This window comes from Silene latifolia, chromosome 7, assembly GCF_048544455.1.
Source record: "Silene latifolia isolate original U9 population chromosome 7, ASM4854445v1, whole genome shotgun sequence".
NCBI classification, from domain to species: domain Eukaryota; kingdom Viridiplantae; phylum Streptophyta; class Magnoliopsida; order Caryophyllales; family Caryophyllaceae; genus Silene; species Silene latifolia.
Genome location: NC_133532.1, coordinates 10,799,682 through 10,860,629, shown reverse-complemented (window position 1 = coordinate 10,860,629; position 60,948 = coordinate 10,799,682). Strand labels below are relative to the sequence as shown.

The following is a 60,948-nucleotide window of genomic DNA, read 5'->3' as shown; positions in this document are numbered from 1 at the left end:
ACTTATTATCGACTAATAATTGACATCTCCTCTTTTCTTGGTCTTTAACCCTTTGTGCCATAATAACCAAATGTGTTTGGTGTGACCTCATTTCTTAACCATGAGGTTATGGGTTCGATCCCTGCCTATGAGAATTGATCAAACTCTTTGGCAAGTCATTTACCTCTTCGTGAGAGCACTTGTGGCGAGGGGATTATGCACTGTTGTCGACGGTGGACACCCCGATTTACACAAAAATAAAACACTTTGCGTCATAATCAATCAAAGACAAACAAATAGCCGGAATAGAGGGAGTATAACTAAAATTGTCACTTTTTAACAAAAAAAATTTACAGTAACATTTTATCAAAAAATATATACATTTTATCGATTGTAAAATGCTTACATTTAGTTCGTCACTAAAAGGAAGAACTATGAGTAGACCACAGGACAACCCTGGACGAAGACACCCTTCTGAGTTGGGCAAGATGCATATGGACATCCATCAAGCTCATTCCCCCACCAACTCAGACTCACATTCTCCAACCCCAAACAGAAGTACAGCGCGACTCCCATGAACGCTAACCCAGCATCAAGCGCACCTGATAGCAAATAATTATGGCGCTTCCACCATTCTGGAGCGTATCTAAATGCTACATACCCCGATAGGAACCCGACCAGTATCCATGTACTATAATTCACCGCAGTTGCTGGTGGCATTGACGCTGTCGCTCCTATTAACACGGGCATGTTGATTAGTCTAATCCACTCTTGGTTTGGAAATGCCTTCGTTGCTAACCAAACTAGCACGGGAGCAATGGCTCCTCCTATGAAAAACCAATTCACTGCTCCATAGACTCCTTGGTCTCCGAAGATCCTTCGAGGTCCTATCAGACCCCAAATCACTGATGCATCGTAAAACACCGTGTCACTTGGGCATGTCCACACACTGTTTGAGGCCGTCTGTTCACATATCTCTGGAATTGTTTCCATTAGCCACCATGCTGTCCCTAGATAGACCAAACTTGATATAAGAGTACCCACTACCTGCAGGTTTAATTGAAACTAGTTTTATACCTGTGCAAAACGATAAATAAAAATAAACAGATTATTATTAAAATCTATATTATGTGTTCACATATGAAATTAGCTATATTAATATAAATTATTATTAATCACAAATGAGTATTGTAAACTTTCGAAAATATGAAATTGATCATATATAAAATATACATAATGTAAAGTTTAAGGTCATATAAAAAGAAATTGTATATAGTAAACTTTCTAAAATAAAATGAGAAATTGATGGGGTTTTTTTAGTGGTGGGATAGGGGGTAAAAAAAAAAGTCTTTTTGGCTTCCTAGCTTTAAGGAGCCAATCACAAGAGTTTAAAAAACTCCGCTTTTATATGTAAAAGATAGACTTTAACGTAAATGAGCCTGTATCCTCGATATATATGACTATAGAGTAAGTCGGAACTTACTTGAGCCATGAACATAGTTCTAGGTGGAATTTTCATATAATGGCCGAGTTTGAAATCTTGCAAGAAGGTAACAGCTTGTCTCATACTGATGCATCCGTACACCTTGAAACACATGTTTGCTACTGGATATCCCGGGTAGATGTATCCAATTATGTACTCAGTTATGATGTTCAAACCAGGTCTCTGCACGGTATTTAGTATTCACAATCATTCATCAGTTGTTGGCATGTTTTGAATGACCCTAAGTCAAATTACTCGAATATCAAGTACCTGATTTGTAATGGCAGTAATAATACCAATTGGAAGCGTGAAGAGAAATGCGACCCCACAAGCAAGCAGAACACCCCACCATGGTAGCTGAAGCTGCTCTTTGTAATACTCGCACGTGAAAATGGTGAATCCTATATTTACGACTAGGATGACCCAAAACCACCATTCAGGGACTTCCCTGTACCTTCTCATAAGCTTAGTATGTACGTCCATCTTCTTATCTTTGAAACTCGCTTTGCTTTGCTCCCATATTTCGCTGTCATTCGTGAAAATCTATATTTATATTCCAAAACTGCTCAAAAATATATATAGAGTATTAGACGAGACGTATGTTTCACCTGCCATGAAACAATGCTACGTGGACGATCGTGGCACTGAGTGCAGCGAAACCAACACCATAAAACGTGGCGAAAAAGGTGCTCAGATAAAGATGACCTTGTTTCTCATAAGCTTCCTCATTGATATGGAAATTGGAATCCAGAATTGCTGTGATATTGTAAACGGAACCAGTTACAGTGAACAACTTTTGCGAAAATATGGGGAAGGTCTTGGCTTTGTAGACGTTGAGCCAATAGAATATAGGGGTGAACACATACATCACAATAGCAAAACCAACAGCTACATTAGCAGTCGCGAACCACGGGCTTGCAAGTGGGCTTCCGAGATATGCTGAGATAGTGGACCAGTCCAACCCAAAAGCAGCTATTCCGAGCCCATGTAGCCCAGATCCCAGCTGTTGAGCTATAACTGATCTTGGAAAGCTCCAACAGATCCAAGAAAGGGAAGTCAACATTTGGAACAGATAGCCTGGAAATATGTAGTAGGCAAAGCTGCAAACAAAGGCCACCAGAAAAAATTGGGTGCGCGTTATCCCGCCTTTGGGTCGTTCGTCCTTCTCATGTAAAGCCCTGTTCCATCATTTTAGGGACACCCTTCTTATTAATTCTGAAACTGATGATTACAAAGTAACTCCATTTCATTGATATCTTGCACTTTGAAAGTGGCACATTTCTAAGCATTACAATAAATTATACTCCCTCCGTTCTGGTCATTTGTTTAGCTATACCTAAATATATTTAGGTGTCTCATTCATTTGTCTACCTTTCTATATTGGGATTGTTTTTTAAAGGTAATTTGATGATCCAAATTTTGGCCATACAACCGAAACTCTTAAAACACGTCTATTGAGCGAAATACAAATTCTCTTATCAGACGGTAATGAAAACTAGTGAACAGCTATTTAACCGTCTGTGAGATGAGAAGGTGGATAACAATTCTCGGGCATGAAATAGTTGTGGTTATGATGGTAGAATTAGAAATATGTCCACCATTTTCAGCTTAGTAATAACGAATAAGTAAAAGAGTACCTGAACAAGGAGACTTGGACAAGATTAGACGGCCACCACATTTCAGCTGGTTCCACCAAGTATCTTCGGAATAAGCCTGCCCATCCGAACCCCAACACCTACCATTCCCTTTATCATTAATCTCAATTAATAACTCCTAACTAATTGGCTTGAAAACATAAGGGATTAGTCAACCTTGTTCATTTGTACGGCCAAGCATGAGTTATCAATTTTCGCAAATTCTTATTTCAGACGGGCTATTATTAAATTGCAAGCAGGGATTAGTTAATTAGGTACCTGGGTAGTTAGGATGACGAGCAAGGAGACAAAAAAAGTCATATTCTTCTTATAAAATATCTTAACAACCGTAACAACATGGATGGCGTAAACAGTACCCGCCCCAGCATTAGCAAAGATGGTTATAAGCACATGCTCTTTTACATTGAATGGGCCCGGGTTCAACGAGAACTCCCAGCAGGTCCCTTGGAAGAAGTTGCGGTGAGGCAGCTTGGCTGCCATCCACTGGCCCAGGGGGACCACTGCCACCTGGGCAGAGATGGCGGTTATGGAAAGTGGCTGTGATCGATACCAGAAGAACTGGTTCAAGAAGGACAGCAGTATGCAGGACAATGTTCCCAACACCCACATTCTCACTGTCAGCACTGGCAGCTCCGGGTCATCCGTCGTTGGTACTGTCATCGCCACCTGTTTTATCGGCGAGTTCTCCTCCGCTTCCACTCCGTATTCATGGTACTCTGACGACGAACCAATTCCTTCATCTTCCTCCTTGATTCTGTCATCTACTAACTTTTCTTTTTCTACTGCCAAAAAAAATGTCTTAAAAATCTAGTAACAGATATCGAAAGATTACATGAGGAACAATAAAAGTCAAAGGTTTTAGAGAATCTACACAAAGGTACATGTGTATCTTGATCAAATGAATCTTCCATCTCTGACTCTCTGCCGCAGTAGGTGGGGTTGACGTACAACTAATTGTTGTTAACTAATGATATACGGAGTATAATTATTATATTATACACTAGATAATGGAGTAACATGGACTATTTTAATCTGAGATTCTTTTGCCAAAACAAAATATTCCCTCGATTCAAGTCACCTATTTGTATTTTTAAATTTTAACCACTATTTATGGGTGAAGAAAATCTTCAAAATTATTTTTAGTGTATAAGAAAAAATATAGTCATGTCAGATCTAGTACATGATACAAAAAAAAAAAATCAAAATTTTATAATTTTTATTATAACAAGTTTAGATCCTGCGCAATGAATGCACAGTATTTATAGAGTTGCTAATATAGACCCGTGCAATATATGCACAGTATTTATAGAGTTTTACTTTTAGTGTATTATTTATAGAATTTAAATTGACAATTCACTTATTTTTCATGTTTCTCCTTAATGTATTTTGATTAGAGAAATAAATAAAAATTTAAATCGTAAGAAGTAATAAAATGAGTATTTTTTTTTTAACCGAGAAATTAATGATGTTAATTTAAAACTATTTACTAATAACATATTTTTTAGCTGCTAATTTTTATCATAAAAAGTCAATGAATTTTAACAAATATTTACTAATACCATATTTTTTAGCCGCAACTTCTTATCATAAAAAGTAAATAAATTTTTATCAATAAGTTCTTTAAAAAAATAATTTCCTTATCTTGAAAAGATCGGAGATAAATTTGTGCAGAACGTGAAATATTAAATGTTATAAATATTTAAATACAAAAGATTATATCCATTTATAACTTATCATGTCCACACCTATATTATATGCTAAAAATACCAAGCACTATTCTATGAAATATGTTTTAGACGGGAAAAAGTTGGAGTTTCGCCTATTCATTTAGTAAATAGGGGATGTGTAACTCAAGATATTAATGTTTGAATATGTGCATTGACTAATGTGCAAAAGAAATGGGGTATTTCAATAGAAATTCTCTTATACAATTAGTTATTGATTAATGACTATATAGAAAAAGAATAGCATAAGAGCAGTGAGAAGCAAAAGCACAGAATGAACAGTCTCCATATGAACATAAAAGAGCCAAAAATTTAGAATGTGGTGGCAGTACAAGAAGCAGGCATGCTTACAGGTTAGAACTAGAAGCACATAATCTTGAATTCCGTTCAGTTCTGGAGTGAATAGTGACTCCGTCATTCTTTAGCTGCTTAGTATCGTACTACCATCGATCAATCCGCGTAATTTAACCCAGAAAATGGATCTTCAGGATTCACCCCACATCAATCAGAATATCATAATATCCCTAATGTTTCTTCTGAAAATAAAATAAAAGAATGAGTTAATCAGATGTCAAACTAAAGCAGGTGTATCAAAACCCAAATATATGCTCTGAGATATAATCCGGACTAGCATAAACCAGAAATCAAGTTCTGGAAGCTCGCTTTATCGATAATACGGTCGGTGCCTTGTGATAAACGAAGAAACAAAGAGGGATTTCTGCCTATTTCCATCTTGTAGAACATAAGACGGGCTTCCTCAAGTCGCCCAACTTTGCAAAAGCCGTCAATGAGGCATTGAAAGTTACAATCCAAGGAAGGCATCTATGTTTCTCCACCGTTTCAAAAATTTGTCTTGCCTCCCAGACTAGCCCATTCTTATACATACCACGGATGAGAATGGTATTAGTGTGAGTATCAGGAAAATCGTTCTTTGAAATCTCAAGCTTAAGAGACCGAGCTTCCTGCAAATGACCCGCATCAGTCATCACAAAACCCTTAACTCTACCTGCTTCACAAAAACCTCTGATCATAATAGTGTACATGACAACATCAGGAGCAACGACATTATCCTCGACCAGTTTATGAAACCAGTTGTTCGCTTCCTCAAATCTTTCAACTCTAAACAACCCATCAATGAGGCAACTATGACCCTTAACCCCTAAAACATATATCTGAATCTCAAACACTTTAGAAAGCTAACACACTTCATCAACCTTACCAAACTTGCAAAACCCCGCAAAACGACCTTCCCAACTCCCAAGTAATCATATCAGGAAGACAGCTATTACGACTCATAAGGCTTCTCAGCTCGACACAAACCCAACATAACAATAGTATATAAGTTACAGTATTCGGCGAAATCCCTCTCTCAGTCATTTCATCAAACAATGACGGTGCATACTCTAACATACCAATGTTACGCAAACCATGAATCAAAATACTGTAAGTAGCGACATTGGGCGCGCAATTTAACTTCATCATTTGATTATAAACCACTAACGATAACGATAACGATAAAGATAACAAAAACACTTCCTGCAGCACCGTAACATATAAAACACCCGCCTTGCAATCAAAATCTTTTTTCACCGAAACCCGCCTTAAAATAACCCGAAATCAACACTAAAAACGCCTCAACTCCGCATTTCCGCATTTCGGCAAGAGTATCCCAAAATACAGTAAACCCATCATTATTTTTTACTAATAAAATATTATGAATTAAATTAACAAAGTTCCAAGCTTTGAGAGAACGGTACCGAGTAGCCCATAAGAAGAACCGGAAACCCGACTTGAGAGTGGGCGGGTTGGTCAGCACAGACGACACCGTTTTGGGTGTGAGAAGGGAGGTGACACGGTCGAGTTCAGGTTCGGGTTGTGGGTTGTTTGTGAGGATGGAGGTTATGTGGGTTAACGGGTCGGGTTTGAAGGTTTGGGAAGTGAAGGGTTTGAATATGGTGGTGAGTCGTCGAAGCGGGTGTGTCATTGCAGAGGAGATGGAGAAGAGCGGGACTGTGTGGGTGGGAGGGCGGGGAGAAGGTGATTAACCGGTTTTGAACCGAAGCGGAATTTATAGGTTAAGGTCTTTTGACACGATTATAACACGTATCTATTTAAAGACAATTGTTTAAGACGGTTGTGTCCTCTTAAACTTCAAACAAAGTTAAATAGTAGGAGTAAGGTGTACTCAAACCTTACTAGGTTGCACGGACACTCCTCCTAATCGGCGTTCCCGTGTCGGACACGACACTCGTCGGACACACGTCAAAACGTGTCGGACACTTGTAAAGCCGTGTCTAACTTTCATCTTTTATTTCTAAGACGATGTCACACGTGTCCATGGTATTTTGAGCCGTGTCCATGGTATTTGGACACACCTGGCCTCCAAACGGAATCAAGTTGAATTTAAGTTAAATGGCAAGAATTGTTATATGGTTAAATTTGGTGGGGAAATAAGTTTTTTTTGGAGACAAATGATGTCATTTAGATTAATAATGAGATGTCGAAATAGATTGATTATAAGTTGGTTTTGGTTTTGGAAATGAGAATGAGTTATAATTAACGTAAGTTTTACTTTCACTTATTTAAATTTAATATTCTATACTTTTTCAAAAATAAAATCACACATATATAACTATAGAATATATATTTTATTAAATTTAAATGTCGTGTCCCGTGTCCTAAATTTCATGGGTTACCGTGTCACGTGTTCGTGTCGTGTCCGTGTCCGTTTTGGTGCAACCTAGTTGAGTACACGAGTCTTGTTGAACCATTGGATTCCTGGTACTCAAATTGACGTCGGACATGAACAGGCCTACACAAAGTTAAATAGTGTTATCGCCGAGGAGTAACAGCAGTGAAGAACTTGTGGTGGCCGACTTGTCAAGCAGCGGCGGACCTAGGGGTGCGCACAGCACCCCACGTGCGCACCCTTAATTGGCGGATTTTTTTTTTCAAAACTGAACTGCAACCAAAGGATATATACCATTTCCGTGTACTTTGACTTCTTCAATATTGATATAAAACCCCAAGTTGTAAACAAGAGATTCCTGGTTCAATCCCCCATAACCCCCGTTTCTCATATTTTATTTATGCACTTTATATTTCTTATTTTATTTCCTTTTTTCCAACGACATTTTTTTTTAGTTTTGTGCTTTAAATTACTAATTTTGTTAAATTCTCTTAAATGAAATTGTTTTATGAATATTTTTTTACCTTTTGTTTTTATTTACTGTGCTCTATTTATGATTTTGTCTTTTGAATTTTAATTATTCGGTAATTTAAGTAACACAAGTTCTAGAATAAGACAGTCATTTTGTTTAAGAAAATCATTCATTTATTACTATTGATAAATGAATGTTTTTTATATAAATTGACTGTCAATACGAGATCGTCTTACACAAGAATAATGTTTGATTAATATCCTCAATTTTAGGTTTATCGAACATTAATTTGAAAAATTTCCATTAGAATTTTAGAGACTTGTTTTCAGTTTCTAGAACATGATATCGTGGGTTAAGCATAAATCTGTAGTACCCGTATTTGTGGAAAAAAAATAAACCTTGGTATAATGTTTACTATGTAATGACAAATTGACAACGATGAAGTTTAATCATTAATCTTTTTTTTGTATATAAAGTTTTTTTTTTGTGCACCCTCATTTTTAAAGCTCTGGGTCCGCCACTGTTGTCAAGTCGACAGTTTTGAACTGGAAGTTGACAAGAAAATTCGAGTCAACAAAGTCTCAATTTTTATATAACTAACTTCAACTAAGGTCATGTTCTTTCTCGCTTAGGGATGTCAGTGAAACGGGTACAAATGAATACTGTCCAACTTTGGTGGGTGGTGAGACGAGTGCGGGTACAAATTCTACAAAAAATTTACCCGTGATGGATAGTGGAGCAAGGATGGATTTTGCATCGTTCTTGCCCACTTCATACTATTTTATCTAAACACAAACAAACTGTAGACACCTCATTTCTGCACCCCTCGCCAACCACCCGGTGATGATTGGGCCGCATGTTTGATACGCGGAACGATTTGTGACAGTTCTTAAGTTTATCGTCAAGTGATTGCTCAAATACTAATGTCTACCTCTTAGTTGTCATCTACGTGCCGATACGGTCGTTTTGGCAGTAATTAGAGTACATTTGGAGTCCGGGTCAAAAACCGTCTTCATTTCCTATAACCGTCAAAACCCGAGTCAAAGCAATGTGCTTGTCTACCTAAGGTTAGGATGTCATAAAATGTTGAGATTATGTCTCATTTTGAGTCTCATGTCACTTCATTAGGCTAAACTAAAAGTTTACATTACAAAATGTGCATTTCATTTAGCTAAAATAATAACCCGACCTTTAGGCCCATTTTACGAGCTCATAACAACTTTTTTGGGTCAGGCCTATTTCACAGAAAGTTCTAGATCTCTTTCTTAGCTTTCCAACGCCACCGAAATCACCGTAATCCGAGTCTTGTAGAGAAAGTTATGCCTAAAATACGACAGACTGTCAAACGCGCTTTCTTACGCAGGAGGAACCTACCCGGGAAAGGACGCAGCAACTGCTGCGCCTCTTCCAAGGGACGCAGCACCTGCTGCGCCTTTTCCAAGGGCTTTCTTTTTGTCCAAGTTTCCGTGTTTAACCTAAGTCGGTTATTTCCGGATCTTTCCTTCCGTATCCTAGTCTTACCATAATTCCGTCGTGTGATTAGTATAAATAGAGACCTTCGGTCTCACATATTTCTCACGCGAGTGTCCGCCCTTCTCTTCTCCCTTTGCATTCTAGACTTTGTTCTTACTTTTTGGCGTCTACGTGCTTGAACATTCGACCACGTAAGCTCGGATCCTTCTGAGTTCCAGCCTCGTTTTGCATGACCGACCAATTTGACCAACTCCACATCAATCAACTTAATTAACTAATCGTTTTCCTCTTACGAGGGCACTTTCATATTTGCATTATAGTTCGAGTCGAGCATCGCTAATCGATATCTTAGTCCTTCTCGTTTCGTCAAACATGTAAGTCTGAGGGTGTATATCTCTCTTTATTTATCGTTATTTTCTTTTTGTATCATCAATTGTAAGGTTTATGTCGAAAATATCATTAAAACCGATTTCTAAAACCTTGTTTAAAACCTCTTTTTACGGATTTCCAGTAGACAAACCGTCGAGAAAGGACGGAAGAATCGCTCGTGCCTCTTGAAGGAGCGCAGATTCGCCGCGCCTCTTGAAGCCAAGCTGCCTCGATTCTGCTTCCTTTCTTCTTCCTTCGTCCTCTGTAATTCGTCAAGTATTTGTTTTGTTTCGTTTGTTCTTTAATTCTTTGACATTATAGCACAATGATTTCACATGTATAATTCATCATCCATTGGCATATATAATTCATCCTAAATCCGACTTAAATCCCAAGTAATCTCATATTTGCGGGTTTTCGTCATTAAACTCAATTCGGGTTTTAGAGATTCAATTCATCAATATTGAGATTCTGGAATTCATCATTGACATATTTACATCTGTTATTTGTCATATCTATCATATATTCGTCATTAATCCATTGTATTTAACCTAATTAATTATTTAGTTTATTAACTTGTTAATAATTCTCATTAATCTTGTATTAATTCGTTTAATTCCGTCTCATCCATGTTTTGTTGTTTTATGACCCATCAATCACATGTAAATAACCTATTAATCACTTTCATCCAAATAAATAATTTAATCAATCATTAAATTTACCAACGAGTATTAACAACGCGCAATTCCGGCTTCACAACTGACCGTGTCAGAACAAACGCAAAGAATCGCTGCGCCTATTCAAGGGACGCTTGCTCTCTGCTGCTTTGTTCGGTTGAATTCTGCCTCTGAACTCCGTTGTTGCCTGACCTAGTTTAATTAGCTTACGTATAATTAACTACTATCCATATTATCACCTTCTGATTTGTTCGTTAATTTATTTGTTTATTCTTTTTCTCCTCAAATTATCCGTTTTAAAGGTATTTTCGACATAAATCGCTAAACCCAATGTAATTATTGTAATTTTCATTATTGTAATTCTGTTTCTTGTATTATTTGTATGTTTTCACTTGTAATTGAGCACTAAATCCCACTTCGACATTAATTGTATGCTAAATTACGTGTTAAGCGACTTAGCATTAATTCACATGTTAGGATTAAAACTTGGATGTTGCATTGCATGCATATAACCGACGATATATCAAGTATGAATAACTTCCCTAATCATTAGTAGAGGCCGCTATCGAGGCGGGCGGGATTAGGTGTTCGATCAAAAGAGCTTCCTAATACGTACCCTCACCCCTTACTCCAGATCTCTGTGAACATCCGTGTTCATTGGCATCCACGAGAGTCATTCTAGACATAGAATGCTAAGGGTAACGATTGCTCAGTGTTCATGTCTTTACTTTGTGTCTTGACATGGCACGAGGTATTCGAACGGTTCCAATTTCCCATAAAAATTGGTGGCGACTCCAACAAAAATGCAAACGCTTGTTCTCTTCCTCCCAAGCGCCCCCGTGGGCCCCCCGCTGTCCACACAAACACATATATTTACATAAATGGTGAATCTTACTTTTCTCAATTATATTTTAAAATTATGATTCATTGCTTACTACAATTTAAAATTGAGTTGATCGTTTCATATTTAAAGTTTTCTGTCATTTGAAGAATAGAAAAGTATATTATTTAGATCAATAACATCCTCGGTTTTTAAATATTGAAATTCACTTTTAAGAGTTATGAAAATGATGAATACGTTTTTTTTAATTTGGGAAAATGATGAAGGGTAATTGTGGCGTTAATGGTGACAAGGTTTGTGGATTTTACGTCGTACACGATAAATAAGATGAAAAATATATTCGTTTTAAGGTTAAAACGGTAGTAAGGCCCTGTTCTTTTAGACTTAATTTCAGTTCAGCTTTAATAAGTTCGGTTCAGTTCAGTTCAGCTCCATTAAGTTCAATTCACTTAAATTTAGTTCAACATTACTATTATTATTCTTATTTTGTATTCTTATTCTTATCATTATTATTAATATTACATTAATTTATTTACTATCATTATTATTATTAATATATTATTATATTTTTAAATATTTATTATATTACTATTATTATTATATTATTATTACTATTATTATTGTTGTTATTATTATTATTATTATATTTAAAATAATTATTCATGGGGCACGCTCAGCAGACCTCGCCTGCATGCAACCTACGGGTCTCACGGGTTTAAGTGATTGCCACCTCATACAAAAAAGTTCATTTGGACCTCTATAAATATCTTCTTTGGACCCATTCCAAATGAGACACGTGCAAGATTCATGTAATAGGGTGGCGCCCTATCGCTATCCTTATTTTATTTAGGTGAGGGTGATAATTAGACAAGAAAGCTCGCGAGCTACTCGAGTTCAATTTGCTAAAAGCTTAGCTCGGGCATGGCTAATCGCCTAAAAAAAGTGATTTAAGTGCAATTTTTAACCTGAGTAATTTTAAATTTATTATAAAACTGGAGTAATAATTTTAGAAACCCACGTATAGAATGCAATAATTAGTAATTTAATCTATTAAAAATATTGAAAGAGAAAAAAAATTATCATTTATCACAAGTTACTGCTATGAGATCGTCATATGATACAACTATATAAAATATGATCATTTAATGTGAAAATTAACTATTTTAAATTAAAAAGTGACCACTTTTTTTTTTTTATTATAAAGCGAATCTTCTTAACATAAAATGGTCATCATAAAATGACCACTTTTTGTCCAGCGTACCCTTTAATCTCGCCGGCTTGATAATAAGTACAATATTTCCAAACTCGAGTGAGCTCGACACCGAGTTTTTGTTTCATAGGCATAAGCCAAGTTAGCACTCGGATTAGCACTTAGCTCGTTATCACCCCTAAATTCAGGTTCACAAATTTTTAGGTCAAATAGTTACAATAAAACAAAATTAAAAAAAAACATGGAAATACACAACATAATTGTCTTCTTATACGCATATGTGAGATGATATTTAATCCGTTTAATTTTGAAACGAATATATCCGTTTTAGAGTTGACTTGTTGATCCGGGTTTATAAAGTCGTAACTAGTTTTGTGGCCCGTGAATTTCACGGGATATTTTGTTTTTAGTGTGATGTTTTTAGTGTTTCTAGTAATTGAGACTTTATAAAATATCAAATCACATAGTAAGATTACCTCATGAATAATTCATGATAGATCGTGTACTAAAAATACAGGCATTGACATGTTAACATAAAGATCAAAGTCGATAAATTAAAGAGTGCTATTTTTTCAAAGGTAAAATGATGAAAAAAAATCAACAAATACCAAAATAAAAAATACAGTTGAAAAAAAAAACTAAAAAACTATTACTCATTCACGTTGATGTCGTCAATCTTACACTTAGTTTTTAATATATACTAGTTCTTTAAGCAATCCTAATATTTTACTTCTCCATATAGTCTTCTTTCTCCAATGAATAGTCCCTATAAAAAAGTAACTCAGTAATTAGTGCGAATTAACCAACCAAACAGTGGAGTTTGTTTTATACAATATTATCGTTATTAACTTAAACTTCCTCTTAAATAGAGAAAGAAAGAGGGAATATGAATAAAGTCTTGGAGATGTAAGTATGTTAACCTTTGAATAGGTCAACACCACAAATCTTGGTAGACTCTAAATGAGAACAAAACAAATACATACGATGAAGTTGAAAAATGTGATCGAAATTTCATACCAATGGAACTTGCACTAAAAAAGAAATAAATTAGTTAATAATCTAAAACCTTAATACATTTACCTTAATTGGAATAGAATCATAGGAAGATTAGTGACACATTTAGTTCTATGAACAATAGGGATGGGAAAAATTTTGGTTTATAAATTTTGCCTTCCAACAAAAATATATAAACAATTGAGGATGCGTTTATGACTTTTGAGCATCATTTTTTCATTATTATCAAATTTAATATAAGTATAAATATGAATCAAGGTTCATGACTTTTGAGTTTTGAGCATCATTTTTTTCATTATTATGAAATTTAATATAAACATAAATAAGGAGTAAGGAGAAATGGAATGCATAAGGTTTGCTTGATTACTAATAATTATAATTTTTATTTATTTTTTACAAAATCTACTTTATACAAGAGTGGTTTAAGATATTATCGTATGTAATCAAATATGACATATAGATTATGGTAGATAGTTTGGCTTGCCTTTTAATTAGATTTATAGATTATAGATTTTTTATTTAGATTATAGAGTTATAAATTTTTCTCAGTATTATGAAGTCTAATATAGACATAAATATGGTGTAAGGATAAATGGAATGTGAAAGATTTGCTTTATTATTATTGTTATTGTTATTATTATTATTATTATTATTATTATTATTATTATTATTATTATTATTATTATTATTATTATTATTATTATTATTATTATTATTATTATTATTATTATTATTATTATTATTATTATTATTATTATTATTATTATTATTATTATTATTATTATTATTATTATTATTTTACACAATCTACTTTGCACGAGAATGGTTTAGAAATTATCTTCCGAAATTAAAATATGACATGCAGAATAATAATGGTAGATAGTATCGCTTGCTTTTTAATTATATTATGGAATTAAAGTTAAATAAATAGGTAGATTAATAACCAAATTTATGAGAGGAAAATAAAGAGTTTATATTAGTTTTTTAGTGATTGCAACTACTATTTCTTTTAAATTTTTTTTGGTACTTATAAGCATGTGATAATTTTGGAGATAATTAGCTTTTTAATACATAGTTTTGTCTTTTTATAATATTGTATAAAAATAAATAATTAAGTAATTAATATAGATGAATTAGTATTAACCTCTATAAAAATGCCATGTGAATTAAAATTAAATGTTTTAAGTAGCCTTTTAATTATATTGTATAGAAAAATTTTACCTCAGTTTCATGCCTTTTGTATTTCTTTCATCTTCAGATTACCACGTGATGCTTTGTCTTATCTGCATTCACATACATTTCACGATGCTTTTGAAATTCATATAAAAAACATATTGACCAAAAGGTAAAACATCAACATGGCAAAAACTTCACAAATGAATCAATCTTGTCACATGTAAATCATTGAAATTAAACCAAATGGAAAACACGAATTTAAATATAAATCAAAGGATTTATAAAACCAATAACATAAAAAATTAAAATATACTTTATTGGAGATAACAACAACAATACTCAATATACTCTCTATAATCAAATAAATAAATTAAACCATAAAATATAATCCACAACTTAGAAACTCATGGGCAAATGAGCAATAGATTTTAAATAAATATTGTGAATAGAAATTATCATAGGTATTATAGGTTTTATAGCCATCACACAACCATAGACTCCCATATTTTAATTTTATTTTTAATTTATTTTGTGGTATTATTAAATTACATAATTGATTGCCGAGCAACTCAAGAGGTGAATTAAATAGGGAAAAATGTTAATGAAAATTATGGGTATTAAGTAGTATAAAGAAATCTAATCAATTTATTAACATATTATATTACAAAAATTAATTAGATAGGAAGAAAGTGTTAATTAATTATAAATTATGACATTTATTAACATGTTTTTATTACAAAAGTTCAATTAAAATGTCAATATTGATTATAAGTTATGAAATTTTGATGTAAATTTGTAAGAGTTACATAAATTAAATTAATTTATAGAAAAATGATTAAATCTATAAAATAAGACAATTACGTGGCAATGAGTTTTGATGCTCACATTTACGTGGCATTTACGTGGCATTTTTGGATCCTATGTGGCTTTGTCTGCGTGGCGTTTATTAGTCATTTTAGGGTAGCCTTTTAATTATATTTTATAGATACGTAACCACATTCATTGTACCCTCATTTCAAACAACAAAAAATAACGGAAAATCCCGCTCACGCCTCCTTCTCTGTCTCTCTCTCTTCTTCTTCGTCTTCCCTTTTCCTCTCCCTCTGTTTTCAAAAGAAAACATGGCAGATCCAATCTGCATCAAAACCCTAACTACTCACGATCTTGATCGTCCATCCATCAGATTGCCTAATGAATTCAGAGATTTTGTTTGTCTCCATCTAGATGCCGACGCAAACGTAGTGAAGAATGATGGGTCGTTTTCGGTTCCAATTCTCGATGTCGATTTCTGAAAAAAAACAGCCTCTTTACAAATTCACCTTGGAATCCATTGTTCGTAAAACAGGATGTTAAGATCCAAGTCACCGTGCAAGAAGGCGTTGTGTACATCCATTTGGTGAAGCTCCCATTTGTTTATTGCAGCGACGGCTAGAAAAGTGCGTACCGTGACCATTTTTACGACTGGAGCAAAAGTTTCCCCGAAGTCCAAACCTTCCACCTGGTGATTTCCAAACACAACAAGGCGCTTTTAGACGCTCAATTTCTCCATTGGATTGGTATTTAATTTTATAAATCCACCTACACCCAAGAGCCTTCTTGTCGGGGGGAAGTGTTGTAAGTTCCCATGTCTCATTTCGTTCCAGAGCCTCAATTTCAGATTTCATAGCATCGCACCATTCTTTATTTCGGATTGGCTCTTTGAAAGTCGGGGGTTCGACTCCAACTGTGATAGCTGCCAGGAAACAGCGATGTTTGTCCGAAAAAGAATTGCAATTAATGTAATTAGTGAGGGCATAGGACGTACCTGAGGGCGACGTGGGGGAGCTCGGTTCGCTGGATGGTGGGGATGGACTATGCGCGGTCTCGAGAACATAACCACGAAGTCTTGAATTGGGGAATTTCTGACGCTGGCCACGACCCATTACTTCACCCGTTGTATTGCTCGTAGTTGTGCTAGATTCGGGAATGTCATGGTTGGGCTCGTTAGAGATCATATCAGAAATCGAGGGGCCTGAGGTCGTGTCATCAGTTGCCTCGGCATTCGGGTCTGAGGTCGTATCATCAGTGGCCTCGGCATTTGGGCCTGTGTCGGTCTCAACAGGCTGCTCCAAATAATTATAATCCGTGTCCGAGTCATAGAATTCGGGTGCAAGAGGGTCACACGTAGTGGGTTCGGCTAAGTCATTGAATGGATAAACGGATTCATGAAAAACGACATCCCGAGATAGAAAATACGATTTTGTGTCAAGATCAAATTATTTCCATCCATTCTTATTGTGAGGGTACCCGACAAAAACACACTTGCGACCCTTCTTTTCAAATTTATCTCCCTTAGTATTTTGATTATGCGCAAAACAAAGACACCTGAACACCCGCAAATTTGTGTAAGAGGGCGGCTTCCCATACAAACATTCATAAGGGGTCTTATTATTAAGCAATGGAGTGGGGGTTCGATTAATCAAATAAGCAGCTGAGAGAACGCATTCACCCCAAAAAGATTGAGGTAAATTACCTTGAAATCGAAGGGCCCGTGCTACGTTCAAAATATGCTGGTGCTTGCGTTCAACATGTCCATTTTGTTGGGGCGTGCCAACACAAGAGGTCTCAAAATGAATTCCTTTGGAGAAAAAATACCCGGCCATACAGTTGAATTATGTTCCGTTATCACTACGAACAGTTTTAATAGTTTTAGAAAATTGAGTAGTGACCATATTAATGAAACTCATGAACATATCTGTAACTTCAACTTTATCGAGCAGTAAATAGACCCAAGTAGCTCGGGAATAGTCATCTACGATTGTCAAAAAATATCTCGCTCCACATGAGGATGCGACACGATAAGAACCCCACAAATCACAGTGTATTAATTCAAAAATAGCGGTAGCACGTTTGTTATTCAAATAGAAAGTATTACGATGTTGCTTCGCAAAGTGACACACATCACAAACAGAGTCTTTATTGCAAATTAAATTACTCAAAGAGGGAATGGTCTTGACAACTTTATCTGACGGATGCCCCAGACGCTTATGCCAAAGATCAAAGGTACCTTGATCGGTTATGCTATGAACCGCCAAAGGTCGCTCCCCCGCGCAAATCCAGTAAAGTCCATCCCATAGCTCACCGACTCCAATCGTCGTCCTCAGGGAACGGTCCTGTATGAGACAACAATTTTGGGAGAATTCAAAATAATAGTCAGTGTTTGTCGTTAGTTGAAATATAGAAATTAAGTTGCATTTCAACGTTGGAACAAATAACACATTGCGAAGGGTGAGAGACGGATTGATATATACGGAACCCATTATCGTGGACGTCACTTGTTGTCCGTTTGGCAGACAAACGGGTCTACCCGGAATTGTGTACCTGTCCTCCAAATAATTTAGGGTACCTGTAACATGGTTAGAGGCTCTTGTATCGAGTATCCAAGAACACATACCACTGAGACGATCATTAGCAAGGAGAGAATGAGCAGTAGCGCCGGATATGACTGCATTTACATGTGCAGCGGGTTCCTTATCACGCCCAGAGCTCGAACTCGAGGCCCCTGCGTCTTTCCCACGAGGGCCTTCCTTCCTCCGACGTCGATATTCAGCCACCGTTCGTGGCCTTTCACCCCACCAATCTGGGAACCGTTTGGTTTTGAAGAAACAATTCGAGACCTCATGTCCCCTTGTCTCGCAGAAAGAGCAAAACAGTTGGCGACGCTCTCCCCTTTCTTGGTCCCGTAACACCCTCCAGTCGACAGAGGAATTAGGGACAGCAAAGGCCGCGACTTCAGACACGTCAGGAGTAGTGGGGTCTGACCGCAAGCGTTCCTGTTGAACAAACACACTATAGGCACGGCTTAGGGTTGGGAGGGGGTCTAGTTGGAACTGTTGAGACCTAACACCTCCATACAAAGACGAATCTAGACCCATAAAAAACTGGTGCAATCGTTCATTATCTAGACGCTTAAGAGCAGCCGTACCTATGTCGCATTCGCACTTGCCACACTTACACGCAAATGGTGGTTCGTGCACAATAAGGGCATCCCAGAGAGATTTCAATTTACCATAATAAGTGGTTACGTCCATACCTTTGATTTGTTTACAGTTATGGAGTTGAGTTTTCAAACCGTGAATTTTGGTGCCGTCAACGACATCAAATTGCTCTTTCAATTCTGCCCATAACACCGATGCATCCGCCACATAGGAGACGTTGTCGAGAATGGAGGGATCGATTGTATTGCGAAGCCATTGCACGAGTGTACAGTGAACGGCCTCCCAATTGTCGAGGTCAAATTTGCTTGTTGGCTTTTTGATCGAACCGTCTATGAACCCGAATTTGCGTCGAGCTTTCAAAGACATAGTCATGGAGTGTTGTCAGTCATGGTAATTATCACGACGAAGCATGATATGGGATATTTTTGCTCCGGGTCCATCTTGGGATCCGAGATAATACGGGCTCGAAGGGTCGATTTTGGGAAATTCGACAGTGGAATCGAGCTTGTCGCCCATGGCAGCCGACTTGAGGATTTTCGTGGTTTTAGTTTTGTGTAAGTTTTAGGGTTTGTTGTGAAAAAATCCCTGATACCATGTTAAGATCGTATGAGGGGAAAGGTTGTGTTTTATTGATGAATGCATTGGCTTATATAGTTACAATCCAACGTGTGAATACAATAATATTGTGACGATATTTGCCTATAATTACGGGATATTATTGACTAATAAGATCACATAATAATCTCGTAATATCGGTATAACCGATATTCCTAACACAGGACGCTTTGAATATTACTTAAAGGAAGAGTGGAGAAGCTACATGGGTACCAAGGAATTTAAGGTGGGATCAACAATGGTGTTTAGTTGGAACAAAAACAGGCAGTTAACAGTTAAAACGGGGTTGCTCGGGGAGATAGCGTCATTATTGTGCCGTGGTGAGGAAGAGGAGGACGAATCGCGTCGTGGTTCAACCTAATGCCTAATTTTCGTGAGGATTTTTTTTTTCGTTGATTTATATAAACCCATTTAATTAAATGGATTTTTCGATTACATTTCGAGTTATATAAACTCATTTAATTAAATGGGTTTTTCGATTACATTTCGAGTTATTTGATAGGGTATTCGGGTTTTGGGTTTCGGGTATTGGGTTTCAGATTTCGGGTTTTCGATATTGGTTTTATGGGTTTTGGTATTGGTTTTATGAGTCTTGGGATGTGGGTTTAGTTTACGGTTCATGGGTTTGGGGATTTTGGTTTTGGTTTCGGGTCTTGGGTTTTGATTATTGGGTTTAGTTTACGGTTTATGGGTTTGAGGATTTTGGGTTTTGGTTTCGGGTCCTGGGTTTTGGGATTCAGGATTGGGTTTTGATTATTGGATTTTGGTTTTGCTTTCGGGATTCGGGTTTGGGTTTCGATTATTGGATTTTGGTTTATGGGTTTGGGGATTTTGGGTTTTGGTTTTGGTTTTGGTTTTGGTTTCGGGTCTTGGGTTTGGGGATTCGAGATTGGGTTTTGACTATTGGATTTTGGTTTCTGTCTGCATGTTCATTCTTCGATATATAACTCTAATTGTGGAAGACATATGTTTAATTGAACGGTTGCTTATAAGACGTATGTTTAATTGAATGATATCCCTGAGCCTCAAGCCATTACTTTGGTAATGTTTATAGCCCTTCCATTGTGTGTTTTTAGAGTCCTCTTAAGGATTGATATGGTTTTGTTGGAAGTCGTTTTAGCTCACTAGCCTTTCCTATAGAAAAAGAGAGAATTTAGATGTTACGAAAAACAGTAGTGAATTTCGGGTTTGTGTCTGTTTATTGTTCATGCCTTATTTATATTCCGAAATCAGAATGTTAGACTAATTGTGGAAGACGTATGTTTGTTAAATTGAACGGTTGCTTATAAGTACGTCCTGACCTTTCTTCCTTTTCTCCTGTTATCGTGTTTGGCACAGAATTAAGTGGAAATGATGCTGTAAGCGTAAGGGATGATACTGGTGTAAAGCTTGTTGCTGGTTCGGTTCTTTTTTGCTGCTGTGGGGACTGCTGGACAACATTATACACTTGCCGGAGACTTGTTATTCTCGACAATTTTGTTTGTCTGATAAACCTCAACTGTAGTTTTGTGATTATCGTTCTGTAGTTTTGTGATTATCTCATTTTGTATATGTTCTTACCTGCCTTAGCTTCTTGCCGGAAACAATTGAAGATTAGGGACCCTTTGTAAGTAGAGCCGTAGAGGGCATAAGGTTCTCTTTTTGCATGTTTACAACAAAGCTTTAGAATTGCAAGTATTGTATCGACTTACTACTGGCACTTCACTCTAGAAGAGTCGCAAACAGTTTAACCATCCGTCAGTGTGTACATACAGACAATTGTTACTGCAATATTTGTTTTGGGGTGAATCATTTCTCTGTTCTGACGTTCTGTTTTGCATTTTCTTTCATTTGTAGTCAGTAGTGTGCCAATATGATCATGAAATGCGAACAAGACTAGCTCGTGTTGCTGGCCACCTCTATGTTCACTGTTTATTTTTAAGGCTTAGGTTCATTGTTTAAGGATAAATTGTCACTAAATACCTCTGATGTACCCTTTTTTATAACAATTGGTACTTCAAATGAATTCCAACCAATAAAAAAGTGAAGTGACCAATATACCCTCTTCTTACCCACAAAAAACACATTTTCCTGTACATTAGAGGACTGTATATGAAGTCTGCAATACATCAATGAGGAAGATTTCTTCGTGTTTTCTAGAAAAATACGATACGTTTATGAGAATCTGGGAATTCACGAGGAAGAATTGTTACCATGTTAAATACAGTATATATATGTTTGATGATAACATTGTTTGTTGACCAATTTGGACATGGAAATTGTTTAGTCCTAGAGGCTGGAGATTAGCACGGTGTTCTCTCTACCCTTCAGAATCCTACTCCGTGTTTTCACATGTACATGAATATTGTTAAAACGTTAAATATAACAGAACTCGTATTAATTGATATCTTTCATTTTCAATTTCGAGAAAAACAATACTCCACATATAAATAAATAACCAAAGCCTTTTTACCATTTTTGCATGTGGTAAATCTCGGGCATACATAATACCTTGTAGATGCATACGGTATGCCATTATTGTCGACAATGAAAACATTTTGGGTCAATTATTTATATGTCGGGTTGAACCTGAGACCAATGACTTATTTAGACAATCCAAAAACCCCTACGTCCATCAGTAAAAACTGCAACATCAACATACCTTAATAAAACCTCTCAAGAGGCAATGAGGATCCTCTGTCTCATTTGGTGTCCCATTGTGTGTGTCACAGCACTTAGCTTCTAACACTTCAACAAAATAATATATATATATATATATATATATATATATATATATATATATATATATATATATTGTAATATTTTATTTCGACACAAGTGATGTGTCGAAATGTAAGTGGTGTGGCACATACAATGAGACACAAAATGGGGACAGATGATCCTCACTGCTCAAGAGGGGTAGGGGAAGGGGAACACTGGTCAACTATAGGTTGTGAGAAATTGGTAAAAAACGTGAAAGTCATTTGCCAAATTGGTAAAAAAAGTGAAAGTCATTTGCCAAATTGGTAGAAAAACTATAAATTGTGATAAATTGGTAAAAAAAAAAGTAAGGAATTATGACAAATGGGCAAAAAATGTTGCATCTTTCTTAAATTTCCATTATTACAAATAAATTTGACAAAACTACCCTTGTTCAAATAACTCGATTGAAAAAAATCCCATCCGCAACTCGTCCTTAGCAACTGAACTATGATCCCGATTTCGAAATAATCCAACCTTACCCAAACTCGATTTGAACCGAATATTTCTTCAATTTAATGATTTGACCCAAAATAATGAAATCCAAAATGGCCTTTATTCAAATGTTGCATAGCCAAATAATCGATTTCGCGATGAATGACTCGTATGTCGTAACTTATAATAATTAATAGTCTAACCAATAAATTTCTCTTAAGACGATATTATTTGTCTTAAGCTTAAGACGAGTCAAATAAATACCACTTTTATATATAAAAATGCATAGGGAATATCAATATGTTTGTCTTATATACACAAGTGGTATGATATAGAGTTGGCATAAAGGGCCGCGGGCTAGTGGGCGGCACGGCCCACGGCACGGCACGGCGAGAAAATCGAGGAAGCACGGGCACGACACGACTGGGCTTGAGACGGGCTCCGACGCGATTTTCTTCAGAAATCCATGCCTAGGCACGGCACGGCCCAGGCACGGTGGAGCCCGGCACGCACGACGGGCTTGGCACGGCCCGACACGAAGAATGACCCGTTGATCATTATTTATTAAACAAAAAGTACATTAATATTTAATAAAATATATATTTACACCATTAATTATCATTTATTAAACAAAAAGTACATTAATATTTAATAAAATATATATTTAAACAATTAATCATCATTTATTAAACAAAAAGTACTAAAAATATATCAATTATATAACGTTTTTTTTAAATAAAAAAAATATTAAAGCACATGGGCCGGCCCACGGACAAGGCACGAAAAGCCCATGGGCTAGGCACGGCCCAAGCACGAAAATGGCCGTGCCTTGAGCGGGCCGCCGCGTAGGTTTGGATCAGTGGGCCTAGCACGATACGGCCCGAGGAGCCCAATATCCGTGCCTGGGCCAGGCCAATTTTGGGGGAAGGCATGATGGGCCGGTACGCGGGCCGACCTAGCACGGCCCATTGCTTACTCTAGTATGATACTTGATCCTTCTTATGCTTAAGACGGATAGTGCCGTCTTAAATGAAAATTTGCGCCGAGAATACTCGTATTGCCATATTTACCAAGTTTTCAATTTGTGTATATTTGGGTCATTAATTTAGGTAAGGGTACTTTGGTCAAATTTAATTGTAAGAATAGTAAATTACATAAGAGCATCTCCAATGGTTGAACAAAAGGATTTGCTTGCAAATTCTAAAAGTTTCAAGATAGTTGCTCAACCATTGGAGAGCTTCACATGAACTAGTTTAGTTTGAGCAACTACCTCCATGGAGCTAGTAGCTCAAATGGACCCACAAAGAGATATGTGCCAACTAAATAAATGTATATAAGTCCATTTAGGGTGTGTTTGGATTGAAAGATTTGGAGGGAAAAGAAAGGGAGGGAGAGTAGAGGATTTAAAATCTCTTGTTTGGATAGCAAGTGAGGGTGGAGGAAAATGGAGGGGGAGTAATTTGGAGGGATTCAATTTTCCTCCTTCAAGCCTAATCAAAATCTCTCCACAATAGGCAAGATTTGGAGGGAAATTGTATCCAAACACCAACTCCTCATTCCCCCTCCCCTTCCCTTCCCTCCTTCCCCCTCCCCTCTCTTTCCCTCCACTTTTGCTATCCAAACACATCCTTAGGGTGTGTTTGGATTGAAGGATTTGGAGGGTAAAGAAAGGGAGGGAGAGTAGGGGATTTAAAATCCTTTGTTTGGATAGCAAATGAGGGTGAAAAGAAATGGAGGGGGAGAGATTTGGAGGAATACAATTTCCCTCATCCAAGCTTAATTAAAATCTCTCCACAATAGGCAAGATTTGGAGGGAAATTGTATCCAAACATCCACACCACATTCTGTAGATACCCAGTATCTGCACCTCCCAAAAACCACCCGATGATGATCGGACTATAACGTGTTTTTGATATGCGTGCGTGGATTGGCTATACATGAGACGGTTTAATGCACTACTCGAATATGAAAAATGATTTCAAAAGTTTTCTAACTTCATTTGCATTAAAATAACACTATTTAGAGTTAAAACCGTCTTCGGACCCAAAACCGACTCAGAAACCCGCAACTCGAGTCAGCCTGAGTCAACCCAAATCTCGAATGTCAAAAATAATGCCATGAATGTCTTTATCATGTCATTTCCATTAAAATGACCCTAACTAGAGTCAAAACCGTCTTCAGACCCAAAACCGACTCAGAAACCCGCAACTCGAGTCAACCTGAGTCAACCCGAGTCTCGAATGTAAAAAATAATGCCATAAATGTCTTCATCATGTCATTTCCATTAAAATGACCCTAATTAGAGTCAAAACTGACACCGAGCCAAAAACCGACTCGAAATTCAAATCCCGACTCACACGGGTCAAACCCGAGTCAAACACACAAAACACCTACCTCAAGTAACACCCAAAATCATCTTATTAGATGCCCATATTATTACACGATATCCTATTTGATTACCACAAATCAATAATGGATGGAGAATAGGCCACGTCCAAATTGAAAGGGACAATACACCCACTTGTATCACGAGGTAGCTCGCGCCTCAATGGGGTGTCTGCTTAGCCTCCAAGCAAACTCAACCGACCTACCATCCCACATTTCTCTATAAATACCCACCATCACACACCATAAACTTCACGCGAGCGTCCGCCCCCTCACATCTCCCTTAAACTTCTAGACCTGACTTCCTAAGTCACAAAATCGACACGTGTTTACGACCTACCGATCGTAAACACAAGCCTTACACATATTGTTTGGTACCGTCGCCGTGCATTCGACCGACCCATTCGACCAACTCAACATTAATCAACATGTTTTTCAACAACATATTTTCAACTCATTTTCAAAACTAAATCCTTTTTTAAGGCACCTTTTTAAACTTCTTTGATCGCGATTAGTCACAACGAGAAAACCGTCTCTAAAGTCGTCTACTTCGCAAACATCAATACACGTAAGTTTGAGGGTGTAAACAACTCACTTTATTTCATGTATTTACTGTTTTTATGAGTCTATAAGCACGAACGATGCATAACACGATTCAAACTTAGGTTAGACGAGCCAAAACAGAGTTTTGGCCTGAGGCAGAAGCCCCTTATTGTGCAAGGTGGCTCGCGCCTCAATGGGGTGCCCAGGTCAGACTCAAACGTGTTTGAGTTCGTCTTTCCTTCAACACTTTCTTTTATACCATGACGGTTTTTACCATTTCGAATGTTTCACACCATTTCTATAACAAACTTTTTAACCATAAATCATAATCACCCTTGGTTCTTTATACCATGACGGTTTATTCCGTGACTCGATGACTTTATGGTTAATTACATTTTAATGGGTATTTTAACACCCTTTTCTTTTATTTACCATTTTTCTCATTTGTTTACATTTGCAAATATATTATTCATAATTCATAATCATCCTTGGTTCTTTATACCATGTCGGTTTAATTCGAGTACGATGATTAACTTGACTAATTACAAAGAAATGAACTTAACATGATTAGTTCAAATCAAACATTTTACATTTTTACTTGTAAACTATACTTTTCAAATATGCAAATCCGACAACGAATGTTACTAACACAATAGTAATTATTCCGAGTCATGCAAACAATACTTGCAAATTATTTAATCACAAATACGGTTTCAAACAACCTTTTCAAAACCAGGAGACACCCCCTTGGGTCGGCTCATGGCTCGCGCCCCAAGAGGCCGTCTGTTTTCTACATTTCAAAACCAGGGCAGAGCCCCTTCTATCGCCAATAGGCTCGCGCCCCAAAGGGGCTGCCTGGCATTGTTTTGCCTCGTTTTTAGCGCTTGTCTAGGACGATCCCGATTACGGTTAATCCGAATACATGATGGATCAGATTGACAAGCTTACGTTTTTTTACACTTTGTCACTTGACACCCTTTTTCAATAAATGGATCGTGTTAAGCATCATAACCCGCATTTGGTAAATGGATGTTTAATTTCCGTTCTCACATGCAAATCAACCATTAATCCAACTTGACATCTTATGCTTGATATTTGGATTAACAAACCGACTTAGAAAGCTCACATGTTAGGTTAACACTTTTGGATGTGCATTCATGCATTTCAACCGTCTTATCAACTCTTGCACTTAAACAACCACGATCGATCAGTAGAGGCCGCTAACGCAGGCGAGATTGGGTGTCCGATTAAAGGGCTTCCCAATACGTACCCTCACCCCTTACTCGGAACCTTTGGATAGTGGATGGCCTTATCCAGGGCGTATGAGAGTCATTTTAGGCATAGAATGCTAAAAGGGGGACGAGTCCTTATCTTTAGTACCTATGTCAAACACTGCTTTGTGCTTCGTTTGATCGAGGTATAAAGTGGATTCGAACGGGTTCCAAGCATCCCACAAATGCTTGGTGGCGACTCCGAACATCTCTAATCGTTTCGAGACCCTTGCCGATACGATACCGACCGATCTAAAACGATCCGGTCGAAAGCATTTTTACGCCGCCGAGCGTGGCTTTCAAAAGACCGTTGCATGTCCACAGATTGGCCTGGCGTGCAGGTGGCCCGTGACCGCAGATCGGTAGGCGGCCCATGTCCTCACATTCCCCCTCCCCTTCCCTTCTCTCCCTTCCCCTCCCCTCCTTCCCCCTCCCTTCCCTTTCCCTTCGCTTTTGTTATCCACACACACCCTTAAGCAACAACTCTTATAGCTTAACCATTGTGGAAGTTTGTAGCTTAAAAGTTTTGTGGCTCAAAAATGTGATGTGGAGAGTTAAGCTAGTAGGGTTGTTGCTTACCATTATAGAAGAGCATCTTTAATGGTAAGCTAGTTGGTACTAGCTTATCTTTGTCACATCATTTTTTTGTGCTAAAACAATTTCAAGCTACAATTTACTCCAATGGCTGAAGCTAATTACTACTAGCTTGATAAGACCCACCTAACAAACTCTTCTATTTATTTATTCAATTCTTAATTTCTAAAAATAAAATTAAAACTTTATAAATGAGACACTATTTTCCTATTGGCTATGTTATTCTTGTGGGTCTATCTCAAAATTATTTGAGCAAAGTCAATCTACACTGACAACTCCAATGGTTAAGCTAGTAGCTTATAAATTCTTAGAATTGCAAGCAAGTTCTTTTACTCAACCATTGAAGATGCTCTAATGTTTTAGTTTTTTGGTCAATTTATCACAATTCTTCATTTTTTTACCAATTTATCATAAGTGGTAGTTTTTTTTAGAGTAATAGGTAAGATAAGGGACCCAACTATGGGTTATTTTACAGATAAGGGACTCAACTTCTAAATAGTACAGTTAAGGGACTCCGTTATAACGCCGTTATCCCATATTGTTCAATCCTTGATATGTCCACGAAAAAAATAGCGCCAATGTGTGCTGCAAGTATATTTTATTAAAAAAAGGAAATAAAATAATTAAATTCTAGACACAAATTCTTATTTCAGACGGACACTTTTGGTCTTATTTGTCAGACGGATAAAATGTTGCCATTTTTTAAGAAAATGTAACCAATTAATTCACAAAATGTTATGACTAGAGGTGTCATTTTTTACCCTGAAAATGATGTGAACAATAATGGTAACATGTTTTCAGAAAATAACAACATTTTATTGTAAAATGATGACATGTTACCCGTCTTATTTCAGACCAAAAGCAATGGTCTTAAGAAAAACGGACCGAATTCTAGAAGTCACTTAGATCAAATCTAAACTGATATACAAAACCCTCTCCATCTTCCCCAAAATCAAAAATCAGGGCATCCTTTCTGGAGAAACAACCAAGTAAGTGATAATAATTACTCCTAATTAATTGTTCAATTTAAGTTTTCTCTTGTGATATTAATCTATTTCAATTATTTTTTGCATGAATACCTTATTGTATATGAAGTTGTCAGGATGGTGGTTTCTTAAATTTCTTCATCTCTTCTCAAGTAACAATTTTTTTATTCAACAATAATTATGTATGCTTTTATAATCAAATATACAAAAATCCATGTGTTAAATTTGTAAGGGTTAACCATAGTTTTAGCAGTAAACCCAAAACTAGATGAAGTATGATAATTTGTCAATTTCGTTTGTTTTAGCTTGGTTGTTCATAGATGTTTACTAATTATAAGATGAGAAAGTATATTGTATGTATTGATATTCACAAGAGCAATATACATGAGTTTATATACTAGATGTATATCCTAAACCTAGAGCTAGAAATATACATAAATTAGGAAAGACTAAACTAAAGAAAGATATACAAAGATCTTGTAGCTAAAACTAAGAGATACATATCAAAACCGTATAACAAGATTTATAGATTGCTTGAAGGAGAGGTAGTTTGAATAGTTTCCTTAACATTCCCCCGCAAGATGGACTGTCCAGAGAAAAGTCCAATCTTGGAGATAAGCATTTCAAAACGAGGACGAGGCAATGGCTTAGTCATAGCATCTGCGAGTTGATCATCGCCACTGATATGAGTCATACGAAGTGTACCCGCCTGAACATGTTGTCGAACAAAATGAAAATCCAATGCTACATGTTTCATTCGAGAATGAAAGACGGGATTAGCGGCATAATGCGTTGCACTTAGATTATCACAATATATTGCTGGCGGAGCCGTAAACTGGAACTCGAGTTCACTTAATAAGGATTTAATCCATAAAATTTCCGAAGTAGTGGCAGCAACTGCTCGAAATTCAGCCTCAGTAGAGGACATAGCCAATGTTTTTTGTTTCTTAGATGCCCATGCTATGGGGTTGCGACCCAAGTAGACAAGATAACCATAAGTGGAGACGAATTGATCCTTATCAAGCCCAATCGGCGTCACGTCGAAGGCGTGAAGTCAGAACGGAGTGTGACGGTGTAGCTGTAAACCAAGGTGCATCGTACCATGGAGATAACGAAGCAGCCGTTTAAGTGCAGACCAGTGAGCGAGTTGTGGTTGTTGCATAAACTGGGCGAGTCTATTGACCGAGAAAGAGACATCAGGACGCGTGAGCGAAAGGTATTGTAAGCTGCCGACGATTGACCGATAGGCCGAGGCATCGCAGTGAGGTGTATTGGTGTTAGACACGAAGGGAGGGTGAGAAATCATGGGGGTAGTGGAGGGTTTGGACTCAAGCATGTCATGTTTGTGAAGAAGATCATAAATGTATTTGTGTTGTGAGAGGAGAAGACCTGCTGAATTAGGGGTAACCTCTATTCCAAGGAAGTAGGAGAGGGATCCTAAGTCTTTAAGGGAGAACCGGGCAGCAAATTTGGTGATGAAAGCATCAAGCGTGGATGAAGAGGACCCTGTGACGAGGATGTCATCGACATAGACAAGTACATACGTGACGGTAGATTTGTGTTTAAGAATAAAGAGGGAAGGGTCAGCTATAGAGGCACGAAAACCGTAGCTAATCAGAGCGGACTTGAGCTCCGTGTACCAAGCTCGAGGAGCTTGTTTGAGGCCGTAGATGGCCTTGTGTAAACGACAAACATGGGACGGATATTTGTCATTGACAAACCCCGGTGGTTGGGACATAAAAACTGTTTCGTGAAGCGTGCCTTGAAGGAAGGCGTTATTTATATCTAATTGCCGAATAGGCCAGTTGTGAGTGAGAGCAATGAAGAGTACTAACCGAATGGTGACGGGTTTAACTACCGGACTGAATGTGTCTGAAAAATCAATTCCATGTCGCTGATGGAAGCCTTTCGCCACAAGACGAGCTTTGTATTTTTGGACTGAGTTATCCGAATTATATTTAACCCGATAAACCCACTTGCAACCAACAACATTAGAGGCATCACTAGACGGAACAAGAGACCAAGTATTGTTACGTAAGAGAGCATTGTATTCCTCGAGCATAGCATCACGCCATCGTGGGGTTGAAAGGGCCTGTTTTGTCGTGGTGGGAAGGGAGTGGGTGTCGGTTGGGATAGCTAGTTTAGCATACTTGGGGTTGGGTTTTCTGATGTTGTTACTAAGACGAGTGACAGCACGAGGGATGGGGGGTTGGAGTGGTATGGACGGGACAATTTCAGAGGCAGCGGGAGTGGAGGGCGATGGTTGGGGTTCTGGTTGGGGTTCGTGGGTGGAGGACGGGGTCTGGGTAGAGATGAGAGGAAGAGTGGCAGAGACCGGGTTTGTGGGAGCAGAAACAGAGGACGATGGTGGGTCAGTAGAGGGAGGCAGGTCAGTAGAAGGGGAGGAGATGAGAGGTGAGGAGGATGACGAGAGGAAGAGGATGAGAGGGGTACACCAGTCCGTGGCAGAGGGAGGTTCGACAGGGGAGGGAGAGGAGACCAATTTGGGGTAAGGAAACACATGCTCGACGAAGGAGACATGGCGAGACGTGTAAACCCGACCCGAGTTGGGTTCAAGACAAAAGTAAGCACTTTGAGTTGTGGAGTATCCTAAGAAGACACAAGGAACGGACTTGTTGTCGAGTTTATGAGATGTGTAGGGGCGTAGCCATGGGTAACAAAGACAACCGAAAGTACGTAATTTGGAGTAATTTGGTGCGGTTTGAAGGAGACGAAAATAAGGAGAGTCATTTTATAATATTGGAGAAGGCAGTCTGTTGATGAGATACACGGCAGTGGCGAAGGCGTAAGGCCAATACGTGGTTGGAAGATTAGCATGGGTGAGAAGGGAGAGTCCCGTTTCAACAATATGACGGTGTCGGCGTTCCGCATACCCATTGTGTTCGGGAGTGTGTGGAGGAGAGGTGAGATGGGAGATGCCGTTTTGTGCTAAGGAGGGAGTAAGCTTGATGTATTCTCCACCGTTGTCGGAGAATAATTGAAGGATGGGGCGTTTGAAGAATTTTTCAACGAGTAGTCGAAATTGAGTAAAAACATTGAGAGTGTCGGACTTTTTACGAAGAGGGTAGAGCCATATGTATTTTGTGTAACGATCGACGAATATTACATAATATTTAAAATTGTCAGACGATATTACGGGTGATGGGGCATATTCTGCACCCGCTGACCGAGTCAACATACTGAGCAAGGTCAAAGATATCCACAGCAAGTCAACGACTTAGACAGCCTAGCCGACGCAACCCGTCGGCCTGTCTCTTGGGTCTCGGCTGATACAAATAGCCAACCGGGGCACACATCCGCGAACTCATATCCAAGAACCCTCGGCGGCGAGTCAACAGGGCCCGCCGGCCTGCCATGGGCCCCTCGGCCGAGGGTAGATCAGTCTTTCCACCTGCTAGCCACTTGGCCACTACGTGACAAAAGGTGAAAGTCTATAAATACTCCTCAACTCTCATTGAGGAAAGGATCCACAATTTAACCTAAGAATCACTATTCATCTGGTAATATCTTCCTTATCTCTCTACAATACATACTTCGCCAAGTAACACATAACTTAATCCTTTTAAGTTTACTGACTTGAGCGTCGGAGTGAGTTCGCTCGGTCCAAAGCCGAGCCCTCAGTTTGTTCGTTGTTTCAGGAGACCGAAAGGAGGATTCAATCAAAGACGTCATTCTACAAGCACGGGTGGTAACAAATAACTGCTCTGGAATTACACCCGGAACAATTGGCGCCGTCTGTGGGAATTGATACTAGAAGCTAGTCACATTCATTCCCAAACAAAAAAAAAAAAAAAACACAAAACAAAAACCCACCCAAAAAGCTAAGAAGATGTCGAAACAACAAGAGGTATTCGTGACTGACGAAACCGAATTCTGCCAAGATGATACCGCCACAAATCTGGGGTTGCGCAGCCCTCCACCGGCCGAGTAATCCAACCGGAGTACGGGATGCCCATAATACCAGATACACCGCTGCCCGCCGACCAAGTCACTATCATGGGACATACGGTCGACGCAGCCAAGCTAAAACTACTCCTGGACCTGATGGGTAATACGCCGATCACCCCCGCCGCAACGACGGTGACGGCAACACATCCACAGGCAACCAGAGGCCACCAAGTGACTCCAAACAACTTGAACGGAGCGCTGCAAGAGGTTGGGCGTACCATAACGCCAGCGGTGCCCGTGGTGTCAGTGTCAGACCAAAGCCCTTCCCGCACTCGTGGAAGGACAGCGTCGCCACGGCACCAACGAGGTCACCCCCGAAGAAACGAAGAAAGGAGCCCGACTCACCAGAGTCGGGTCACAAGAAGCCCTTTCCCGCTACGGGGAGAGAAGCCGGACTAGGATCACGAGGAGCCGATCGCCGCGTGCCATGCGGCACGTGGTCAGACAGCCCCTCCACGCCTATGTCCTCGAAGTCCCGGTGCCGGCCAAACTAAAGCTGCCGCCTATATCATATAAAGGGGATAGCGACCCAACCGACCACGCTGAGGCTTTCGAGTCTTACATGTCGGTATGGGAGCAACCCGATGAGGTGTGGTGTCGAGTCTTCCCAACCACCCTCCATGGCATGGCACAGAGTTGGTACAAAGGGCTACCTAATGGCTCGGTGTACTACTATGCCGACTTAAGAGACAACTTCATAGCCCAGTACGCTTGCAACAAGGGAAGGGCCGTGGAGACCTCGGATCTCCTGACTATCCGACAGGGGGATGACGAGTCCCTCCGGAGCTACGTCAAGAGATTCGACGCCAAGGTTCAGCAGATCCGAGAGCTGAACACCGAGCTGGCGGCCTTCGCACTGATGAAAGGCCTACCGAGAGGTGATTTCAAAAATGATCTCATCAAGTGTGAATACCTCAACCTGGACTCCGCCAGAAAGATGGCCGACCGAGCCATAAAGGTGGAGGACTATCACAAGACACAGGTAAGCCACACGAGGTGGGCACCCGAGAGGAGCAGCCGCCGGGATGATAGAGATGAAGGACGCCGTGACAATAATAAGTCACGGCCCGAGAGATCTAATAAAAGACAGAATTCGGCGGGTGCCGGGGGGAGTTCGGGACCATACACACCAAGGCGGTACAACAGTCTCACCCCCCTGGTCAAATCAGCGGCCGAGGTCTTTGCCCTGAGTAAAAATGAAGGGCAGAAGTGGGCGAAACCCCCCAGGATAAAGGCGGAGGGCGACACAAGCCAATTTTGCGATTACCACGGCCAGCCCGGCCATAAGACCGACGACTGTCGGCATCTGAAGAATGCGATCGAGGAGCTAATCCGAAAGGGGAGCCTCAGCAAGTATGTAGCTGGAGACCCAGGAACGAGCTCCGACGGGGCGGATAGAAAATCCGTTTTCCAACGGATAGGAGTGATCCAGTAACGCCCATCCGGCCCCTGACTCTAATGAACGTCTCGGACCGGGGGGGGGGGGGGGGAGGAAGGCACAGAAGACGTGGAGGGGGCCATTGGAACACTGACAACCTCAGGAAATACTTTGTATAGCGGCGGAGGTGCCCAAGACAACTGTGGGCATCCCGACGCATGTTTATATCTAATGAAGAATCGTCCAAGTTTTCCATCAAAGTGTTCATTTCCCCCCATAGTCACTACCAAGAAGTAGACGCCACGGCAGTCACTACCAAGAAGTAGACGCCACGGCAGTCACTACCAAGAAGTAGACGCCACGACAGTCACCCCAAGAGGTAGACGCCACGGCAGTCACTACCAGCGCAGTTGATACTCGCGAAAGCGACCAACATGCCTTAGGAACGTATAAATACAGTTGAGACGCAATTCTAGCCGCCTCGGCCAACCGAAGGCCTGGCAGAGGAAGCGATCAATATGTCTACAGATACGAACGCTGTCGCGCCGTAACCCCTAGTCGCCTCGGCCAACCGAAGGCCTGGCAGGGGACACAACGGTCGATACGCTAATATGTTCACAGCGGCGGTTGGGAATCGCAAATCTGACGCCTCGGCCAGACCGAGAGTGAAAGAGGAAGCGACCAACATGCCAACATGTTTAAAAAACGTTAAACACAGTTGAGATACGCATTCTAAACTGCCTCGGCCAGGCCGAGGTAGAAACAAAAGAAGCGCTCAATTAATAACGTAAGAAGACAACTCAGACGAAGACAAGAAAAGACCTCGGCCAAGCCAGAGGCAAAATAAGCAAACTCTTATTAAAAATGATAACAAGTTACAAGTGAGGAGAATACAGACGACGACCGTCCCCATAGGGATAAGCCAAAACACAACCTACCAAAGTTTACAAAAAACAAGGAAAAGAAGAGCAAAAGGTTACAGACGTATCGTTTTAAGCGCCAAAAGATGGCAGGGAGGAAAGGCTTAATAATTGGCCCCCGAACAGCTGAAGCTATCCAAGATGCCGGGGGAACCTGGTGACAACCGCCCGTCTCCCTATGCCTGTTGCTGCTGTTGCTCGCCATCAGCGACGTTAGCAGCATCATCCTTGGTAGGCGACCCAGAAGCCGTCTTGGAAGCTTCAGCCTCAGCAGCCTCAGCTGCCTTCATTCTCTCAGCCTCTTCCTTGGCCGCCCTAGCCTTCTCAGCAAGAGCCGCCTTCTCCGCGGCCACCTCTTCCTCCTTCTTCACCCTGACCTCCTCCTTGGCCTTCTCTTCCGCGGCCTTCTCTTTAGCTTCAAGCTTGTCATCAAGCATCTCGTCAAATTTCGGCCACGGAAAGGAACCGTCAAGAGGAAAGAGCTCCCCAATCACTTCCCTGGCAGCTTCCTCGGCCAGGTCCCGGTATTGGGCACACATGTTAGGGAGAATCTCGCGTTGGAGCATCTCAATGTCCTCCTCCCTTTGGGCGATGATAGCATCCTTATTTCGAATCACTTTCCCCTGGGCCTGAAACCTGGACCTCCATTCTTCCCTCTGCTTAGCATTAAAGTCGGCGACTTTCTGAAGATGGTCACGCCCCTCCAGCAGCTTAGCAGCTTCAGCCGCAGCAGCCTCAGCCTTGGCTCTCTCAGCGAGGACCGCCTTTTCAGCGTCCTCCCTAAGTTTTCTCTCAGCACGGACTGCCTCTTCAGCCTCAGCCTTAGCCCTCTCAGCCTCCTTCTTCGCAGCAGCGAGCTCAAACCTGAGCCGCTCAAGCTGTGGGGCAACTTCAGCCATGACCTTTTCTTGCTCCACAAAATGAGCACCGGCCACATCAGCCCACTTCGCCAGCATCCTGGACAAACCTAGGGCCTCCGACCTGATCTGGGCGGAGGTAGGCTTTGGGAGGGAGGAGACGACGGTGGCATCTTTACCACCCGTCTGCGCAGGTCGCTTGTCGGGACGCCGTTCATCAGTGTGTCCGGTAGACGGCGGCGACTGAACTGCAAAAAATTCACACAGCGCATCCATGTCAACATTCATTGACACATCAGAGAGTCTGTCATCGGGAATGCATAATGAACCAGCTAAGTCTGAACCACAGGTTAGGTCCGTACCAGTCTTGGCCTTCTTGGCCGGAGGACCCTTCTCTTTGTCGGCCTCGGTAGAAGCCGGCAGTGGCTCTTTTCTCTTCTTTGGAGGAGGAGGGCCCTTCGCAACGGTCACCACCTCCTCGGTGATATCGACGACCTCCACATGCTCCTTCTGGACCGTTGGGGTTGAAGAGGGAGTTGGGATTGACGCCGTCGCCGACCTAGACGCTGCCTTTGGTTTTCTCTTCGGCACGCCTCCGAGAACCCGTGCTTGAGCCACCGCCGGATCCAGTGCCTTCAACTCCTGGTCCATAAGGTCGGTCGGCGCCAGTCTGCGATCATTTTTATGGGCCTTAGGATGCAAATTGACGACTGTCTTGTCCTTGGCAAGCCCCATTCTCCGGAGTTCTTCCTCAGACAGGTCCGGCCCAAAATGGTCTGCAAAGGAAACAAAGCAAAAATTAAGCAGAAGAAATAAATCAAAGTTCAAGAAACAAAAACATTAAAAGCAGAATGGGCCTCACACCGACCCCACTCACCCTGTGCTAGGGCCGGTATGAGGCCGACATGGCAGAGCAGCTCATCCTGAAGAATGATCTGCGTCGGGGGAATCCATCTCTTCGGCACCCCATTCTTCTCCGCCTCAAACAGCCTCATCGCCAGCTTCTCATTCGCATTAAGAGGGACCTTGCTGGCATCCATCTTAAGCTTACTCCGGGTGACCCATTTGTCATGCTCCGCCTTACTCTCGCACCGCAAATTGACTTGGTGCTGGAAGGACCGGGGCAGGGGATAGTCATCCGGAACCTCAACGTACACCCACCGATCTTTCCAGTCCTTGCAGGAAGAAAGCTTATCAACGGAGACGTAACCCGGCTCCATTTGCACGTTGTACCATCCGACGCGACCAGGAAACGACGGCCGAAGGTGGTGAAGCCGACGGAATAAATTAACCGTTGGGACCTCCCCCTTGAAGAGACAGAGCCAGACAAATCTGACTATGGTCCTAATAGCCAACGGGTGCAATTGGGCCACGACGACGTTCATGGCTCTAATGATAGCCATAACGTATTCATTCAGCGGAAACCGGAGCCCGTACTCCAGGTGCCGGATGTATACGCCGGTGCAACCCGGTGGAGGGCAACAAACAGCCTGACCCTCCTCAGGGATAACAATTTTGTATCCCCTGCCGAAGTAGAAATGACCCTCGAAAAGTGTCTCGCCGGAACAACTGGCGAACTTATGGGTCCAAGCACGGTCAGGGCAGACCTTACAGGCGTTGCCGTGATCCATGATGTACTGCCTTCCCTCATTAGGATGAGCCATTTACTCATCATCACCGTCATCATCAACATCATCATCATCCTCCCAATCCTCCAAAGCTTTTGGATCAACTTCGGGAGAAGGAGACCTAGGGCCCCCAGACCTTATCGGGATGGCGTCTAGTATCTCCTCCTCATCAAGACGCGACGGGAACCCCGGCGTTGTAAGTACTAGGCCCGGCGTCAGCAGCAGACATGGTAGCAACAATTACTTAACAAAATAAGAGATTGAGAAAAAATTGTTTGTTTACCTTGAAGAAAAGCACTAGCCGAAGTAACGACTCTGAAGATTAGAAGAGAAAGAAACCCTCGAAAGTTTAGAGAGAAGAAAATTTTAGAGAAAATGAAATTGGTGGCCAATTTCAGGGATTAACTGCCCTATTTATAGGGGAAAGCCCATGAAGAAGGACCAATCAGGGCACAGCCCATGAAACGTCAGCCAATCAGCGAACAGACACGTGTCGGACATGGAACCACGGAATGTCAATCGTTGCAACAGTTGAATGTCAATCAACGCAACAGTGACCAAGCGTCTTCAACACGCCCCTTCATATCTCTTTGCCTATTCATCTTCCTCAACAAATTCCTAAGTATCTGTTCTCCGCCGGCCACATGATCAACCAAGCTAGGTAGCACCGGCCGGGGGCAATCGAAAACAACCGGCACTCTCAACCCTGGTCTCGGCCAGCGTCACTCTCTTTTCCACATCGGATGCCCTTTACACATCCATGTGGAGGGGGGATATGGTACGGCCTAAGCAGAACCAAGCCGAGGTAGAAGAAGCCGAGAAAGAAAATTTTTACTTGCGCAGAATATACGCTCAACATACATCGGAGCCCATACCACGGCATAGACTACGCTAGGGGCAAATTGATGGGGCATATTCAGACCACGACCCTATCAACATACTGAGCAAGGTCAAAGATATCCACAGCAAGTCAACGACTTAGACAGCCTAGCCGACGCAGCCCGTCGGCCTGTCTCTTGGGTCTCGGCTGATACAACTAGCCAGCCGGGGCACACATCCGCGAACTCATATCCAAGAACCCTCGGCGGCGAGTCAACAGGGCCCGCCGGCCTGCCATGGGCCCTCGGCCGAGGGTAGATCAGTCTTTCCACCTGCTAGCCACTTGGCCACTTGGCCACTACGTGACAAAAGGTGAAAGTCTATAAATACTTCTCAACTCTCATTGAGGAAAGGATCCACAATTTAACCTAAGAATCACTATTCATCTGGTAATATCTTCCTTATCTCTCTACAATACATACTTCGCCAAGTAACACATAACTTAATCCTTTTAAGTTTACTGACTTGAGCGTCGGAGTGAGTTCGCTCGGTCCAAAGCCGAGCCCTCAGTTTGTTCGTTGTTTCAGGAGACCGAAAGGAGGATTCAATCAAAGACGTCATTCTACAAGCACGGGTGGTAACAAATAACTGCTCTGGAATTACACCCGGAACAACGGGTGAAGACCAAACATCCGAAAAAACCAATTCGAGTGGAGCATTAGATGTCAGCGAAGAGATAGCAAACGGAAGTTTATGGCACTTATGAAGTTTGCAGGAATTACAATAATCAAAATCCGAAATAGAAAACGATAAATTAAAACGATTCTTAATCAAAGATAGAACATTATTTGAGGGATGACCTAATCTATGGTGCCAAAGATGAGTTGAAGTAGAGGAAGATAGTGCGTGGACAGACGGCTGAGACGGGTACCACGAGTAGATGCCACGATCAAGTGGCCCTTGAAGCAGGATCCGACCCGTCGATAGATCCTTAAAGAGAAAACAAGAGGGTGAGAATTCAATAGAAGCGTTATTGTCAACACAAAATTGAGACACGGAGAGTATGTTACGAGAGATAAGCGGAACATGTAAGACATTACGGAAATGAAGAGAAGTAGAGTTAGACAAGAGAGTAAAAGAACCTATGTTGGCGATGGGAAGAGAGCTGCCATCACCAATGATGACATCGTTCGGACCGGTGTACGGAGCATGAAGAGCAAGGTTAGACAGGTCATTGGTGATGTGGTGAGTAGCACCACTATCGACTAGCCAAGAGTTAGGGAGGGAGGGGGTAGCCGTGGCTGTGTGAGCCTGAGGACGCGGGCCATTAGAGCGATTGAGGCGAACATATGGGGCAATGGTGACAGTAGGGTGCGTTTTCTTAAAGTTACGACAATTAAAGAAGACATGACCCTTGTAACCACAATATTGGCAGACAGTGGTGGTGATATCAGAGTTGGGAGTGGGAAGCAGGGAGGGTTGTTGTTGTTGTTGTTGTTGTTGTTGTGGTGGGCGAGGCTGATAACGGTTGTAATAGGGTGGGCGAGGGTTGGCTGCGAATGCCGTGGCTGAAAAAGCAGAGACAGGAAGAGGAGAGGTGGAGGTTGTTTGAGGGTTTTTGAGATCATGGTGGATAAGTTTTTCGTGAAGAGCGTCGAAGGTGATGGGTGTATCACGGGCTTCCACGGTTTCTTTGATGGCTCGATAATGAGTTGAGTCAAGGCCACGAAGGACTTTGGCGATGATGTCCTCCGGGTCCATGGGCTTACCTAATTGGGCAAGTTCTATGGTGCAAGTTTTGATTTGGTGCATATATTCAGTGACGGTTTGATCGGGTTTCTTGGTAATGTTTTCGAGGCGATTTTTAATTTGAAGGATGTGACCCCGAGAAGGGTTGGCAAAGGTCGAGGCAAGGGTCATCCAAGCCTCACGAGAAGACTTGGATTCAGTGACAAGAGGAGCGATGTTACTGTCAAGGGTTCCAACAAGCGAGGCAAGAAGAAGACGGTCTTGCCTAGCCCACGTGGAATAGGCTGGATTAGCGGTGGGTTTGTTGTCAACGACGGTGGTTTTGGGAGGGCATGGGTTTGAACCATCGAGATAGGAGAAGAGGTCAAGGCCTTTGAGGAAGGACCGTATTTGAAAGGACCATTAGGTGTAGTTTGTGGTGGTTAGGGTTTTGCATTGGTTAAGGTTAACGAAGATGATGGTGGAGTCGGCATTGGTAGGGACGATGAGAGCGTTGGATGCCATGAACGAGGATTGTGTAGGATCGAGGCGATTGATACCATATAAGATGAGAAAGTATATTGTATGTATTGATATTCACAAGAGCAATATACATGAGTTTATATACTAGATGTATATCCTAAACCTAGAGCTAGAAATATACATAAATTAGGAAAGACTAAACTAAAGAAAGATATACAAAGATCTTGTAGCTAAAACTAAGAGATACATATCAAAACCGTATAACAAGATTTATAGATTGCTTGAAGGAGAGGTAGCTTGAATAGTTTCCTTAACACTAATTTCATTTATTAGAACTTATATTAACTGGAGCTTGATTTTGTGTTGTATACGTTTTTATCGAATTTTGTGTTGTATACGTTTTTGTCAAATATTGCTGCTTGTCTTATTTTCTCATATTCATAGATTATGACTGAAATTTTGTTTTTGTATACGTTTTTTGTTTTCGTAAAGTTATTACATGTTTTTCTATTAAATCATTTGGCGGATGATATGGTAGAGGCCAACCAAGTTGCATATTATTCCAATTTTGAAGGTCAACAAACATTACGTGGCATTACTACAATGCGTGATTTCACTTTTTACGACCAATCTCAAACTAGCAAAACATCTACGGGCATGCCCACTTTAATGGACTCTAGCGGAAGAAATTGTGTTACAAGTTGCACATGGCAAGGTAATTTGTTAATTTTAACGTACCTAGTTTCGTTATTATGCCGGCATAATGTGTGCTTTGTGTATGCATTGTTACTTTGTTAGCCAATTAGGTTTGTTTTTTCAGAGTTGGGCAAAGGGCAAACCATAGATCACGAAGGGAGAATATTGTCAGTGCAAGAAGAACCAAGGAAGCACTTCATAATATTACTCCACTTTGACGAGTGTGAAATGCATTTTTTTGTCTTTCAGGATACATGTATTTTGGACAAGAAGGATTTATTTGATAATTATGTAGCTAACTGTCAACTTTTTTGTCAATGAATGTGAACATTCCGTTACTTTTAACCCTTGAGTCCCTTAACTGTACTATTTAAAAGTTGAGTCCCTTATCTGTAAAAAAACTCATAGTTGAGTCCCTTATCTTACCTATTACTCTTTTTTTTTTTTTACCAATTTAACAAATAAGTAAATAACCTCCATTTTTTTTACCAATTTGGTTGTTTTTCCCCTACCAAAGTCCAAAACTATTAAAAAAGCTCATTAAATCGAAGTCGAGCTAAGGTCAAGTTGGCCCGGTCTGATAAACCTAAGATCCACCTTTAAAATTAAACCTTATTTCAACTAGAGACTGACTATTTACCAACGGGGGTGCTATGGCGACACCGGGTGTTACCGACTATCGGTAACACCCTAATAAAATAATATATTTAAAGAATAAATAAATAGTTCATTTTTATTTATTAATTAACTATGCAAAGGTTAAAAACGGAAGTTGCGAATAAAAGTTGTTATTGTTGATTCAACCCAGACAACCATTTTCTTCTTCGCTATTTCGGATTCAAAGCATCACTTATTAGTAATCAATCCCCTCATGAGTACCGAAAAAAAAAAATCATACAACTTTAATTGTATGATTGATTACTAGATTCAATCTTTATGATTTTGCGTATAAATACAAAGCTTATTAGACGTGTAATCCACCATAATTCAATTCAATCTTGTTAATTTCATAGCAATGACGATCGATGATCTTACCGAAAAATTGTTGCGTTATACTTTATGCTGGCAATTCTTTGCAAATGAACAACCAGAAATACTGTTTTCTACATCAATAAGAGGAGCAAATCCCATATGTTTAACCTAATACTGTATTTGAATGCAACTCTTTCAATGGGATTTACTTTGTGCGTTGAATCTTTGATTACTCGGTTATTAATGCGACTCTTGCAAATTAGAATAGGTGTTTAACTTGCAAATGCATCGAGTGATAATTATGTTTTACCGGAGATGAATTGTCTCATTTTATCGTGCCTGTGTTTTTAGCGAACTTCATCTTAAAAGCAAGTTAAATTTCCATTTTTACCCTTTCTAATTAATCTATTTTTTTAAATGGAAAAGTTGAAATAATAGATAAACTTTACCAAAATACCCACGGTGTTACCGACTTTGAGTAACACCCGGTGGCGCTATGGCACTCCCCGTTGGTAAATAGTCAGTCTCTACATGGTTGTGATGCAGCGTGTTTCCCTCATCTCGAACCTTCTCGACTAAATGCCTGGCTCTCTTATCCGTTAGCTCTCCTTGGTCTTAAGGAGCTTGACCTCTCCTTTCATCTAAGGAATCCTTCTGATCATCGCCTTCCTCCTCAACTTTTCGTTTCCCAATCGTTAGAGGTGTTGAAGCTTGATTCCAATCTCCACCTCGATGCGGCTGAATTCTCCCATATTTCTCTACCTACACTGAAACTACTTCATCTCCATTCCTTTTTAATTGTTCAGGATGACTTGATTACTAAATTAGTTTCCTGTTGTCCTTCCTTTGAAGACCTCAGTGTTGCTTATTGTTTGTGGAATCAAGGAGATGGTCTGGCCATTAGTTCCCATTCTCTTAGGAGATTGGAATTAATTATTCTTAAATGTGATGAAATCAAAAACAGTGGACTTGTGCTTATTGATACCCCTTGTTTGCAGTATTTACAGTATGTTGACAATTTAGCATTTCGCTACTCTATCACAAATATGAATGATCTCGTCCAAGCTGACCTTGCTGTCGAGGCTTCTTTGCTGAATAACCCTGATCAGATTTCTCTTCAAGTCCAGCTTAGCCTTGTCCGAATGCTGTCTAACGTTCACCATTTATCTCTGCTTGATTGTTTTATCGAGGTTTGTCTCTTGGCCTCTTGCATGTTGTTTAGAGACATACTCCATCCCTTCTCATGCAATCACCTGAACTGAATGTTTATTTGAGAGGGATTTTGAATCCTCGCCGCCTAGCGGGGATTGGAGTAGGGAGTTTTCGCTCCAAATATTTCTTTCCCCTTTTTTTTTTTTTAATTTGTAATAATTTACTAATTGCCACTTTTCGATTGCAGACCATGTATTATGGAGGTGATTATAAAGATCAACTGCCTGTGTTTCATAATTTAAAAAACCTTAGAGTTGGGTTCAAATTCACAATATGCGAGATGGGATAACGTGCTGTTGGAGATTCTTACCTCCTCACCTAGCTTAGAAACGCTTATTTTCCCACAGGTTAGTGCATGTTACTGCAATATTTGTTTTGGCGCGAATTATACTTCTGTTCTGTTTTGCATTTTCTTTTATTTGTAGTCAGTAGTGTGCTAATATGATCATGAAGTGTGTTGTTATCTATATATCCTGCGTAGTTAACGACATGGATGCATCGTAATTTCTCCCTGCATCTTCATTGTTCAATATATAACGTCATGAGCTTTTGGTCATTTGGCTCTAATCTACTAAAAGAGAGTGACATGACATTAATGTTTTTTCGTGTTTATTTCAGGGATTCTTGGACTTTATTAACCCTAGGCGCGATACTACGAATCCAGAGTTAGTGGAGATAGCTGACTTGGAAGACCAAACTTGGAAAACAAGTAACGTAATCCGTCGATGTTTCCAGTATAGTCTCAAACGAATTGTGATAGAGAAGTATGTTGGGATAGCACGGGAGCTGAATATAATCAAATTTCTTTTGAGAAAGGCATCAGTTTTGCTTGAGTTAGTTGTATGTTTATCGCCCAAAGCATTTGGTCTTCCGAGTGATGAGCATATGTTATCTGAGAGCACATTGAAGGAATTACCAAGGGCTTCTTCATTCAGTTGTTCAGTTCGAGTGTTGCAACCTACAATTCCAGCCCATTGATATATATATATGGTAATGGTTTTCAAGCTGTAGGGTTCATGGAGTTATTGTTGTATTTAACCTCTATATTAGAGGACTGTATATGAAGTCACAATGTATCAATATCTCTGTATTTTTCTGGAAATAACAATCATTTTTTAGAACAATTTGGATATGGAAAATGTGTAACCCAGGAGACTGTAGACTATCAGACTAGCATGGCTGCATGGTGTTCTTTTGTTTAAAACACAATCATTTTGGGCCATTCTATACAAGGGGACCCAAATTAGAAAGTATAATTCGGATTAGATGATTTCTTTCATTTTCAGTTTTTCTATGTGGTACCCTCGTTTTTTTATTTTAATTTGGGTGCAAAATATAACCTGAGCTATTAATTTGGGTGTAATTTAAAAAAAAAAAAATGACGTGGGAGTAAATGTAAAAAAGTGGATTAAGCGTGGGTGTAATTGATAATTTACTCTATATTTATATATGCTTTAGTTGAACCCGATTTTGCGTTTAATCTCGCAGACTTGATAATGAGCACAATATTTTCAAACTCGGGTGAGCTTGAGATCGAGTCTTTGTTTCATAATAAGCATAAGCCATGTTCGCACTCCTGCTCAGATGAGCTCGTTATTAACCCTAAATTCGAACGATTTTTTGAAATAATGCTCAAAAATAAAATAATTGTCGAAATGGTGTCCACGTAGGCTCGGTATTTTCGAGCCTGTGTTAAGGTTAAAACACGCCATACGTACTAGCGTGTCTATGGGGTCAAACACGTCATACCCAATGGCGTGTCTCTTCAGTGCATTTTTCAACCAAAGTGCAATCCAGTAGCTGTGCTAAGTGATACAACCTAAACACGCCATTAGGAGTGGCGTGTCTTCCTAAGTAAACACGCCATTAGAGGTGGCGTGTTTCTTCAGTGTATTTTTCCAACCTAGATGCATGTGAGGTCTGGCAAAGTGGTGAAACAAAGACACGCCATTACGTATGGCGTGTTTATGGGAAGAGACACGCCAATACGTATGGCGTGTTTATTCAGTGTCTTTTTTTTTTTTACAAAGCTGTTCATTTTCACTTCGTCCACGTTTAGTTCCATTGTCAAAAGGCACAACCAAACTCAACAATGCAAATTGGACACAAACCATTGTCTATTGAAAATTAAAATAGAGTTTACACACCACATAGTTTAGCACAAGGGGTTTAAATTCTAAGTTTTCCAACTAAAATGTCTATTACACTAACCGTCTAAAGTGTCAAATACATTAACCGTCTAACTATTACATTAAGTTCTTCAAGTCTTCTTCTTCTTCTTCCCTCGAAAGCGAGTCCAAAACCCCTTCCCCTTTGTAGGCCCCGGGGCACCTTGTTCATTGACTTGTTCATTGATGGGTGACATGGAAGGATTAGAGCGTCTAGATCACCTAGTGTATTGAACCAAAGGGATATCATCGTCAATATCCATTGAGTTGAGTGACTCTTGAACCATAGGTGAACTTTCTTCCCTTGATTCTTCGTTTGGTTGAGGAAGATGAGAATAGCCTACATATTGAAGAGACTGAGAGGAGTAGTCCCGAATGTGCGACACCATGGAGCGGAAATGAGGAGGCACTTCAAGAGGCATTTGTTGAAACTCCTTATCACATGTATTATGGACATTGACAAAACCATGAGCCTAAAACAAAATACTCCCTCCAATTTCATTTATTGTTCCCCATTAATAGTTGTGTAAGAAATAAGGGAATCAATTTGGACCACACAATACACATGACCCCACATCAAATTAATTTTGGACCACACAAAGTTGTCCAAAAAAGGAAAGAGAAAACAATAAGAAAAATAGATGAAAAGGGAAAGAGGAACAATAAATGAAATTGGAGGGAGTAGATAGTATCACAAATCACATTTTATGAAATATTGGTTAAGTATTAAAAGACAATTATATTGAGTATACTTACAAGATATTGTGTGGCTCCAAATGGTGCTTCATAAGTAGCTTGTTGGGAGAAAAGGTTAATGGAAAGAATAGTGCGATTCCTGTACCAAACCATGTAAGGGTCGTAGTAGCTCGTTTCATTATCACCTTCTACACCACGATACCTAAAATCAGCCCTCCTAACCCACATTGATATGTATGGTTGATATCTTTCTATCCAATTCCGTGAAGGGGCACCCCTTTTGTCAACTTTGTGCAACTTAGGTTCGGTATCAATACTATATATTAATTCCAGAAACCAAGGGATTTCAATGTAATTAAATAAATCTATACAAATTAATTATACTATATAGTTAATTATGACGATGTGTGATGGATGTTGGAATATGTGTCTTCAACAATAGTGCGATCACATGTTTAAATCTCATATTAAGAATACGTGAGGGATGATTCATTATATAGTCAACTGATCATCATTAATCGGTAATGATTGGCTAACTAGAGTTTGACATTACTGTCGTTTGACGGTGGTGGTCAGTTGGTCCCTTAAGGTCACACCTAAAGGACAATTCCCTTAATAGACATATTGATTAATTGTATGACGATACAAGTTAATCAATTCCTTAAAATTGAACAATTCATTTGTGAGAGAGAATATTTATATCTTATTGTAATGGAATTAAATAAGATTTATTTTAGTAATTGAAATTCTTTATTACTAAAATTGTTTATTGTTTGTGAAACAATTAAGATAAGAATGAATGGTTAATTATAATTACAAGATGTTGTGAATTATAATTATATGACCCATTTTATTTATGTGATCAAGTATCACTAGTCAATTTGTTGTATGTAATTTAATTAATTTATAAAATGATATTTATTTGATAAATATGCATTAAATTAATTAATAACATGTAACATACTACATGTGACATATTGTGTGACAAATGACAAATTGATAAAATAAAATGGTAGTCCATTTTATATGATATGGACCGAAATATGGAGGGAGTAGTGATGAATTGTGGTTGTTTTATTTTATTTGATAAAATAGTTAATCATACCTACACTACAATTCTTACACGCCTACTCTTACATGTCTTACACAACCTATTTCTTGTGAAGACCAAAAGAAAAAAGGAAGATGCCCTTTTGGACAAACTCCAACCGGTCCTCCCTCCTCCTCTTAAGAGAATTTTGTTCTCTTATTGTTCATTTTCATTCACATTACATGCAAATTGCTCCTTATTCTCTCAAGCTCTCTCTAAAACAAGTTTTTAGAAAACAAGAATTTGTTCATCAATTCTAATATCAAAATAAGGTTACTAGTGTAGTAATAATAACAATATTAGAATACATTTTAAGGAACAATAATACACTAATCTAGTTAATTAGTATATTATTGTTAAGGGATTAGTCTTGGGTGCAATCAAAGGAGAATCTCTACATTGAGATTTTGGAGGATCATCCAACATATTAAGCTCAAGAACAAATAAGGAAGGTGATCTTATTTGTGCCCATTATTTCGAATCATCCTACAATGTAAGGGACATTGTTTTCCCTTATAAATCTCTTATTTTGTTATGCATGCACTAGATCTAAAGAATAAATAATTAAGAAGTTAATTAGTTCACTATTAGAGGAGTCTAATAAGAGGTATATGAAACTAACAATGGACCCGACCAAGGGACTTCAATGTAAATATTATATAGTTTTGGTTGAAGTATAAATTTAGAGAACACTATAATATGGTGATTTTCCTTAAAATAACATGCTCCACTTATGGTATTAATTAGTATAAAAATGTTAATTATTTAACATACACGAATATAATATAATATAATATAATATAATATAATATAATATAAGTATTTTATATTTTGGAAACTATTAAAGGGTAAATAAATCAATCTAGATTTCCAAAAAAATATAATATTCCATAATTCATTAGATTTGTAATTTAATTAGTAAATATCAATAATAATTGCTCTTAACCGTAAAAATAGCATGAGTAGTTAAACAAATAACAGTAACCGAAGAAGTAGTGAAGGTAGTGAACGTGTCACATAATTTGTTGATTAATTTTATATCCGGGGTCCGGGGAAGTGATAAACTAGCCCCTTAAGTTTGCATCAATGTGAGAATAACCCCCTTAAATTTATTTTGGTGTAAACAACCCCCATAACTTTGTAATAAAGTGAAATCAAGCCCCTTTCACTTTTCCGGTCAAAATCTCGCCGGATTGTTAATTTCTCACCAATATCTCACCAATATTACGTATAATTGCTCATAATTTAACACTGAGATTTTGATGCAACTTTTACAAAATTAAATTGTTACGTCCGTAAACAATTGGCTCGGGGAAAACAAGGAAACCTGAGATTGTTATCGCCTCTTTGAGAATAGAATGACATGACATCATTTAGTCTAAATCTCTGAATTATCTTCAACAATGGAACTCTCCTCGCTTACTTCTTTAAGAATAAATTTATTTATTTTGCAAAGTTGAGAAAAGGAAAAAAGAAGTGATAATGTTGGTGTTGAGTGTTCTGGGTGATACACAAGATGTCAGGGAGAGAGAAAGTCAGAGGTAGGAGTGGTATGACATATGAATTGTTGAATAACGTGCTAAAATAAGGCGTATAAATCTTGCGGATACATGCATTTGTATAAATATATAGAGTAGAAATGGTGAAAATTATACGTAATATGTACAACATATGAGATATTGGTGAGAAATTGGCAATTCGGCGAGATTTTGACCGGAAAAGTAGAATGGGGTTTGATTTCACTTTAGAGTAAAGTTATGGGGGCTATTTACACCAAAGTAAAGTTAAGGGGGTTATTCTCATATTGATGCAAACTTAAGGGGCTAATTTACCACTTACCCGGATTTACATCTCATCATAATTTCAAGATATAAATTGTAAATGTATGTGTTAATCAAATTTAGCGAAACAGATTTCATAGAAAATAAAATTTAAATGGTAAATAAAGGTAGCCCGGGCGTAGCCGGGCACCAAACCTAGTTAGAATCTAAAGGGATATCTTGTTTCCACCCAAATTGACGAGCTACTCTATTAGGAAAATGCCACTCAACAATGTCGAAACAAATCATATGTGACATCACTGCCCAATCATCGGAGTCATCATAACAAAACTCGGGCTAAAAAGATAAAACCTGTTGGGTGTAAGGTTGCCATATAAACTGATCATGTCGCATTGTATCGAAAGCATCCCTATACCCATGTAGTGTGGTAATGCCTTCCGGTCTCTTACGATTCACACTTAGCCACCTACGACCCAACGAGTCAATCCTTAGTTGATATTGAAAACCTAATGGGTTCGGTCCATGATGAGTAGCATTAACGGGTCCCGTGAGTGTAGGTCGACCAATTGTAATCCGCTCCCACGCCCACAATTGCACTTATTAAATCCACATTAAACTTCAAACCTACTATCCTATGAATAAAGAAAAATTGTGTGTCCCTAATGAAATCAACTACACGATCACTTACCATAAACCCCTTGTGCGAAACTATATGTGACCTACATCGGAGGGAACCAACGTCCACCCCTTCTAATATTGCCTTGCTCCTGTGAACCTCTTGTTGTGTGAGAAGTGCCGGGTTCACCGGGCCTGGTTGTTGACGTTGTTCCATTAGTCTTGTTCATTTGAAAGAGTTGAAGAGTTGTTAGTTTAGCATAGATAATAGAAATGTTTAATTAATAAAAAAAATAATGGAAAAAAATAAGGAGAAGTGTAAGTAGTAGAATACCCTTGTGAATTGTTAACTCTCATATTGCAAGTTTTTTTTATTGTGGCCTAAACCACGACACAAACTACATGACACCTTGTTCTTACTCTTCTCATCCATTTCATTAAGAAATCTTTTACTCTTCCGTCTTCCTTTTCCCCGTTTATTTAGCTCATCACACACTATTTTAGGCCCATTGTAAGGACCCCAATAAGCCTCATCTTTCAAAGGGTGAAATTTAGAAGCATATGAAGCCAAGTGTTCTCCAGTAGTGTAGGTGATGTCCACAAATTGGGTATCATTTAAGCCCTTCTTTTTACAAACGGCATGCATACACGTGTGAACAAGGATACTTGTATGTTTGAAATTTGTTACAAGTACATGTCCTCTTGGATAAATCAACGGTGTGCAAATGGTTACCATATGACATGGGTCGTGAACCTCTACGTGTTGTGACTTGGTACACCCCTCCAACATGGTCAAAAGCTACAACCTTATGGTATGCTCCTTTTTTGCAATTTTTCTCCAACAAGGTTGTGATCTTCGTACTATAATGAAGCCCTTTAATTAACCGTTTCCTTGCAAACTCAAGTCGCTCAACAAAGTACGCATTAACTCTAAAAAATACACACTTTACAAGTGCGGTTATGGGAAGAAAACGTACTCCTTTAAGCACATTATTAAATGCCTCCGCCAAGTTAGTAGTCAATATTCCATATCTATGTCCACCGTCATGACAAATTGATCACTTCTCTACTCCAATTTCAGCAACATATTATTGTGCCTCTCTATTCAACTCACCTAGACGATTAAATCCTATGTCAAACTTCTTGTTTTGAAAATGCATTGCCGTTGACCCAAACATTTCTTTAACTGCATTATTCCTAAATCTTGTGTTAACATTTGATGCCAAATGACGAATGCAAACTCTATGATAAGCATACGGCTCCTCCCACCCACTACCAACTTCACTCATTGCTTTCGTAATCCCCTTCTGTCTATCGGATATGACACACAACCCACTTCTTTTGGTGACAAAGACTCTTATGCAAGACATAAACCAAGGCCAACTATCGGTATTTTCGGCTTCAACAATAACAAAAGCAACTGGAAAAATTTGGTTATTGGCATCAATTGACATAGCTGTCAAAATAGTTCCCTTGAACTTTCCATATAAGTGAGTTCCATCAATGCTTAAAACTGGTCGACAATGTTCAAAGCCGTCAATACATGGTTTAAATGCCCAAAAAACACGCTTGAATGTTTGCACATTTGGGTTCGTTGTTGGTGTGGTATAAAATTGGACAATAGTGCCAGGATTAGATTCTTTTAAACCATGCATGAAACGAGGTAGCAACTCATATGATTTATCCCAATCTCCAAATATTTCCTCAATTACTCTTTGTTTTTCATTCCAAGCTTTGGTGTATGAAATTGTGTAACCATACTTATCTAAAATGTGAGTAACAACAGAGTTCACCTTATATCCCCAATCTCCCTCAACAAGGTTACGAATCTCATGACTAATGAATGCTCGTTTCAAATTAATGTGGTCTCGAGGAACCATGTCACAAACACAAGACTCGTCATGAGGACCTTTGTATGTGACAAAGGTAAAAGCTTTACAATGAAAGTCTTTTTGTGTAGCCCTTAATCGCCAATTGCATGGTGTAGGAGACCAGACACATTTGAAGGTAATAGTATTAGGCTTTGATTCGGCAACGTTGAAAAATTGATTTGCTTTAACACTATATGATGTCACCTCATCACTAAGTGAAGCTTTGTTTGGGAACACTTGTCCAACTGCAAACTCTTTCCCGTGTTCATGTCGAACCATATTCTCCCAAGTTTTCCAACTATTCAATTCATCCTCATCTAATTGATCAAGCTTATTAAACTCAACAATGGGAGCACTAGCAAAGATAAGATCATCATCGCCATCTTCTTCATTTGCCAACAAATTCTCATCAAGTACCAGTATTGCCAATTCCTCATCAATCTCATCACCTTGTAAGTTACCATCAAATTCTCCATCATTTACGTCATTAGTTTCAAGAGATACAAATTGAGCGACATCATCTAGCCTAATACTTGATGTAGGATTGACAATTTGACTAGTGGAAACTTCTACAAATATGTCCATTGAAGGAGCATGTGAATGACGAATACTTGCCCATAATACTTTAAAGGCTCCTTCATTATTAAGGGGTACAACTTTGAAACACCCGGAACTTGGAAATTTCATCATCACCCTCAATTGAGTACCCAAACTTTGAATGCCGATTCCCTTATATATCTCTTCAACTAATTCAAGATACGTCATCTTTGTACTAGCTAAAATAAGATACACATCCATTTTGCTCCAACACTTCTCCATCCCAATAACAAATTAGAGGAAAATCACAAATTTTCATTCTATACAAGAAAATTGAACAAATTTAGTATAAATCAACTAACTATAACCTAATTTCCCCCAAATACATAACTAAACAACAATTAACATGCATAAATCGTTCAACTTAATTAGGGTTTCGAAATTTGGGGGTTTTTTTTAGACATGCTTAAATTAACATATACTCCCTCCAATTTCCTATTATCTTCCCTCTTTATTTTTTCACACAAGTTTGACTATCTTCCCTCTTTCTTTTTTTGGTAAGTTTCCTTCATTTTTTATTAATTTATCTCCTAAAAAATCAACAACTCCCATTACTTTATCTATTCTTTATTCATTATTCATTCTTTATTATTTTCTCTCCCCTATAAATTTCACAATTTTACAATACTTTATTCTACTCTATTCCTTCTTTCTACCCCTTTCTTAATTTTTGTGCCCAAAAGAAACGGGAAGATAAAAGAAAATTGGAGGGAGTATAAGTTGTAGATCTAAGCACAAAACAACATAATTACTGTTGAGCTTGATATTTTACACCGCTTGTCGGGCTAGAATTCGACCTCATGACGTTCGTGCAAGTTCAACGTAGCGGTCCGAGTGCAAGGAGACAAAGCTAGAAGACTATATCAGGCGGACGGGGCATCATACTGAAAATGCGATCGGTACAACTCGGTCGAGGCCTTATTATAAGTCAAGACAAGACGGCGGGCATTGTCGTGGTACAAAGAAGACATCAGGCATTGTTAGGGTACAGCAGGCATTGTCAGGATTGCGTACAAAGCAGTTTAGCCTGACAGGCATTGGTACAGGCCAGGAGAGGTATGCGGGGATAAGGTGGACGACCAACATACAATATGGAGAAGATATTTACAAATATTGGATGCCAAGCAATTAGTCACATGTGAATAAGACTAAGTCTTCAAGTTGTTCCTACTTTGGTGGAAGACTAAGTCCACATCCTTTACTACATGAAGTAAAAATCTTAAACCCTAGCTAACTAATATGGTGGCAGCACTTAGAAGCAAGGGGCAGTCAACTACAATCAAGGGACTGATCCTATAAAAGAGGAGCTACTTCCTATTCACAAGGAGAAGACCGTTGACAAGATATAAGACTATAAATAAGAAGGGATGAAGCTCATTCAAGGGACATCTCATCCCACTCTCATCTACTCTACCTTAAGCAAATAATACAATTATTTAGCAATTACGACATTGTTCTTATATTACGCAAAATACATAATGAAATCCTCTCCTGGCTTGGTGCCCGTGGTTTTTTTCCCATTCAAGGGTTTTTCCACGTATAAATCATTGTGTCATGTCTCATTTTATTATTCTTTACTTTTATTATGTCTCTTTTTACTTTATAATCAACCCTGCAAAGGTACAACCACAAAACCATCATAATAGGATGATACTAGTTAACCTCACCATAATCTATCCTGGCCGGAATACCCTGGAATGCCTGACCGGATTCCAGGCTGCGTAAAATTCGGTTAAAACAATTGGCGCCCACCGTGGGGCAACTAGTTTATCATTCCTATACATTATTGACAATATCTCTTCTTCTCCACAACAAGTTTTGAGAGCCTTAAGAAAGATCGATACAAAAATTTCCATAACCCTATACTTCGAATGGACAAAGGTTGATTCCAAGAGAAATATTGTCAAGACAAGCTAGAAGCCCTTCCAATAACCATAAGTATAGCATTGCATAAGAGAATGTGGAGTTCAAGTGCAAATTTCTCACTAAAGAAATTCAAAGATAAGTCTTTCTCAAATCCAATACAAATTTCGCAAACTCTATGCAATATATCTTAAAATAATGGTACTTTGATCTTACTTCAACATTTCAATTTTATATTTTGTTTATTCTAATAATTTTATGTTCTTAGGAGATGCAACTTCGAACTTCAAAAATCTAAGCCTGGCTGGAAAACTTAGTCCTGACCGGAATATGCTTGAAAGTCAGCCCTGAACAGTATCGGTGCAGGACAGTCCAGTCTTATCAGGGGAGAAAGTTCTACCAGGAATTATTATGCAAGGCTATTAATCTATCACGATAGGCATGTCCTTCATTCCCTCTCTTGGCTGATGCCTGGTCGTCATATGCTAGCCTGGCTGGGATGCCCTAACCAGATATTTCCAAGCTGCACAAAAGCCTGGTCAGGATAAGGTTTTCATCCTGGCCCAACATGGGTGTTCAAATATTCCTGCACAGATAAGTCCTTATCCTTTCTATAAAATTTAAATATATATGTCATCGCAGTACAAATTCGAAAACAATTATAGATCAAATATTTTAAAAAACAAAAACAAAATAACCATCCTATATATGATATTCTTAGTCAGTTCTGATACACTACTGTTAGTCAAGCCTGACCTGACTCTTTTTGGAGAGAAAATTAGCCTGACCTTAGTGTTTTTGGACAAAAAATTAGCCTGGCCTGACTGTTTTTGGATAGAAAATCAGCCTGACCTGACTTTCTTGGACAGAAAATCAGCCTGACCTGACTGTTTTTGGAAAGAAAATTAGCCTGACCTGACTGTTTTTGGAGAGAAAATTAGCCTGACCTGACTGTTTTGGAAAGATAAATTGGCCTGGCCTGACCGTTAGTATTAATGGTTGACGATGCCTGGACAATTAAAGACACAATCTATCCTGACCAGCTAGTCAACATGGTTGTAATTGAATAATTTATGTGAATCATTTAGAAACTACTTGTGACTATTTTGGAAGATATGATATAATTTTAGTCCTATCAAATACAACATTGTGTGCCATGTGGTAAGTTTATAAGTTACAAGGAAACCAAAAGAGGCCTAGAAGCTGTCACGAGCAGATTAAAGCAAACCGGAGCTCCAATCATCAAAGTCGATCGGGGGCATCCAAAAGCTCTCGCCTGGCAGGAAAAGTTGCAACCCTGGACAGATTCTTATCCAGGCCCTTAGAAACATGCAAAGCTTTCTATAACCTCCCTGAAAGGAAAATACAATTATTCGTGTGAACTCCTGATCATGAGACAACACTCCAAACTATTTTTCTACTCCTCTGTTATTGGCCTGGCCAGGCAAAAGGAAACCACTATCAGTTTACTCATTCTTGTGACTGAGACAATCATCAGTATAGTCCTGGTCAGGAAAGATAACGATCAGCAACACCCAGCCTATTCAGTAAGTAAAAGTCTACTAGATGCGGACATGAGGGCTCAGGGCTGAACCATACTTGAGATGTCTTGAACCACACAAAGCTAAGCAAGATCTCCAGGGCATACACGATGGATGTTGTGTCAACCACAAAGAGGAAGAAGCCTGGCCAGCAAGATGCTCACTGACTACTATTGGCCAACGCTGAGGGCCAATTGCCTGGACTACAACACAAAATGTGAAGCTTGACACAAACATGCTCCAATAATCTAACACGATTACTTGTCTCCTTTTTCTTTATCCGCAGGATGTCAGGCTATCCAAAAGCAAAATGTTAGGCACAATCAAACAACAAAGTGGTTATAAACTATTTGAAAAAGAAGCTGATCAGGAAGCAGGGTAGATGGGCAAAAGAGAGGTCTACATACCAACACCAAGATACGGCTTGAACACCATTAAAACAAATGACAAGCCTGACCTTGAAGGAATAACTAAGAGATGCAGCCAGAATCAAGATAACATCCTAACACCACGCAGCAGCCAAGAGTTAAAGCAAGAATGTCAGGAATAAAGTTTTCAAAGATAGAGCACCTTATCTTGCGAAAAGTCTTCCAAATACTAGAAATATGTCATCAGGCATAACTAGCTCTTACAATAGAAGGCTTCTACCCAATTGATTCAATTATTGAACAAGGCACTTACAGGCCACAAACACTACAAGGGTACATTATTCCAATATCTTGGAATGTCACCCATCCAAAAATGTTCCACGCCTAAAGCATAATCATACTCGTGGTAAATTTTATCTTGCATATTCAAGGTAAAAACCCAAACTTATTCATCTGAATGTATCATATGCAATTCGTGAATAATCAATATGCCTTTCCTGAACATGATACGTGACGATGTGCATTCTTTTCCTGCCCACCTGTCTGTAAATTCACATGCCTACTATTCTAATAAAAACTACTTTACTTGAATCCTGAAAAATTGTTTCTGCTCAATATATTCATTTATCAATTTTCTATAATATGCATAAACAAATGTTCAGGATTGAGGGCCACTCCCTTAGCCTGTATAGCACTCAATCGTGCCTGAATATATTTGGTTACCAACACCAAAACGGCATAATCAAAGCCCTCCAGTCAGGCAAAGGATAATAAGCCCTCTAGCCAGGCAAAAATCCTTTTATACGAGGACGAAGGTGAAAGATCCTGACAACTCGTACAAAGCCCTCCAGACAGGCATAATCAAAGCCCTCCAGTCAGGCTAAGGATAATAAGCCCTCCAGCCAGGCAAAAATCCTTTTATACGAGGACGAAGGTGAAAGATCCTGACAACTCGTACAAAGCCCTCCAGACAGGCATAATCAAAGCCCTCGTCGGGCTAAGGATAATAAGCCCTCCACCAGGCAAAAATCCTTTTATACGAGGACGAAGGTGAAAGATCCTGACAACTCGTACAAAGCCCTCCGACAGGCATAATCAAAGCCCTCCGTCAGCCGAGGATCATAAGCCCTCCAGACAGGCAAATATCCTTTCAAAAGTACAACTATCGAAAAACAAACAAAAACAGGTGTAACCTTTGCATCCATTTTTCAAATTTTTTCAGGTTATGAAATATACATAATACAAATCGTACATGATATAAAAAAAAAAATTCGTCCCCAGGACAGGAACAACATTCATAAACCAACAGAATACGATAAATGTCCCCTGGACATGATTCATATTTACTAACCCTTACCCCCTTGGGGCAAAGGCACAAAAGGTTAATTGTTCTACCAATGACATTCTCCTTGGTTGAGCAAAATACCACAAGAAACTGTTTAACATTTACAATAACGTCCCTCTCCCGCCCGGGGTCAAACACTATCACCAATCAGAATTTCTTGCTCGCCTGACCGAGCACCATAATTCTTCTTTTCTCATGAAGGACATCAGCCTCCATCAGCTTAGGATCCCAGAAATGTTCCAGAACTAATGTCTTCACCCAAAAGGTGTCCTGAAAAGTTGTAGCATTATTTATCTTCATCAACACTGGGGCATCCTACATAATATATTGCTCAAAGGTTGTCGTATACTCATCATCATGTCCTAAAAGAGGAAACTTCATCGTCAGGCTTCTAATAAAAGTCGGGGTATACATCATCAAGCTATATCTTTCCTGACTTGGCAAAAGCTTCAGGCGTGATTCCAATACACTTACAACAAGCAATATATCAGCGATTGCTTGATTATTGCCACCAGGTTTACTCTTTCCTATACTTAATATTTCACTCTCCTGTTTTTTCTTTATAATCTCCACCTATAAGGAGCTATCATTCACGTCCAAGACACGGAGTGCATGACTAATCTAAAATTTTGTTTATGACTATCTAAAATGCTAGTACAAAAAATATTGCAGGGATGTTGATTCATACACATTTGGTAAATACACTTGATCAACATACAAACATTGTCGATCTGCACTTTACTCTAATTTTTTCTATCATATAGTGGGGCAAAAACAAGCCCTACCAACTGTATGCAGGTTAGAAAGAATCCTTAGATACATAAGAAAGCGGTTATTTTTTCATATCTTGCCTGACAAAGCGCAGTGAAGAAATAATAAGTCAGGAATGTGTACAACTGCATGATCAAGCTTTATCTATGATTGGAATGACGTTATCTCCTCATTATTGGCTTGAATCACAAATAATAAGGAGATAAGGGGCAATTGTTGAGCTTGATATTTTACACTGCCGTCAGGCTAGAATTCAGCCTCAGCAGTACCGTTCAGGCAAGTTCAACGTAGCGGTCCAGGCAAGGAGACAGGCTAGAAGACTATATCAGGCGGACAGGGCATCATACTGAAAATACTGATCAGGGTACAACTCAGGTCAGGCCTTATTATAAGTCGGACAAGACAAACGGCAGGCATTGTCGAGTACAAAGTACATCAGGCATTGTTAGGGTACAGCAGGCATTGTCAGGATTGCGTACAAAGCAGTTTAGCCTGACAGGCATTGGTACAGGCCAGGAGAGGTATGCGGGGATAAGGTGGACGACCAACATACAATATGGAGAAGATATTTACAAATATTGGATGCCAAGCAATTAGTCACATGTGAATAAGACTAAGTCTTCAAGTTGTTCCTACTTTGGTGGAAGACTAAGTCCACATCCTTTACTACATGAAGTAAAAATCTTAAACCCTAGCTAACTAATATGGTGGCAGCACTTAGAAGCAAGGGGCAGTCAACTACAATCAAGGGACTGATCCTATAAAAGAGGAGCTACTTCCTATTCACAAGGAGAAGACCGTTGACAAGATATAAGACTATAAATAAGAAGGGATGAAGCTCATTCAAGGGACATCTCATCCCACTCTCATCTACTCTACCTTAAGCAAATAATACAATTATTTAGCAATTACGACATTGTTCTTATATTACGCAAAATACATAATGAAATCCTCTCCTGGCTTGGTGCCCGTGGTTTTTTTCCCATTCAAGGGTTTTTCCACGTATAAATCATTGTGTCATGTCTCATTTTATTATTCTTTACTTTTATTATGTCTCTTTTTACTTTATAATCAACCCTGCAAAGGTACAACCACAAAACCATCATAATAGGATGATACTAGTTAACCTCACCATAATCTATCCTGGCCGGAATACCCTGGAATGCCTGACCGGATTCCAGGCTGCGTAAAATTCGGTTAAAACAATTACCAACAATGAAAACAAAATAAGCTAAATCAACCATCAAAAGATGAAATTAAACAAGTTAAAAGAAATTAAATTACCTTACTAATTAGGTACTATGTTTAATTTAAAAAGCAATGCCAATATCACGCCGGAGAGGCGCCGGAGACACACCGGAGAGGAGGGAGGGGTGAGGAAAGATGAGAGAGGTGAAGTTAGTTGTGTCGCACTTAGGGTGTTTGTGAGGAGAGACCGAGGATGGTTTGTAATTGTGAGTGAAAAGTGACGGAAAATTGATTGAAATGTAAAAAAAAAAGAACTCCGCAAAGACACGCCATACGAATTGGCGTGTTTCTTCTTATAAACCCGTCATTGGGTATGGCGTGTTTTAATTTCATCCCTGATCGATGCCATTTGGTGTTCACAATTAAGCATATGTGGTCGTTGGTCAATGGTCGATACAAAACACAATTTATAGCTTAACAAGCAACTCTACAATTAGTAAAGAGGCAAGTAAAGGTCGGATCCCAAGGGACGGGTATTGAAATGAGAATTCTATTGTAACTAGTAGTGTCTAGGGGTGTCACAAATTGGGTTGATGTAGAAGGTTACTAAACTAAAATAGCAATGAAAATAAACTAGCAAGATGAATAATATAAGGGGTGTAAACAATTGATTAAAGGCACTAGGGTGTCATGGGTTCATAGGGGAATCATGGGATATGATCATACAAACATGTTCTCAAATTATAAGCAAGCAATTATTGTTGTGATGGATTGAGTTGGGTTATATCTTACAATCCTAGGAAAGTTTGGGTCCCGGAGCCGAATCGATTAGATTGTACAACACCTACAAGTCGACTTAATCTTTCCTACTCAACACATGCATGGTCTAACAAGACTCGAGTTGGGTTATGTCTTACAAGTCAAGTTGAAAGGATAGAAGATGATAGTAAATGCAAGGATTCATAGGCTTAGCATTTCATCAAACATAACATGTGCATGTATTAAGATCAAAACAAGCAAGCAAATAAGATATGAAAGCATATTGATTTAAGCATGAATCATTCCCCATGTTGGTTTCCCCTAATCACCCATTAAACCCTAGCTAAGAGACTACTCACTCATTATCATGTTGATCATGCAAGAAAGGTTGTCAATCATACTAACATAATGAAACATGATGAATAAATGAAAGTAATTAGCGATAATTAAAAAGGGATTAAGAGATTATACCTACTAATGATTCCAATAATAAAGCAAGAATAATAGAAGTACTTGAATCCTAGATTGAGAGGTTGTCAATCTCCCAAAATAACCCAAATAATCTTCAATTACCCAAAATAAAGTAAGAACAAGAGAGAAATTAAGAAACTAGATCTTGAATTAGAACTTGATTAATATTTGATTACAATATTAAAGAGAGATTTGATTGATATTAACTACACTAATTATTGATAAAAGGAACATGCTCCTCTAATTAGACTAATGGGGTATTTATAGTGAAAATTAGGGAGGATGCATTAGGTTAACTAAGAGCTTAAATGACGATTAAGTCCCTACTTAGGGAGACTCCGGTCTTTTTCGAGGGAAGGGATTCTTTTCATGGCTTGAAGAATGAAATCCGTGCTGGGCTGAAATCCGTGCGGATTAGAGTCGGGACGGCCGGATTTGGGCTGGGCAATCCGAGCGGATTCAGGAGAGGGACGCTCGGAATGTGCTGGGGGAATCCGAGCGGATTCAAGGAGGGACGCTTCGGATTGTCTTTGGACGGACGGATTTATGCAATCCGTTCGGATTGTTGGTCGGCGTCAATTCTTCTTCTTTTTCTTCCCTTTTCTTCATAAATTCCTTGGGGATTTCCCCGGAGACTCAAGGATCTTTTCTCGACATTGCTCTTCTACTATGATATGTACAAAGGCCTTCTAGTCTTGTCTCTTCTTGATGCTTGGTCATTGAATACAATCAATTTAGCCTCGTTTTGCCATGAGAATGCAAGATTCTTACTCCTTTCCTACCAAGGGATCAAAATCTCAAAGAATATGCAAAACAAAGAACTAAAGATAAGAAATGACCCAAATAGGCACTAAA

The 60,948-nt window shown here is 39.2% G+C and overlaps 4 protein-coding genes and 1 pseudogene across 9 annotated transcripts; 1 reads left to right on the top strand and 4 right to left on the bottom strand.

The window, feature by feature from the left end:
* Positions 1 to 276: 276 nt before the first annotated feature.
* On the bottom strand, positions 277 to 6,877 carry LOC141591710 (oligopeptide transporter 7-like). Of its 6 annotated transcripts, none has more exons than XM_074412130.1 (7): positions 5,193 to 6,877; positions 3,376 to 3,899; positions 3,100 to 3,197; positions 2,071 to 2,640; positions 1,733 to 1,988; positions 1,463 to 1,645; positions 277 to 1,026 (listed from the first exon to the last, which is right to left on the bottom strand). In XM_074412130.1, the coding sequence occupies exons 1-7, from the start codon at positions 5,257 to 5,259 to the stop codon at positions 412 to 414; spliced, it is 2,313 nt and encodes a 770-aa protein (XP_074268231.1). In that variant the 5' UTR covers positions 5,260 to 6,877; the 3' UTR covers positions 277 to 411. The 6 variants fall into 6 exon arrangements, with proteins under 6 accessions (XP_074268231.1, XP_074268233.1, XP_074268232.1 ...); XM_074412132.1 differs by having other exon boundaries at positions 3,376 to 3,896; XM_074412131.1 differs by lacking the exon at positions 5,193 to 6,877 and adding an exon at positions 3,989 to 4,211.
* On the bottom strand, positions 5,193 to 6,825 carry LOC141591711 (putative pentatricopeptide repeat-containing protein At1g26500; annotated as a pseudogene).
* A 10,536-nt stretch (positions 6,878 to 17,413) lies between the features above and the next one.
* On the bottom strand, positions 17,414 to 19,105 carry LOC141589707 (uncharacterized). The gene has a single exon (XM_074410334.1). The coding sequence runs from the start codon at positions 19,103 to 19,105 to the stop codon at positions 17,414 to 17,416; it is 1,692 nt and encodes a 563-aa protein (XP_074266435.1).
* A 21,587-nt stretch (positions 19,106 to 40,692) lies between these two features.
* LOC141589706 (F-box/LRR-repeat protein At4g14103-like) lies at positions 40,693 to 43,947 on the top strand. Its single transcript, XM_074410333.1, has 5 exons — positions 40,693 to 40,804; positions 42,304 to 42,947; positions 43,157 to 43,172; positions 43,222 to 43,316; positions 43,588 to 43,947. The coding sequence occupies exons 1-5, from the start codon at positions 40,693 to 40,695 to the stop codon at positions 43,945 to 43,947; spliced, it is 1,227 nt and encodes a 408-aa protein (XP_074266434.1).
* Positions 43,948 to 50,407: 6,460 nt separating this feature from the next.
* On the bottom strand, positions 50,408 to 51,955 carry LOC141589705 (uncharacterized). Its single transcript, XM_074410332.1, has one exon. It carries the CDS (start codon positions 51,953 to 51,955, stop codon positions 50,408 to 50,410), a length of 1,548 nt encoding a protein of 515 aa, XP_074266433.1.
* Positions 51,956 to 60,948: the final 8,993 nt, after the last annotated feature.

Excerpts from the sequence above, each read along its gene's own strand:
- LOC141591710 (XM_074412130.1), bottom strand. The coding sequence starts at position 5,259 with ATGACGGAGTCACTATTCACTCCAGAACTGAACGGAATTCAAGATTAT. Across the intron at positions 3,900-5,192 it reads TGTGCTTCTAGTTCTAACCT|TAGAAAAAGAAAAGTTAGTA; the intron begins GTAAGCATGCCT and ends TTTTTTTGGCAG. Across the intron at positions 2,641-3,099 it reads GTCCAAGTCTCCTTGTTCAG|GGCTTTACATGAGAAGGACG; the intron begins GTACTCTTTTAC and ends ATGATGGAACAG.
- LOC141589707 (XM_074410334.1), bottom strand. The coding sequence starts at position 19,105 with ATGTCTTTGAAAGCTCGACGCAAATTCGGGTTCATAGACGGTTCGATC.
- LOC141589705 (XM_074410332.1), bottom strand. The coding sequence starts at position 51,955 with ATGACGTATCTTGAATTAGTTGAAGAGATATATAAGGGAATCGGCATT.
- LOC141589706 (XM_074410333.1), top strand. The coding sequence starts at position 40,693 with ATGCGTGATTTCACTTTTTACGACCAATCTCAAACTAGCAAAACATCT. Across the intron at positions 40,805-42,303 it reads TACAAGTTGCACATGGCAAG|CGTGTTTCCCTCATCTCGAA; the intron begins GTAATTTGTTAA and ends GTTGTGATGCAG. Across the intron at positions 43,317-43,587 it reads AAACGCTTATTTTCCCACAG|GGATTCTTGGACTTTATTAA; the intron begins GTTAGTGCATGT and ends TGTTTATTTCAG.